The sequence below is a fragment of the Oncorhynchus mykiss genome, chromosome 13, assembly GCF_013265735.2.
Source record: "Oncorhynchus mykiss isolate Arlee chromosome 13, USDA_OmykA_1.1, whole genome shotgun sequence".
NCBI lineage: Eukaryota > Metazoa > Chordata > Actinopteri > Salmoniformes > Salmonidae > Oncorhynchus > Oncorhynchus mykiss.
The window spans coordinates 803,899-875,476 of NC_048577.1; the positions used below are offsets into that span (position 1 = coordinate 803,899).

Below are 71,578 nucleotides of genomic sequence, written 5' to 3' on the forward strand. Positions count from 1 at the left end.
TATAGTTTCTGGTAATAGACTACACCAGCAGTCGTTATGCTCCTATAGTTTCTGGTAATAGACTACACCAGCAGTCGTTATGCTCCTATAGTTTCTGGTAATAGACTACACCAGCAGTCGTTATGCTCCTATAGTTTCTGGTAATAGACTACACCAGCAGTCGTTATGCTCCTATAGTTTCTGGTAATAGACTACACCAGCAGTCGTTATGCTCCTATAGTTTCTGGTAATAGACTACACCAGCAGTCGTTATGCTCCTATAGTTTCTGGTAATAGACTACACCAGCAGTCGTTATGCTCCTATAGTTTCTGGTAATAGACTACACCAGCAGTCGTTATGCTCCTATAGTTTCTGGTAATAGACTACACCAGCAGTCGTTATGCTCCTATAGTTTCTGGTAATAGACTACACCAGCAGTCGTTATGCTCCTATAGTTTCTGGTAATAGACTACACCAGCAGTCGTTATGCTCCTATAGTTTCTGGTAATAGACTACACCAGCAGTCGTTATGCTCCTATAGTTTCTGGTAATAGGCTACACCAGCAGTCGTTATGCTCCTATAGTTTCTGGTAATAGACTACACCAGCAGTCGTTATGCTCCTATAGATTCTGATAATAGACTACACCAGCAGTCAGCAACCTTTTCCATTTGGTGCCAAAGTTTGCTGTATCCAATGTTTTTTAACTGAGTAGTCTTGCAATTCAAGATGGCGTAGCAGTGATGGCTGTTGTAAATGTTATGGGTTTTTTTCATCATTTTTTGTATATATTGCAAAATATTCCAATCTCTTTTTCCATGTTTAAATTAAATATACCTTCCAGCATCCCGCCTCACCCAATGTGATACGGATCTGCTTATTTTTAGACTTTATAGCTAGAACCTCCATCAGCAGCTAGCCATCAGAAGCTAACCAGCTGATTAGCTACTAGCTATTTAGTCATCTTTTAGCCTGGATAATACCTGCCAGTCTGCACAGCGTAATATCAACCCTGAGCATATCAGACTGTTTTTCTCCACTACATCACCGTATTCTTGCAGTATTCCCACTCTGGACCATTATACTGTTTATCTGTCGACCACAGTCTCGAACTCAGGCCCTGTGTGTAGTTAACTGACCCTCTCTGCCCATTCATTGCCATTTTACCTGTTGTCTTAGATGATTAACTGTTGTTGTCTTACCCGTTGTTGTCTTAGCTAGCTCTCCCAATCAACACCTGTGATTGCTTTATGCCTCGCTTTATGACTCGCTTTATGTCTTTATGTTAGGTACAACCCTAAATCCGTAAACATGGGCACCCTCATAGATATTATCCTGACCAACTTGCCCTCCAAATACACCTCTGCTGTTTTCAATCAGGATCTCAGCGATCATTGCCTGCATCCGTTATGGGTCCGCGGTCAAACGACCACCCCTCATCACTGTCAAACGCTCCCTAAAACACTTCTGCAAGCAGGCCTTTTTAATCGACCAGGCCTGGGTATCCTGGAAGGATTTTGACCTCATCCCGTCAGTATAGGATGCCTCGTTGTTCTTTAAAAATAATTTCCTCACCACCTTAAATAAGCATGCCCCTTTCAAAAAATGTAGAACTAAGAACGGATATAGACCTTGGTTCACTCCAGACCTGACTGCCCTCGACCAGCACAAAAACATCCTGTGGCGTACTGCACTAGCATCGAATAGTCCCCGCGATATGCAACTTTTCAGAGAAGTCAGGAACCAATACACACAATCAGTTAGGAAAGCAACGGCTAGCTTTTTCAAACATACATTTTTATCCTGTAGCTCTAATTCCAAAAAGTTTTGGGACACTGTAAAATCCATGGAGAATAAGAGCACCTCATCCCAGCTGCCCACTGCACTGAGGCTAGGAAACACTGTCACCACCGATAAATCCACGATAATCGAGAATTTCAACAAGCATTTCTCTACGGCTGGCCATGCTTTCCTCCTGGCTACCACAGCCAACAGCTCCACACACCCCGCAGCTACTTGCCCAAGCGTCCCCAGCTTCTCCATCACCCAAATCCAGATAGCTGATGTTCTGAAAGAGCTGCAAAACCTGGACCTATACAAATCAGCTGGGCTAGACAATCTGGACCCTCTCTTTCTAAATTGATCTGCCTCCATTGTGACAACCCCTATTACTAGTCTGTTCAACCTCTCTTTCGTTTTTTTCCGAGATTCCTAAAGATTGGAAAGCTTTCGCGGTCATCCCCCTCTTCAAAGGGGTGACACTCTAGACCCAAACTGTTAGACCTAGGTCCATCCTGCCATCCTGCCCTGCCTTTCTAAAGTCTTCGAATGCCAAGTTAACAAACAGATCACTGACCATTTCGAATCCCACTGTACCTTCTCCGCTGTACAATCCAGTTTCCGAGCTGGTCACGGGTGCACCTCAGCCACGCTCAAGGTACTAAACGATATCATAACCACCATCGATAAAAGACAGTACTGTGTAGCAGTCTTCATCGACCTGGCCAAGGCTTTCGACTCAATCAACAACCGATCGCTGCCCGCACCCCCCGGACTAGCACCACTACTCTGGACGGTTCTGACTTGGAATACGTGGACAACAACAATTACCAAAGTGTCTGGTTAGACTGTAAACTCTCATTCCAGACTAATATGAATCATCTCCATTGCAAAATTAAATCTAGAATCGGCTTCCTATTTCTCAACAAAGCCTCCTTCACTCACAGTGCCAAACATACCCTCGTAAAACTGACTATCCTACCGATCCTTGACCTTGGCGATGTCATTTACAAAATAGCCTCCAACACTTTACTCAGCAAACTGGATGCAGTCTATCACAGTGCCATCCGTTTTGTCACCAAAGCCCCATATACCACCCACCACTGCGACCTGTATGCTCTTGTCGGCTGGCCCTCGCTACATATTCGTCGCCAAACCCGTTGGCTCCAGGTCATCTCTAAGTCTTTGCTAGGTAAAGCTCTGCCTTAACTCAGCTCACTGGTCAGCATAGCAACACCCACCCGTAGCACGCGCTCCAGCAGGTTTATCTCACTGGTCATCCCCAAAGCCAACACCTCCTTTGGCCGCCTTTCCTTCCAGTTCTCTGCTGCCAATGACTGGAACGAATAGAAAAAATCGCTGAAGTTGGAGACTTATTTCTCCCTCACTAACTTTAAGCATCAGCTATCTGAGCAGCTTACCGATCGCTGCAGCTGTACACAGCCCATCTGTAAATAGCCCATCCAACTACCTACCTCATCCCCATGTTTTTATTGACTTTTTTGCTCTTTTGCACACCAGTATTTCTACTTGCACATCATCATCTGCACATCTATCTCTCCAGTGTCAATTTTCTAAATTGTAATTACATCGCTACTATGGCCTATTTATTGCCTTTCCACCCTACACCATTTGCAGACACTATATAGATATTTATATTGTGTTATTGACTGTTCCTTTGTTAATCCCACGTGTAACTCTGTTGTTTTTTGTCGCACTGCTTTGCTTTATCTTGACCAGGTCACAGTTGTAAATGAGAACTTGATCTCAACTGGCCTACCTGGTTAAACTATCATTATTACATCATGGCCATCTGGTTAAATAAAGGTTAAATAAATAACATTAAGAAAAATAATAAATATCGTAACTTTATTGACAACACCCAAATGGATACTGTCATTAATGTGGTTCTTCAATAATTAAACATCATTCTTAATACTGTAGCTGTTTAGTTAGTCACATGTTCATTTATCATTAGCTGATCCAGGAAATAATTTTCTGAATGATTGTCACATGACAAACATCAAGACATACAACAACAACCAAAGTGCTTCTTCATTCATTACTCTGGTAAAGACAGTTATGCCGTGCTCCAACATCCCTACCGTGGTCATAATGTGTAGAGAACTGTTCCTTGTTGGATAGGCTATTGTACAACACACAGAGCTATTTTCCTTCATTTATTGTTAGGTTAAGTTATGGGCCAATTTGGCAAACCGTGTACAAACCCTCAGCCAAAGAGCATTTTACTGGTTGAAGTGTTTTTTAAGTACGAAGCGGTTGATTTGCGATGATGACACAAACATTATATTAAGCAGGACATTCAAACGAGCATTACAATTATAATCCAAGGTAGTGTGACATGCACTCATAAGCAACCTGGAAATGGAGTTTTCCCCCATTCACATTCAGAATACATTGTGAAAAACTAAAATCTTTGCCCACCATTTTTGCTCCAGGCAGATATACTACATCCATAACTATCGGTTTCCTCATTAGCAGGGAGGAGTATCTACAATCAAATTGCATGTGCATCGCCCTCGTGCTGCAAGTTTAGCAAACACAGAAAGGGGCCTTGGAAACCAAAAGTCATCTGGCACATTGCTTAGAGTTTCAACAACTTTAATAACTTATTTCTAGCCTACAATCATCGATTTTACTACTAATGTGAAAACAAGACAAAATGACTATTCTTGCTCATTTTAAGACAATTGTCAAATAGTTTTTACATTCATTACAGACGTCAATTGTTGTACAACATCATGGCTACGCTGTTGGCATCAACTTTTACACTGGATTACCGCTGTTGTGGGCCTTTAATCGTCTGTCTGACTTTGTTGTTCACACAGGAGAGAGACGGGACTACCGTGGATCCTCTGGGGAGCCTCAACAACCTTGTGATGCTGACAAGGCAGAGAAGAGTCTCTCTAGATCAGAACACCTCAAAAAACACCTGCAGAGATCCACAGGGAAGAGAACTCACTGCTGCTCTGACTGTGGGAAGAGTTTCACCTCATCAGGCATTAAAATTCATCAGCGAGTCCACACAGGAGAGAAACCTTATAGCTGTAATCAATGTGGGAAGAGTTTTGTTCAATCTGGCTCTCTGACTTTACACCAGATAACACACACAGGAGAGAAACCTTATAGCTGTGATCAATGCGGGAAGAGTTTTGTTCAATCTGGCCAGCTGACTTTACACCAGAGAACACACACAGGAGATAAACCTTATAGCTGTGATCAATGTGGGAATAGTTTTACTGCATCTAGCTATCTGACTTCACACCAGAGAACACACACAGGAGAGAAACCTTTTAGCTGTGCTCAATGTGGGAAGAGTTTTACTGCGTCTAGCTCTCGGACTTCACACCAGAGAACACACACAGGAGAGAAACCTTATAGCTGTGCTCAATGTGGGAAGAGTTTTACTACATCTAGCTATCTGACTCCACACCAGAGAACACACACAGGAGAGAAACCTTATAGCTGTGATCAATGTGGGAAGAATTTTTCTACATCTTGCTATCTGACTTCACACCAGAGAACACACACAGGAGAGAAACCTTATAGCTGTAATCAATGTGGGAAGAGTTTTACTAGATCTGGCTATCTGACTTTACACCAGAGAACACACACATAAGATAAATCCTTACAGCTGTGCTCAATGTGGGAAGAGTTTTACTGAGTCTAGCACTGACTAATCACCATAGAACACACACAGGAGAGAAATCTTATAGCTGTGACCAGAGTTAATCTGGTAAAATATCAGAAAATACATACATGGAGTTGTTTTATGATATCAATGAATTAATGTCACAATGTGGTATGTTTTAACATTGTATTAGGAATATTTTAATAGTCTCAATGTAGAAGCCTAAACGTTTTCCCCCTCATCAATTGATTTCAACATGATATGGATTTTAGGCTCAGGGGAAAAATCCAGGCTCTGAAATGGAAGAGTACTAATTTATGTGATTTAACAAAAAAAGAGTTGTGTTACACTTACCACGTTGGCGACCCACTTGAATCAAAATGTAGCTAGCTGTTTTCTACAAATTGTCCTCTAACCAGGGATGTACACATTACTCCCAGATTCCGTGTGGTTTTTGAGCTGTTAGTTGTGCGCTGCCCTAAGGGACTCCCAATCACTGCCTGTTATGATACAGCCTGGATTTGAACCAGGGTCTGTAGTGACGCCTCCAGCGAGATGCAGTGCCTTAGACCGCTGCGCCGCTCCTGTGATAAAAGCGTGGGATTCTGGGTAATTCACAGCAGATTTATGGAGAACTTGAAAATTGAGTGGTTCTGGGATAGAAATGTATAAAATTGACATTACATCATAAAATCCACGTTTTAAATCACACATTAGCAATTTATGTTTTAGTAACTACTGTTGTTGGTTTGGCGTCAAGTCAGCCTCTTTATATGTTATTTGCCAAATCTCTGTTTTCCATGTGGGTTCTATGCTAAAGATCCCTCTTTCAAGTTGGTATCTAACTGGAAAATGCATCTTCTTTTAGGAGTGCTATTTGTACCCTGTTCACTACTGATCGTTCATCCACACTGTGGGGGCGGCAGGGTAGCCTAGTGGTTAGAGCATTGGACTAGTAACCGAAAGGTTGCAAGTTCAAATCTCCGAGCTGACAAGGGTCATTTATGACAAAAGTATAAAGTATATGTTTTACAAACTCATGAACACCAGCCAGTTTATCAGCCCGGTTTTGTTAGTTTAGGTGTATTATACTTCTTCGCCACCTGAGGGGGACATTGAGTAATTTTCCATGTCAATTTGATATATTTTGATACTAAAATGGATGACGCGATATTCTGATGTTGTGAATATGAGACACATGGAAACAATTGATTCATTTATAATAGTAAATTAGGAATTAGTAGGAATTGTTAAATCCACTATACGATCACAATGACTTTGATAGACATTTCAACTGTTTTTTTTGTTAGTATATTACAGGGCAGATTAATGTAGAATTGCTGTATCCCGTCAGTACTGATCATTCATCCATACTGTGTGTGTCCCATCATTGCAGCTTTGGAAATAAATGAACTATCCATTCATTGCTCCTTCCTGTGTTGACTCACTGACTTGAGGGACCAGGATGGTCACACTAGGTTGATATCTAACTCAAGCTTCACCTCATGCTTTTCATGAACTGTGTGGTTGTGTTATCTAGTGGGAACCCGATAGCAGGGCTCTGGTGCCTTCTTGCCGTGGGATCAAAACAACAGAGGAAATCAACCTGCTTGCTCCTTTTTGTTTTGTCAACTTTTCGGTAGGGATGTTACGTTACGTTTGATACCGGAGCTACGAGGCACGCGTCCAAATCGCTCAGCAGTAAACTTCAAAGCAGTGTGCCGATGCCTGTATCACTTTATCAGCAGCACGTGATCAATGACGTCTGAATATTAATTTTGTCCATCATTCTCTATGTCTCTGATCTTTTGATCTGCAAACACGCTTAGGTTTTGTTAGTTTGGTTGTAAATGGTCTCCGTGCTGGTTGGCTACACTTGTTAGGCTAATTGCTATTTGGCTAAATAGCTAACGTTAGCTGGCTGGCTAAGATAACTGCATACTGTATAGCTTTGATTATTTGGTTAGATGGCGTTATGTATTTCCAAACATTGGTTTACTTTAATCACTTAAGTCATGATTGCAAACGATTGGTTAAATTTGAAGTAAAACATTTGAAGTTATTTCTGTTGTAGTTTACATCATAGGTAATAGGCTGGTCCTCCATATTACATCACACCATCATAGGTATTAGGCTGGTCCTCCATATTACTTCACACCATCATAGGTAATAGGCTGGTCCACCATATTACTTCACACCATCATAGGTAATAGGCTGGTCCTCCATATTACTTCACACCATCATAGGTAATAGGCTGGTCCTCCATATGACATCACTCCTGACTTTATCATTCTAATGAATTCTGATTAGTTTTATGTAACAACTCCAAAAATAGAACAGTGCGGTTTAACTTTGAATTGGGACTTTAAAAAGAAATGTTGATATTTTATAAACAATGGAAAACATACAAACGACGACATCACACCTGCCCAGACCCACTCGAACACCCCCCCATCTCCATTAACTACATCACACCTGCCCAGACCCACTAGAACACACCCCCATCTCCATTAACTATATCACACCTGCCCAGACCCACTAGAACACACCTCCATCTCCATTATCTACATCAAACCTGCCCAGACCCACTAGAACACACCCCCATCTCCATTAACTACATCACACCTGCCCAGACCCGATTTTAGCATGTCAATCTTGGTGGGGTCTCCTCAATATTGTTTTAAATGCATGCCTGCAAGACACAACACAACAGTAAGATGTTGGCATGATCAGTCCAATCAAAGCTACCGTCCATATAACGTGATTTGACGTAATTTTATCTGTGGCCAATGACCTTGAGCCTTCTTGGAAGGCCACTTGTAATATTAACTCTATGGCAGGATGCAAAGCGCTGACATTTTGGATGTCTACCTTTACTAAGGACATAAACTTCACCACGACGTAGTGTCCCCATGAGTGACAGAACACTGAGCCAATTACAGCGCAATGCTCCTGTTTTTTGCTGGCTCGCCCCACCGCCACAGAAAGCACTGAGCTAAGCTGAAACACCTGCAATTTGGAGCTGCCTTACTCAAGAAAACAAAAATATGCCATGTGTGTATGCAAATGTATTAACTCAATGATATATATATATATATTTTGACATTGTTTGCAACTGATGTGCAACACTTATTAATGCCAAAATAACATGCAAAACAGGCAAGCCCCCCCACATGTTTATATAAATTTGATTTCTTGGGGGCAAAAATTCTGGGGCTCTGCCCTGAATGACAGGTTGCCACTGACACACCCCCATCTCCAGCTCCTGCATCACTCTCCGCCACATGGCCTCAAACTGCACCATTTTATTTCTCTCCATCGCCCAGAACTTTACATTTTTAGATAATAAAGAATTTGACCTTTCCGTTGAGTTTACAGTGGAAGATTGGTTGATTTCCAGTTTTTAATATTTAAGATGATTGATGAGAAAAGTATCATCCAACCAACGGGTATCTCAACACACCCTCATATTCCATGTCTTGAAATATGTAGACAGACGGATTAAACACAGTGTCTCCTGACCCCTCCTGTCTCAGCCTCCAGTATTTATGCTGCAGTAGTTTATGTGTCGGGGGGGTAGGGTCCGTTTGTTATATCTGGAGTACTTCTCCTGTCCTATTCGGTGTCCTGTGTGAATCTAAGTGTGCATTCTCTAATTCTCTCCTTCTCTCTTTCTTTCTCTCTCTCGGAGGACCTGAGCCCTAGGACCATGCCAGAAGAGGACTGGCCACCCCACATATGCTCTCTCTAATTCTCTCTTTCTTTCTCTCTCTCTGAAGACCTGAGCCCTAGGACCATGCCCCAGGACTACCTGACATGATGACTCCTTGCTGTCCCCAGTCCACCTGACCGTGCTGCTGCTCCAGTTTCAACTGTTCTGCCTTATTATTATTCGACCATGCTGGTCATTTATGATAATTTGAACATCTTGGCCATGTTCTGTTATAATCTCCACCCGGCACAGCCAGAAGAGGACTGGCCACCCCACATAGCCTGGTTCCTCTCTAGGTTTCTTCCTAGGTTTTGGCCTTTCTAGGGAGTTTTTCCTAGCCACCGTGCTTCTACACCTGCATTGCTTGCTGTTTGGGGTTTTAGGCTGGGTTTCTGTACAGCACTTTGAGATATCAGCTGATGTACGAAGGGCTATATAAATAAATTTGATTTGATTTATGATTTATTTCTGACAGCCAACTTTCTAACTCCACCCATATCTTTATGACGTCATAACATTCCCATAACATTCCCAGAAGGATTACTGAGTTATTGGTAGTTTTACACTTCAGACATGACTGCCGTTGTCCTATTCTCCCTGTGCACCTGCCAATGTAAATCCATTAAGTGAGACAAGTTACCAGACAGGACGTATTGCTAATGCTCTTCCCATTGATAACCTGAATGACAATTAACTTGTGGGTGGTGGTGGTGATGACGGCCTATTAGATGATGTCGTCCATCGGGATTCCCCCCAAGAAAGAAGACGCTCTGGATTGATCACTGGGGTCAGATGTGAAGGAGGTTGATCATCAGGAGTCAGATGTGAAGGAGGAGGTTGATCATCAGGAGTTTATGTCCTATCGTTTTGTTGGACAAGTTTGCTTACCACCAAAAGAAAACAACTTCCATTTCACATAATAATCAACTACAATGCTTCACCTTCTACAGTATAAACATGGTGTAGATTGGCTGTCAACAATTAAAAACAAGAAAAATACATATATTTTTCCCCACAAGCTTCTAGAACTCCCGTCTTCCTAAAAACACACTAGCTTCTAGAACTCGTCTTCCTAAAACCCACTAGCTTCTAGAACTCTCGTCTTTCTAAAACTCACTAGCTTCTAGAACTCTCATCTTCCTAAAACCCACTAGCTTCTAGAACTCTCATCTTCCTAAAACTCACTACCTTCTAGAACTCTTGTCCCCTTAGAACGAGTCCAAACAAAACTCATCTCCAATACAGAAAAACGTGTCAAAATAAATTGTGATCCATGGAAAAGCACTGGCTAAACGCAAAACACAAATATTTTTGACTGTCCACCCTTGAAACAATCAGCAACCAAGTTGTCCTTACCACCGACATGTCTGAGTTCAAGAGGAAACTCCTGTAATATCCGTAGTAACTTTCTACCTCACTGCAGAGCTTCTCTCTCTCTTCTCAGGGTTCACTCGATAGGCATGTTGTAGGATCGGGGCCCAGTCTCTAGTACATTTGGGTTGGCACATCTGAGAATGATCCCTGATATTATAAAAGCAGGGCAACAATGTCAATATAATTGTACCCAAAAATTGTCAGTTGGTTGCATAAATAATTCTTAATACTAAATGTTACATTAATTATAAATATGAAAACCAAATGTACACCCCTTTGTTAATATGTAATAATTAACATAATGGTGAGGCATGGAATAATAAAACATGTATCTTTTGTCAGGCTGAATGTTTGAAATATGAGGTGATTTGAGTCATGCTTCTTCAGTAGTGGAATAAAGACAATTAGCACTTGAGTGTTGTCAAGAAATGCTGGAGTGATGTAGGATTGTTAATAAAATTGATTATAGACCAATGTATTATACTGCGACCATGTGTATGTAAGTACCTGCAAGTACCTTGAAATTAAGTTGTTTTAAAGTTGTTGAAAAAAACAACCCAAAACAACATTTTTAACTTTCCCATTCAACTACAACCGAACGCATATTGGACGTTGGGCATAGCCTTCTTTTCAATGTCTTTCCAATTACATTTTTCCCCCCCAAGTTTCCAAATCAATAACTGTCACAAGAATGTCTAGTTCCAATGATATGAACTCAAAACTCACGATCTACTTTGACCAATTCCCCAGTCAGACTGCTGGGGGTTGTAAGGCCCCTTCATAGAATAATTGGACAAAGTCCCAGAATTTCTGCAAAAGGTAAGTTCTTTATTCAGAGAGCTCCGAAAATCATACAAGCACATAGCCTTTTATACCTCACATTTGGTCATATAAATACCCCTACTCTTCTCAAACACTGTCAATGCTGTTTTACAAGTCTTTTCCAACACATACATTGCTTATCATATCCTGAAACATGTTACATAATCTACTGCAAGCCTAACGGTTTCCCTCAGCCCTGGGTGGGGAGACCTCCTTCCTGTTATCAGTTTTACAGTGGTCACAAGTTGTCTGTCACAAGCTGTCTGTTAACAGTTACTCTTTTCCTTGAATGTCTCACTTGAATTGCTAAATAGTAAAGTCTTCATTTAACACACAATAGAGAATTACAGTCTATTAATTCTAATTCTTTACACAGTTATACGTTTCAGGGTGGAATCCTTTAGTCATTACCTTAAACATATACATTCCATTATCAATAACCAATATGCAGAAACTGTTTGTGATATATTGAAAGCCTAAACATAAAATGTGCTATATACACAAACATCTGCCACAATAATCATATTACTTGAATTTTTCTTAAACAAGTACCTGAAATAAACTGCACAAGCACCAGAAACGCTGTTGTTTTGACAAGTAGCAATAAATCAATGATATCGATTAGGGGGGAGGTCAGATTGTACGTGCTGTTGAAACGAACACAACTAAAAAAACAAATGGAAGAGATATATTTCACCTCACTGGTTAGAGGACAACCTGCAGAAGACAGTCAGCTACATGTTGGAGTGATGCATTTAAATGTAGGGGTCGCTAAACAAAGGAACACAACACTTATTTGTCATCACTCATCGATATCATGTTGAAATCAATTGTGCCGAGAGGAGGGAGATGAGGTTGTCCGTCCTGTTAAAACTAACAGCTCAAAAACCACACGGAATCTGGGAATAATGTGTACATCCCTGGTTAGAGGAAAATGTGTAGAAAACAGCTCGCCACATTGTTGCATTTTGACTCAAGTGGGTCACCAACGTGGTAAGTGTAACGACTCCTTTTGTTAGTCACTTTTCGTTAAATCTCATAAGTAGTACTCTTCCATTTCAGAGCCTGGATTTTTCCCCTGAGGCTAATATCCACATCATGCTGAAATCAATAGAACAGGGGGCAAACGTTTAGGGTTCTACATTGTGACATCATTCAAATAATCCTACTATAATGTTAAAACATTCTACATTGTGACATCATTAGAATAATCCTACTACCATGTTAAAACATTCTACATTGTGACATTATTTCATTGATATCATGAAACAACTCCTTCATGTATGTATTTTCTGATGTTTGATCAGAGATCTTTTTTCAGAGATTCTCTGGTCACATTGATCACAGCTATGACGTTTCTCTCCTGTGTGTGTTCTCTGGTGTATCTTCAGAGGGCTAGATTGAACAAAACTCTTCCCACATTGATCACAGCTATAAGGTTTCTCTCCTGTGTTTTCTCAGATGAATCTTCAGTTCCCCAGATTGAACAAAATTCTTCCCACATACAGTACAGCTATAAGATTTCTCTCCTGTGTGTCTTCTCTGGTGTGTCTTCAGAAGGCTAGACGTAAAAAAAAACTTCCCACATTGAGTACAGCTATAGGATTTCTCTCCTGTGTGTGTTCTCTGGTGTGACATCAGGCCATATGGCTGAGTGAAACTCTTCCCACATTCATCACAGCTATATGGTTTAAATGATTTCTCTCCTGTGTGTGTTCTCTGGTGTGATATTAGGCTTCTTAGCTGAGTAAAACTCTTCCCACATTGATCACAGATAAAAGGTTTCTCTCCTGTGTGTGTTCTCTGGTGTGATATCAGGCTGGTTGAATGAGCAAAACTCCTCCCACATTCATCACAGCTATATGGTTTCTCGCCTGTGTGTGTTCTCTGGTGTGATATTAGGCTTCTTAGCTGAGTAAAACTCTTCCCACATTGATTACAGCTATAAGGTTTCTCTCCAGTGTGTATTCTCTGGTGTGATATCAGGTTGCTTAGCTGAATAAAACTCTTCCCACATTGATCACAGCTATAAGGTTTCTCTCCTGTGTGTGTTCTTTGGTGTACAATAAGATGGCTAGATGTATCAACACGCTTCCCACATTGAGTACAGCAATAAGGTTTCTCTACTGTGTGGATTCTCTGATGAATTTTAATGCCTGCTGATGAGGTGGATCTCTTCCCATAGTCAGAGCGGTGAATTATCTTCCCTGTGGGTCTCTGCTGGTGTTTCTTGAGGAGTTCTGATCTGGAGAGACTCTTCTCTGCCTCTTCAGCATCATGAGGTTGTTGAGGCTCCCCAGAGGATCCACGATAGTCCCATATCTCTCCTGTGTGAACAACAAAGTCAGACAGATGATTAAAGGCCCACAACAGCGGAAATCCACTGTAAAAGGTGAGGCCAACAGCGTAGCCATGATGTTGTACAACAATTGACGTATGTAATGAATGTAATGATTATTTGACAATTGTCTTAAAATGAGCAAGAATAGTCATATTTTCTCTTGTTTTCACATTAGTAGTAACATCTAAGATTGTAGACTAGAAATAAGTAAATCATGTTGTTGAAACTCTAAGCAGTGTGCCAGACGACTTTTGGTCTCCAATATAGGCCCCTTTCTGTGTTTAATAAAATTGTATGTACTATATCTTCCTAGAGCAAAAATGGTGAGCAAAGATTTTAGTTTTTCACAATGTATTCTGAATGGGGGAAACTCAGGGGAGTAACCTCCATTTCCAGGTTGCTAATGAGAGCATTTCACACTACTTTGGATTAGAGGTCGACCGATTATGATTTTTCAACGCCAATACCGATTATTGGAGGACCAAAAAAGCCGATACCGATTTTTAAAATATATTTTTTTAATGTATTTGTAATAATGACAATTCAAAACAATACTGAATGAACACTTATTTTAACTTAATATAATACATCAATCAACTCATTAAAGTTATCTAGCATTAAAGTTATCTTATAAAAACAATCAATCAACCATAATCACTAGTTAACCACACATGGTTGATGATATTACTAGATATTATCTAGCATGTCCTGCGTTGCATATAATCTGACTGAGCATACAATCATGCGAGTATCTAAGTATCTGACTGAGCGGTGGTAGGCAGAAGCAGGCGCCAAGCATTGCGCTGTTGTGTGTCAAGCATTGCGCTGTTTATGACTTCAAGCCTATCAACTCCCGAGATGAGGCTGGTGTAACCGAAGTGAAATGGCTAGCTAGTTAGCGTGCGCTAATAGCGTTTCAAACATCACCCGCTCTGAGCCTTGGAGTAGTTGTTCCCCTTGCTCTGCATGGGTAACGCTGCCCCGAGGGTGGCTGTTGTCGTTGTGTTCCTGGTTCGAGCCCAGGGAGGAGTGAGGAGAGGGATGGAAGCTATACTGTTACACCAGTAATACTAAAGTGCCTTAAAGAACATCCAATAGTCAAAGGTTAATGAAATACAAATGGTATAGAGGGACATAGTCCTATAATTCCTATAATAACTACAACCTAAAACTTCTTACCTTGGAATATTGAAGACTCATGTTAAAAGGAACCACCAGCTTTCATATGTTCTCATGTTCTGAGCAAGGAACTTAAACGTTAGCTTTTTTACATGGCACATATTAATTTCTTCTCCAACACTTTGCTTTTGCATTATTTAAACCAAATTGAACATGTTTCATTATTTATTTGAGGCTAAATGTATTTTATTGATGTATTATATTAAGTTAAAATAAGTGTTCATTCAGTATTGTTGTAATTGTCATTATTACAAATACATTTTTTTAAATTGGCCGATTAATCGGAATCTGCTTTTTTGGTCCTTCAATAATCGTTATCGGTGTTGAAAAATCATAATCGGTCGACCTCTAATTATGGTTGAATTCTCCTCATGGATGAATTCTAGAATATGCTATATAGCCTAGGCACCTGTTTAAACTATCATTATGACATCATGGATGAATTCTAGAATATACTATATAGCCTAGGCACCTGTTTAAACTATCATTATGACATCATGGATGAATTCTAGAATATACTATATAGCCTAGAAACCTGGTTAAAACAATCATTGAGACATCATGGATGGCCAGTCCTTGTATTCATAGTGAATTCAGGGGGAGCTGAACTCAAACCTGGGCCCAGGGACTGTAAGCCAAAACCTTAGAACTGTTACACCAAGATGTCGGAACCTCTTGACGAGGTCGCTAGTTGTTGGGTTACGGTTGCTACAATAGCTTTCTCTTTGAATTTGAGAGTGGTTACACTTCTCCTTCCCCCATCACTCAGCTGTTCACCAAACCAAGTCTCTGGGCAGTCATTTTGATGCTGTTTAAAAAACCCACACAACCCAGCAATCTGCAGTTCAAACAATAACAAATCTGTCATTCCACCACTGTTTTGGTAATACAATGATTATGGGATTGGAGAAATGTAACTACAGACAGACCTATGGATGCAAGGACTGACCATCCATTATATCAACATTATAGTTTTAACAATGTTGAGGTTATACAGTGTTGATTTACATTGTTTCTAAACATTAAAGTAAAAAAAGCTTATTCTGGGTTCTGATGGGGAAAACAGTTGAACTAAGCTCATGAGGCATGTGTTATATTCTTCAAGAATCAATGGCTATAAATTAATAATTTAAATGTCACAATAGATTTCCACTTTAACACCAAACATCAGTCCAACAACTGCAGAGTTTGTGCCTCTGATTTTAAGACAGTACTTACTAGTGTTAATCAAGGAACGGTTTCTCAAAACCATCTTATGGCTAAATTCTTCGTTAGAACCATTGGATGCCTTAAGATGCGTTTGGGAAACCGGGCCCAGATATCCAGGTTCCTCCTCTTCTCCCTCCTCCTTTTTCGATGTAACAGTCATCTCCTCTTTCACGCCATAAACTGCATCCTCCTCTCCTTTTACTGTAACATCCTCCTCCTCTTTCAAGCTGAACGCGTCTTCCTCTTCTTTCACAGTAACGGCCTCACTCTCTATTTCTTGATTTACTGTGATATCTTCCTCCTCTTTAGAAGGAGAGTAGCTTAGTGACCGCATGTTCGGAGATGTTAGCTAGCTAGGCTAATGCTAACTTAACCACCCCGCAGCCGAATAATAACAACACTGAAATATGAAATTAAATCGGATAACTAACTAGACGATAGAAGTGGTTTTAAAACACTGTGGCTAATATACACGAAAGCGTCTAAAGAGCTATATTGGTTCGGCTAATTTGTCAATCAAGCTACGGAGGTGTCTGACTAACTGTTGCTGCTGATGAAAGAAGCGTGCTGTTTTATACGTCACACCATCAGCATTACCTTAAAGTCTAAGACCGCCATCTGCTGACTGGAGTGGGTAACGCAGTTGAGTAAAATAGTATTTCTGTCCGCCATCTTTGATCCATTTCAGGTCTGTGTACCCCTCTCTCCTAGTATTTCTGTCCGCCATCTTTGCTGAAGAAAGTCCAACAGTCACTTGTGCAGCAGCAGCCTCCCCCGGTCCTAGTGCCGAACCGATAAGACGTTTAAGATGCGATGGAACGGTTGACGAAAAAAATAAATCACAGAAAAAAATATATTGACTGATATTGATTTATTTAGGGGGGGTAATTCATATTTTAGGACTAGCGTCGTCTCTGATTCCAACCCTTTAACTTTTTGTCTGAAAATTAAATAAACATTTTACTCAACTGCGTTACCCAGTCCAGTCAGCAGATGGCGGTCTGGGAATTTATGGTTATGCTGTTGGTGTGACGTATAATCTAGTGGACGGAACGCTTCTTTCAGCAGCAGCAACAGTGAGTCAGACATCTCGGTAGCTTGCTAGACAAATTAGCCGAACCAATATAGCTCTTTAGACGCTTTCGTGTATATTAGCCACTGTGTTTTAAACCCATTGCTGTCGTCTAGTTAGTTATCCGATTTAATTTCATATTTACGGTGTAGTTATTATTATTCAGCTAGCGGGGTGGTTAAGTTAGCATTAGCCTTAGCTAACATCCCCGACCATGCGGTCACCAAGCTACTCTCCTTCTAATGAAGAGAAGGATATCACAGTAAAACAAGAAGTAGAGAGTGGGGCCTTTACTGTGAAAGAAGAGGAGGACGCGTTCAGAGTGAAAGACGAGGAAGATATCACAGTAAAACAAGAAGTAGAGAGTGGGGCCTTTACTGTGAAAGAAGAGGAGGACGCGTTCAGAGTGAAAGAGGAGGATGGTGTTACAGTGAAAGGAGAGCATGTAGTTTATGGCGTGAAAGAGGAGGGGGAGGAGATGACTGTAACATCGAAAGAGGAGGAACGTGGATATCTGGTTCCGGTTTCCCAAACGCATCTTAAGGCGTCCAATGGTTCTAACGATGAACTCAACCGTAAGATGGTTTTGAGAAACCGTTCCCTGATTAACACTAGTAAGTACTGTCTTAACAACAGAGGCACAAACTCTTCAGTTGAACTGATGTTTGGTGTTAAGGTGGAAATCTGCAATCGCTACATCCATATTGTGACTTTTAAATTATTTATTTACAGCCATTGATTCTTAAAGAATATAACACATGCCTCATGAGCGGAGTTCAACTGTTGTACCCCATCAGAACCCCAAATAATATTTTTTTTACTATAATGTTTAGAAACAATGTAAATCAACACTGTATAGCAGTTAAGAACAAATTCTTATTTTCATTAACGGACTAGGAACAGTGGGTTAATTGCCTGTTCAGGGGCAGAACGACAGATTTGTACCATGTCAGCTCGGGGATGTGAACTTGCAACCGGTTACTAGTCCAACGCTCTAACCACTAGGCTACCCTGCTGCCTCAACATGGTTAAAACAATAATGTTGATATCATGGATGGTCAGTCCTTGCATCCATAGGTCTGTCTGTAGTTACATTTATCCAAACCCATAATCATTTTATTACCAAAATAGTGGTGGAATGACAGATTTGTTATTGTTTGAACTGCAGATTGCTGGGTTGTGTGGGGTTTTTAAACAGCAACAAAATGGCTGCCCAGAGACTTGGTTAACAGCTGAGGGATGGGGGAAGGAGAAGTGTAACCACTCTCAAATTCATAGAGAACGATATTGTAGAAACCTTAACCCAACACCTAGCGACCTCGTCAAGAAGTTCAGACATCTTGGCGTAACAGTGATAAGGTGTTGACTTGACAGTCGCTGGACCCAGGTTTGAGTTCAGCTCAGGGCCTCTCCCTGAATTCACTACACTATGAATACAAGGACTGGCCATCCATGAGGTCATAATGATAATTTAACCAGTTTTCTAGGCTATATAGTATATTCTAGAATTCATCCATGATGTCATAATGATAGTTTAACCAGGTTTCTAGGATATATAGTATATTCTAGAATTCATCCATGATGTCATAATGATAGTTTAACCAGGTTTCTAGGCTATATAGTATATTCTCTCATTTTGTCTGTCACAGTTGAAGTGTACCTATGATGAAAATTACAGGCCTCTCATCTTTTTAAGTGGGAGAACTTAAACGCAATTGGTGGCTGACTAAATACTTTTTTTGACCCACAGTATGTCATGCAACAACAACCAAAGTGCTTCTTCGTTCATTACAGGTATATTTGTTGTTCGGTGAAGTTGTGGGCCAATATGGATAACAGTGTACAAACCCTCATTGTCAGGTTGATGGAAAAGCCAAAAAGCATTTTACTGGTTGAAGTGTTTTTTGATTTGCGATGACGACACAAACATTATATTAAGCAGGACAGTCAATCGATCCTTACAATTAACATCCAAAGTAGTGTGAAATGCTCTCATAAGCAACCTGGAAATGGAGGTTACTTCCCTGAGTTTTCCCCCATTCACATTCAGAATACATTGTGAAAAACTAAAATCTTTGCTCACCATTTTTGCTCCTGGCAGATATACTACATCCATAACTAGTGGTTTCCTCATTAGCAGATATACTACATCCATAACTAGTGGTTTCCTCATTACCAGATATACTACATCCATAACTAGTGGTTTCCTCATTAGCAGATATACTACATCCATAACTAGTGGTTTCCTCATTACCAGTGTCACGGTGCTGACTTTTGCCTAATACCTGCAGCAAATGCCTCTACCCCGTCTTCTGGCTGGGCAGAGTACTTTAGGATTTTAGTTACTGCGGTGTAACAAGGGCCTAGGCGTGCGGCAAGTTTCTGGAGCTGTGGCTAAACCACACTTTCACACTGACACTGCCCTGCTGCTTGCACCGGCCGCTTACTCGGGGACTGTAGATTGCTTACACTGAGTGCTTACTCGGGGACTGTAGATTGCTTACACTGAGTGCTTACACTGGGACGGTAGATTGCTTATTACGTCATCTTAGACCTGTGTCTAAATGGAAGCTTCTTATTCTAAATCTAGGTCATGCACTACTAACTCTCATTCTGCTGCTTCCGTGTTACTGTTGGCTGATTCTACTTAATGATACCAGCTGGTTGTTTCTACCACTTGAGGCGGCGTAGGTGGCATGTCAAGCGTCAGCTGGGAGAAGTCTATGATAGGTATCTCCTCTGCTTCCCCCTGTTGTCCAGTTTCTGCAGGTGTGGTCCATGGTTCCATGAGGTCCCGTGAATGCCCTGTGTTGCTGTCCCCATTGCTTGATGGAGTGGGCAGATTCTTTTCATCTCTTGTCACACCAGATATACGACATCCATAACTAGTGGTTTCCTCATTAGCATGGAGGAGTTTATGCAATCAAATTGCCCTCGTGCTGCAATTTTAGAAAACACAAAGGGGCCTGTATTGTAGACCAAAAGTCTTCTACCACACTGCTTAGTGTTTCAACAACATGAATAACTTATTTCTAGTCTACAATCTTAGATGTTACTATTAATGTGAAAACAAGACAAAATATGACTTCTTGCTCATTTTAAGACAATTTTAACATTCATTACAGACGTCAATTGTTGTACAACATCATGGCTATGCTGTTGGCATCAACTTTTACACTGGATTATTGCTGTTGTGGGCCTTTAATCATCTGTCTGACTTTGTTGTTCACACAGGAGAGAGACGTGACTATCGTGGATCCTCTGGGGAGCCGCAACAACCTCATGATGCTGAGGAGACAGAGAAGAGTCTCTCCAGATCAGAACACCTCAATAAACACCCGCAGAGACCCACAAGGAAGAGAACTCACTGCTGCTCTGACTGTGGGAAGATATTCACATCATCAGGCATTAAAATTCATCAGAGAACACACACAGGAGAGAAATCTTATAGCTGTGGTCAATGTTGGAGGAGTTTTACAACATTAATCTCTCTGAAAGTACACCAGAGAACACACACGAGAGAAACGTTATAGCTGTGATCATTGTGGGAAGAGTTTTGTTTATGCTTGCCATCTGACTCAACACCAGAGAACACACACAGGAGAGAAACCTTATAGCTGTGATCAATGTGGGAAGAGATTTGCTACATCTAGCCACCTGACTCTACACCAGAGAACACACACAGGAGAGAAACCTTTTAGCTGTGGTCAATGTGGGAGGAGATTTGCTACATCTGGCCACCTGACTCTACACCAGAGAACACACACTGGAGAGAAACCTTATAGCTGTGGTCAATGTGGGAGGAGTTTTAGTCGATCTGGAGATCTGACAGTGCACAAGAGAATACACACAGGAGAGAAACCTTATAGCTGTGATCAATGTGGGAAGAGTTTTACTTCATCTGGCAATCTGACTCGACACCAGAGAACACACACAGGAGAGAACTCTTATAGCTATGGTCAATGTTGTAGGAGTTTTACAACATTAATCTCTCTGAAAGTACACCAGAGAACACACCCAGGAGAGAAACCTTATAGCTGTGATCAATGTGGGAAGAGTTTTGTTTATGCTTGCCATCTGACTATACACCAGAGAACACACACAGGAGAGAAATCTTATAGCTGTGATCAATGTGGGAAGAGTTTTGTTTCATCTAGCCATCTGAATATACACCAGAGAACACACACAGGAGAGAAATCTTATAGCTGTGGTCAATGTGGGAGGAGTTTTAGTCGATCTGGAGATCTGACAGTGCACAAGAGAATACACACAGGAGAGAAACCTTATAGCTGTGATCAATGTGGGAAGAGATTTGCTACATCTGGCTACCTGACTCTACACCAGAGAACACACACAGGAGAGAAATCTTATAGCTGTGGTCAATGTGGGAGGAGTTTTAGTCGCTCTGGAGATCTGACAGTGCACAAGAGAACACACACAGGAGAGAAATCTTATAGCTGTGATCAATGTGGGAAGAGTTTTACTTCATCTGGCAATCTGACTCGACACCAGAGAACACGCACAGGAGAGAAATCTTATAGGAGTTTTACAACATTAATCTCTATGAAAGTACACCAGAGAACACACACAGGAGAGAAATCTTATAGCTGTGATCAATGTGGGAAGAGTTTTAGTCGATCTGGAGATCTGACTCAACACCAGAGAACACACAGGATTGAAATCTCATAGCTGTGACCAGAGATAATCTGATAAAAGATCTCTGGTCAAATATTAGAAAATACATACATGAAGTAGTTGTTTCATGATTTCAATGAATTAATGGCACAATGTAGAATTTTTTAACATTGTAGTAGGAGTATTGTAATGATTTCACAATGTAGAAGCCTAACTTCACTTATGAATTGATATCAACATGTTATGGATATTAGCCTAATGGGGAAAAATCCAGGCTCTGAAATGGAACCCCCGGACAGGGCCAAACAGGAAGGATATAACCCCACCCACTTTGCCAAAGCACAGCCCCCACACCGCTAGAGGGATATCTTCAACCACCAACTTACCATCCTGAGACAAGGCTGAGTAAAGCCCACAAAGATCTCCGCCACGGCACAACCCAAGGGGGAGCGCCAACCCAGACAGGAAGATCACGTCAGTGACTCAACCCACTCAAGTGATGCACCCCTCCTAGGGACGGCATGAAAGTGCACCAGTTTGCCAGTGACCCAGCCCCTGTAATATAGGGTTAGAGGCAGAGAATCCCAGTGGAGAGACAGCAAGGACGGTTCGTTGCTCCAGAGCCTTTCCGTTTACCTTCACACTCCTGGGCCAGACTACACTCAATCATATGACCTACTGAAGAGATGAGTCTTCAGTAAAGACTTAAAGGTTGAGACCGAGTCTGCGTCTCTCACATGGATAGGCAGACCATTCCATTCAAATGGAGATCTACAGGAGAAAGCCCTGCCTCCAGCTGTTTGCTTAGAAATTCTAGGGATAATTAGGAGTTGTGTTACACTTACCACGTTGGTGACCCACTTGAATCAAAATGCAACACTTCAAAATGTAGCGTGCTGTTTTCTACAAATTGTCCTCTAACCAGGGATGTACTCCCAGGGATGTACTCCCAGATTCCGTGAGGTTTTTGAGCTGTTAGTTTTAACAGGATGTGCAACCTCATCTCTCTCCTCTCTCACAATTTTTTTTACCATGATCTCGATGAGTGATGGCAAATAAGTGCTGCATTCCCTTGTTTAGCGACCCCTATATTTAATGCATCGCTCCCAAATGTAGCTGACTCTTCTGCAGGTTGTCCTCTAATCAGGGAGGTAAAATATATCTCCCATTTCCATGTGTTTTTTTTGTTGTGTCAGTTTCAACAGCACGTACAACCTAATTTCCCCTTTAATCGATATCAGTGATTTATTGCGTCTTGTCAAAACAACAGCGTTTTTGGTGCTTGTGCAGTTTATAAGGAGCTTGTTTTAAAAAATACAAGAAATATGATTATTGTGGCAGATGTTTGTCTATATAGCACATTTTATGTTTAGGTTTTCAATTTATCCCAAACTGTTTCTGCATATTGGTTATTGATTTGGAGACATTAAAACTGTGTTTTGACATTGGGGATATCACACCTAGCAAAATGTAATTGAAAAGACGTTGAAAATAAGACTATGTAACCGAATATTTCATATTTACATTTCATGTAACATTTAGTAATCATAATTATTTATGCAACCAACTGACAATTTTTGGGTACAATTATATTGACGTTGTTGCCCTGCTTTTAAAATATCAGGGTTAATTTTCCAGCCTGCTGAAGGTGTGGTGGAGTGGTAAACACCACCCCCTGCTCTACCAGGGGCTTGAGGTGGTCTCCCACAGCTCTGCTTGTGTCATGTTCTGTGGCCTTGCCGTTCCATTTCTTGACTGCCCCTGTAACACAGAAATAAATAAATTTAGTCATATTGTATAAAACATTAAAAGTAATCATTATGGAGCGTCTATGGCCTCAGTTACACCTGGCACCTAAATGTGACTTCTGTCATCCGATCACTCCAAGCTGCATTAGGTTCAGATCTACCAGGATTGGCCTTTGACAGTCTGGATGCAGTCAGGCCACTGAATATAAATAAGCAATGTAAAGAGGTGGGGTGAATGAGTGGGGAAAAGTACATTCTACACAAATGACCATAATAGCAAAGAACAAATGTGTGTGCCTGAGACCTCCTGTCTCAGCCTCCAGTATTTATGCTGCAGTAGTTTATGTGTCGGGGGGCTAGGGTCAGTTTGTTATATCTGGAGTACTTCTCCTGTCCTATTCGGTGTCCTGTGTGAATTTAAGTGTGCTCTTTCTAATTCTCTCTTTCTCTCTCTCGGAGGACCTGAGCCCTAGGACCATGCCTCAGGACTACCTGACATGATGACTCCTTGCTATCCCCAGTCCACCTGGCCGTGCTGCTGCTCCAGTTTCAACTGTTCTGCCTTATTATTATTGGACCATGCTGGTCATTTATGAACATTTGAACATCTTGGCCATGTTCTGTTATAATCTCCACCCGGCACAGCCAGAAGAGGACTGGCCACCCCACATAGCCTGGTTCCTCTCTAGGTTTCTTCCTAGGTTTTGGCCTTTCTAGGGAGTTTTTCCTAGCCACCGTGCTTCTACACCTGCATTGCTTGCTGTTTGGGGTTTTAGGCTGGGTTTCTGTACAGCACTTTGAGATATCAGCTGATATCAGAAGGGCTTTATAAATTAAATTTGATTGATTTTGATTTGAAATTAACTTTCATACAGCCAAAAGGGGTGGGAAATTACACCAATATCAGTCGTCAATTTGCACTAATGTAAATAAACATGGATGATGGAACATATTCCCTTTTGCTGATGTGATGAACCACTAAGGGGACATAAATATTTACCATCTAAACCATGTGTGTCCTCTCACCTCTCTGGCTGTAGAAGTGTTCTTCCTAACCAGTCCCTCAACAGCTCTCTGACTGAGCTCCACCCTCACTGGGTCTTCAGAGGAGAGGAAGGCTGAGGAGGGTTGGAAGGATGAATGGATCAGTCACTCAATAAAGTGTAGAGCTGCTGTCTGACAAAATCACAATTTTAGTAGTTAATTAAAATAAATAAGGCTTTATGACTGCTGAACACCAACTATCAATCACTTAGATTGTGTAATTTCAGGTAGCGATACATCCATGGGACGTCCCTAGCCCATTGAAGTTTACATCTAAAATGGTTAAGTTAGGGTTTAGGGTAGGGATGTCCCAAGAATCCCAGATAGCATTGACCATTGTGCATTTGTAACCGATGTGAAATGGCTAGCTAGTTAGCCTGGTGTGCGCTAATAGCGATGATAACGATGTTTCGTGGGAGGCAGTTGTTTATGTGTGCAGAGTCCCTGGTTCGAGCCCAGGTAGGGGCGAGGAGAGGGACGGAAGCTATACTGTTACACATTCTTCAGTCTCTTTTACGTAGCCGGTGTAAAAGAAACACAGACAAGACAAGTAGGCGCTTAGGTCATTATGGTCATTGTAGTTTTAAAAAAATAGCATCTAATTATGTGTTACTGTATGTTAGAGAAGAATGTGTTCTTTCTATTCCAGGGGACAGCAGAGGAACTTCATCGATTCCACTCCTTCATCAATACAAGCAGTGAACATCTGAAATTCACCCTCACCTTTAATGCGCATGAAACAAGTTACCAGATGGTTGGACTATACTTTTCTCATCAATCATCTTAAATACCATACTTAAAAACTGGAAATCAACCAATCCTTACCTATGATGTTAACTACAACAGAAATAACTTAAAATGTATAACTTTAAATTAAACCAATCGTTTGCACTCATGACTTGAGTGATTAAAGTAAACCAACGTTTTGGAAAGACATAATGCCATCTAACCAATCAAAGAATGTTAGCTATATGCAGTTATCTTAGACAGCCAGCTAACGTTAGCTATTTAGCCAACTAGCTATTAGCCTAAACAGCATAACCAACCAGCGCGGTTACGGTCAGCAGAGACCAACTACCGGAGACCAATTATAACCCATCTAACAGTAAGCCAAGGTGTAAAAAGTTACAAAACTCCCGAGGTCGAATTCACAGAAAACATGCTGAAAAGTAGTGATGGGGAAACAAAGCTTTCTGAAGTATTGGCTCTTTCCAGATAATAATTTAAAAATAAATACATAGGTTCATTACTCAAGGCTTTGAGCGACACAGAATTTAGAATGGCCACATTTTGAAAAATGACATCCCACACGGTAGCAGCGTAGCCTTCATGTCTTCTACGAAACCACGGGCCCTGATCGAGAGCATCAAGTCCATGCTGCATTGTGGGTAAACGGTGACTGGCTGACTGATTTATAAATAATAATGAGTAGTTATTTATGGCGCAAGGTGATTTATAAATTAAGTGATTTGTAAATTAGTCAGTCAGCAGCCACCTGCACTGGCGGCTGCAATGTCGAACGAGCCCAAATTCATCAATACCAAACCACTCAGGTGTTCAACGAAATGATTCTTCAGACGTCATTGATCACGTGCTGCTGATAAAGGGACTATGCTTTGAATTATACCGCTTAGCGACTTCAGTACATGCCTCATAGCTCCAGTCTCAAACTTAACCCCGTTCCTGATGATGAAGAAGAGGTGGTCTGCCTGCTGGATGAAGAAAGACGCTCTCGTGGAAAAGGAGGCTGTTACAATACAAAAACAAGTAGAGGTTGAGGCTGTTATCGTGAAAGAAGAAGAGAAAGAGGTCTCAGTTAAAGAAGAGGAAGACTCGTTCAGAGTCAAAGTGAAAGAAGTGGAGGGGGAAGTGACTGTCACATCGAAAAATGAAGAAGAGGAGGAAACTGGATATCTGGGCCCGGTTTCCCAAGCGCATCTTAAGGCGTCCGATGGTTCTAACGATGAACGGGCCCTGATTAACACTAGTAAGTACTGTCTTAAAAACAGAAGCACAAACTCTGCGGTTGTTGAACTGATGTGTGGTGTTAAAGGGGAAATTTGCATTTGCTACATCCATATTTTGACTTATTATTTAGTTATAGGCATTGATTCTTGAAGAATATAACGCATGCCTTATGAACTTAGTTCAACTGTTTACCACATCAGAACAACCCCAAATAAGCTGTTTTTTACTCCAATGTTTAGAAACAATGTAAACCAACACTGTACAGCCTCAACATGGTTAAAACTATAATGTTGATATCATGGATGGTCAGTCCTTGCATCCATAGGTCTGTCTATGAATTTGAGAGTAGTTACATTTCTCCAGCCCCATCCATCTTATTACCAAAACAGTGGTGTAATTACAGCTTTGTTATTGGTTGAACTGCAGATTGTTTGATTGCTGTGTGTCTTTTTTAAAGGGGCCACCTAGTTTTTCAACAAACAAAATGGCTGCCTAGGGACCTGAGCTGTGTTAGAATACTCATACTAACTGTACTATTTGATGTTAATTGAGTATATAGTTTGCTTATTATAGTATGATGTAGTTAGTATGCCAAAAGTTCCCGGCTGTCGTACTAAATTCACCAAAATATGAAATATACACGCAGTACTTTACGGCCCATAATGCAATTCTTCAGGAAATGGGCGTGACTTCATATCGATTTCAGATTTGAAGAAAATGGAGGAAAATATTCAGCCAAAGTCCAACGAGAGCGGATACAAATGAACTGCTTTAAAAACCTGTTGGGACTAGGGGGCAGTATTTTATTCATTTTTGCAAAAATAACGTTCCCAAATTAAACAGGATATTTTGTCAGGACAAGATGCTAGAATATGCATATAATTGACAGCTTAGGATGGAACACACTCTAAAGTTTCCAAAACTGTAAAAAATAAAAAAAATATGAGTATAACAGAACTGATGTTACAGGCGAAAGCCTGAGAAAAATCTAATCCAGAAGTGACTCATCTTTTGAAAGCCCTGCGTTCCGATGTGTCCCTATTGAGCTGTGAATGCCCTATCAACCAGATTACGCTTACTACGTATTCCCCAAGGTGTCTACAGCATTGTGACATAGTTTTACGCATTTATATTGAAAAATACCCGTAGGCGGCTTCAAGTGCGCAAGTGGTCACCTGACGCTCCCTGAGAAATTCTCGCATAAAATACAGAGGTAGCCATTTTTCCAATCGCTTCTACTGAGAAACCAAATGTCCCGGTTGATATATTATCGAATAGATATTTGAAAAACACTGAGGATTGATTATAAACAACGTTTGCCATGTTTCTGTCGATATTATGGAGCTAATTTGGAATATTTTTCGCCGATGTCATGACTGCAATTTCCGGTCGATTTCTCAGCCAAACGTGAAGAACAAACGGAGCTATTTCGCCTACAAAAATAATCCTTTGGGAAAAAATGAACTTTGGCTCTCTACCTGGGAGTCTCGTGAGGGAAAACATCCGAAGTTCGTCAAAGGTAAACGATTTAATTTGATTGCTTTCCTGATTTCCGTGACAAGGTTGCCTGCTGCTAGCAAGGCATAATGCTATGCTAGGCTATCGATAAACTTACACAAATGCTTGTCTAGCTTTGGCTGTAAAGCATATTTTGAAAATCTGAGATGACAGGGTGATAAACAAAAGGCTAAGCTGTGTTCCAATATATTTCACTTGTGATTTTCATGAATAGGAATACTTTCTAGGAAGATTTATGTCCGTTGCGTTATGCTAATTAGTGTCAGATGATAACGGTCCCGTTCACGGGCTGGGGTGTCACTAGAGGTTAAATAATTATGACAAATGTTGAGCAATGTAATAAAGTACTTGCCAGTATAGTAACGATATTCTAACTAACTACCCAATGTTTATTAAATTGATTGGAGAGCAGAATAACTGATGGATTTAACCTTTCTGATCTCCCCATCCCGGATCCGGGATCGTGAATACAGACTCAAGCTCATTACCATAACGCAACGTTAACTATTCATGAAAATCGCAAATGAAATGAAATAAATATGCTAGCTCTCAAGCTTAGCCTTTTGTTAACACTGTCATCTCAGATTTTCAAAATATGCTTCTCAACCATTGCAAAACAAGCATTTGTGTAACAGTATTGATGGCTAACGTAGCATTTAGCATTAGCATTCAGCTGGCAACATTTACACAAAAAAACAGAAAAGCATTCAAATAAAATCATTTACCTTTGAAGAACTTCAGATGTTTTCAATGAGGAGACTCTCAGATAGCAAATGTTCAGTTTTTCCTGAAAGATTACTTGTTTAGGACAAATCGCTCCGTTTTCTGCGTCACGTTTAGCTATGAAAAAACCCCTGTATCCAGGATTGTGTAAATCTATCAGCAAGCTCATTAGCATAACACAACGTTAACTATTTATGAAAATCGCAAATGAAATGAAATAAATATGCCATCTCTCAAGCTTAGCCTTTTGTAAACAACACTGTCATCTCAGATTTTCAAAATATGCTTCTCAACCATAGGAAAACAATCATTTGTGTAAAAGTAGCTAGCTAGCGTTAGCATTTCGCGTTAGCATTTAGCGTTAGCATTAGCGTTAGCATCCAGCACGGAACATTAACAAAAACATAAAAGCATTCAAATAAAATCATTTACCTTTGAAGAACTTCTGATGTTTTCAATGAGGATACTCTCAGTTAGATAGCAGATGCTCAGTTTTTCCAAAAAGATTCCTTGTGTATTAGAAATAGCTCCGTTTTATACATCACATTTGGCTACCAAAAAAAATCCGAAAATTCAGTCCTCAAAACGCGAACTTTTTTCCAAATTAACTCCATAATATCGACTGAAAACATGGCAAACGTTGTTTAGAATCAATCATCAAGGTGTTTTTCACATATCTCTTCATTGATACATCGTTCTTGGACACATGCTTTCTCCCCTGAATCAAATGGTAAAGTAGAAGCAGCTGGCAATTGCGCACCGAATTCGACGCAGGACACCAGGCGGACACTTGGAAAATGTAGTCTCTTATGGTCAATCTTCCAATGATATGCCTACAAATACGTCACAATGCTGCTAAGACCTTGGGCGAACGACAGAAAGTGTAGGCTCATTCGTTGCGCAATCACAGCCATATAACGAGAGAATGGAAAACAGAGCTTCAGAAATTCTGCTAATTCCTGGGTGATGCATCATCTTGGTTTCGCCTGTAGAATGAGTTCTGGGGCACTTACAGACAAAACTTTGCAGATTCTGAAACTTCAGAGTGTTTTCTTTCCAAAACTGTCAAGAATATGCATAGTCGAGCATCTTTTCGTGACAAAATATCGCGCTTAAAACGGGAACGTTTTTTATCCAAAAATGAAATAGCGCCCCTAGAGCTCTAACAGGTTAATAACACTCAACACCCGTTGAATATGGCCGGTGTCAGTAAACATCTGCAAAAATGCTCAAATTAGATTGTTGCCAGCAGCACAGTTAGTCACCAACGCTCTGGATAACATGAAAACAGCCTAACCAGCTCTGCTAGGGCAAGTAAAATGGTAAGAGTGAGGTTTTCTCTGATTTGTCTAGCAAGCTATCCAACGTTAGCCAGTTAGCTTGGGTGCTTTACTGTCATTGCGAGGTCAGAACGCTTGGATCAACCCTACTCCTCAGCCATATAGTGTTAGTTTACAAACAGTGGTGTTATACGAGCTTATGTTTTGGTTTCTGGTGGGGTAATACGGCTGAAACATTTGAGGCATTTATTTGTTATGTTCTCCAAGAATCAGTGGAATCAATGGTTATATAGTAAATGGGTCTTTCTATAACTGCCAGTGTAGATTTCCTGCAGGGGTCAAATTGTTAGAGCTGTTGATAAGTCATTGGATAATATTCTGGCAATTATTTTCATGCCATTACATTAAAGACGAAAGATTGTCTTTTCTTAGCAAGGTGTTGCTCAAATAATGTTAGGTGCTAATCTCTAGTTAGCGGGCTAGCTAGCTTGCTAAATGTATTAAGAGTCAGAGCAAACGTAGCTAGCTAATACTGCCTGGTACCAGTGCTGGTGTAGGCCTAGATAAGCATCAAATCAAATCAAATTTATTTATATAGCCCTTCGTACATCAGCTGATATCTCAAAGTGCTGTACAGAAACCCAGCCTAAAACCCCAAACAGCAAGCAATGCAGGTGTAGAAGCACGGTGGCTAGGAAAAACTCCCTAGAAAGGCCAAAACCTAGGAAGAAACCTAGAGAGGAACCAGGCTATGTGGGGTGGCCAGTCCTCTTCTGGCTGTGCCGGGTGGAGATTATAACAAAACATGGTCAAGATGTTCAAATGTTCATAAATGACCAGCATGGTCGAATAATAATAATAATAAGGCAGAATAGTTGAAACTGGTGCAGCAGCACAGTCAGGTGGACTGGGGACAGCAAGGAGTCATCATGTCAGTTATTCCTGGGGCCTGGTCCTAGGGCTCAGGTCCTCCGAGAGAGAGAAAGAAAGAGAGAATTAGAGAGAGCATATGTGGGATGGCCAGTCCTCTTCTGGCTGTGCCGGGTGGAGATTATAACAAAACATGGTCAAGATGTTCAAATGTTCATAAATTACCAGCATGGTCGAATAATAATAAGGCAGAATAGTTGAAACTGGAGCATCAGCACAGCCAGGTGGACTGGGGACTGCAAGGAGTCATCATGTCAGGTAGTCCTGGGGCATGGTCCTAGGGCTCAGGTCCTCCGAGAGAGAGAAAGAGAGAAGGAGAGAATTAGAGAACGCACACTTAGATTCACACAGGACACCAAATAGGACAGGAGAAGTACTCCAGATATAACAAACTGACCCCAGCCCCCCGACACATAAACTACTGCAGCATAAATACTGGAGCATGTATGTGCAGCGGTATCTTATCAGAAAGGAGTAGGCGAAGTATGAAGATGTTGGTTAGCTAGCAGGCTACATGAAGTAAGAAAACAAAATGTAATGTAACATCTAATTACGCTCAACTGGAAACACTGACCAACACTTTGGTTCCTACCATGTCTTCTTCTGAGGTTTATTGTCAGACTACACTCATCAGGTGTATTGCTGCCACCTACTGTACGGGGTTGTAAAAATAACCAAAACGCAAAAGAAATGGGATTAACAAATCATGCTAATTACGTAAAATAAAAAATAAACACTTCCCAAATTCACTCCAATACCCTGAATTTCAAACAAAAATGGTGCTATTCAGATCCCTACACAGGTTCAGGAACCTGGGAGGGGGGAACTTCTTCATTCAGTACTCCCTGTAACATTTTGTCTGAAGTCCTGGGGATCCAGAAATCTGTTTGCCGCCTTCACAATGATGTCTAGCTTCTTAGATGTCTTATTAGTTTATTATTAATGCAATTTATCACTGCAGCAGTGAGGGCAATGGAAACGCAATTTTAGAAACTGCTAGAACACTGTGGTGGTCTGCTTGAAACATGTTGGTATTACAGAGTTGGACACGGCCATGTTATTATCCCACACAGTCTATAAGCAATTTCTAATAAGCAATTTCATAAATGCGTGCAGCGTCTGGTTGCTCCTCATGACACACCACAGAGCAGCAAATATTCTTTACATCATCAACATAGGAATCCCCCGTTTTTATTAAATAATTGAGAAACACAAATTACTTGAGGGAACCAGAGATCAAGATAGGATAACCATTAGGAAAAACTCTTCCTCTTCCCGCTGCTGCTGGCCTTCATAAATTCTGACGTTATGCTCCTGAAGTTTCCAGTAATAGACTAAAACAGCAGTCGCCAACGTTTTCCATTTGGAGTGAACATTTATCTAACCATTTCTACTGATCTGGTGCCAGTTATGATTTTCATATTCACATTTTACTGGAACAGTTACATTTTTAATGCATCTCAAAATCATTGTCTGTGATTAATATACATTCTATATAAATTAAAATTATGTCTAAATAATGTTTACTGCCATTGACAACTATGTAAAAATAGCCTACATAAAGCCAACAAATAAAAACATCTAGAAAATATCCAGATAAAAATAAATCACATTGGCTGCGCATGGGCTGTCTACATAGAACTTTAAACAGTGTATCAATTATCACCTAGGTCTGTCCGAAACGTGATGGCAACATTGTATGAAATAGTTTGGGACAGACACAGCTGTAAGCTATTTGTGAAAGGGATAAGAAGTAATCAGGTATTGTATGACATTTCCACTGGATCAGAGCAGAGCATAACATTTTTCCATGCATAAACTCCTCCATGCTAATGCAGAAACCGCTCGTTATACCATAGACCTACCGTAGGACCCATAACTTCACCTAACAACAACATAGACCTACAGAAAGGTGCCTATATTGGAGACCAAAAGTTGTCTGGCACACTGTTTAGGATTTCAACAACTTTAAAAACGTATTTCTTGCATACAATCATCGATGTTACTACTAATGGCAAAACAAGACCAAATATAACTATTGCTGTTCACTTGACTGTCCAGACAAATGTCAAATAATTCACATTCATTACAGACATCATTGTTTGTACGACATAATGGCTATGCTGTTGGCATCTCCTTTTTACAGTGTATTTTTGCTGTTGTGGGCCTTAAACCAACTGTCCGACTTTTTGTTCACACAGGAGAGAGACTTAACTATCGTGGATCCTCTGGGGGGCCTCAACAACCTCATGATGCTGACGAGGCAGAGGCGAGTCTCTCCACTTCAAAACACCTCAAGAAACACCAGCAGAGACCCACAGGGAAGAAATCTCATTGCTGCTCTGACTGTGGGAAAGGTTGCAAATCTTCATCAGAACTTAAAATACACCAGAGAACACACACAGGAGAGAAACCTTATAGCTGTGGTCAATGTGGCAGGACTTTTACTAGATCTAATGGTCTGACAATACACCAGAGAACACACACAGGAGAGAAATCTTACAGCTGTGATCAATGTGGGAGGAGTTTTGTTCAAGCTAGCCATCTGACTCAACACCAGAGAACACACACAGGAGAGAAACCTTATAGCTGTGATCAATGTGGGAGGAGTTTTGTTCAAGCTAGCAATCTGACTCAGCACCAGAGAACACACACAGGAGAGAAGCCTTATAGCTGTGATCAATGTGGGAGGAGTTTTACTACATCTAGCATTCTGACAGTACACCAGAGAACACACACAGGAGAGAAACCTTATAGCTGTGATCAATGTGGGAGGAGTTTTGTTCAAGCTAGCCATCTGACTCAACACCAGAGAACACACACATGAGAGAAACCTTATACTTGTGATTTATGTGGGAGGAGTTTTGTTCAAGCTAGCAATCTGACTCAACACCAGAGAACACACACAGGAGAGAAACCTTTTAGCTGTGATCAATGTGACAAGAGATACTCTGATAACAGATCTCTGATCAAACATCAGAAAATACATGCATGAAGAAGTTGTTTCATGATATCACTGAAATAATGTCACAATGTAGAATGTTTTAACATTGTAGTAGGAGTATTTTAATGATGTCACAATGTAGAATGTTTTAACATTGTAGGAGTATTTTAATGATGTCACAATGTAGAATGTTTTAACATTGTAGTAGGAGTATTTTAATGATGTCACAATGTAGAATGTTTTAACATTGTAGTAGAAGTGTTTTAATGATGTTCTACCTTATCGTTTACCCTGTTCAATTGATTGTAGCATGATATGGATATTAGCCTCAGGGGAAAATCCAGGCTCTGAATTGAAATATTATTTAACAAAGTGAGTAACAAAAAAAGAGCTGTGTTACACTTACTGCGTTGGTGACCCACTTTAATCAAAATGCAGCACTTCAAAATGTAGCTAGCTGTTTTCTACTAGTTGAAAAAGCTGCTTGTTTAAAAAATACATGTAATATGATAATTGTTGCAGATGTTTGTATTTTCACACATGAAAGCAGTACAATAAATTGGACTATAATCAATTTAATTAACAATCTGACATCACTCCAGTATTTCTTGACAACATTCAAATGCTAATTGTCTTTGTTCCACTACTGAAGAAGCATGACTCAAATCACCTCATATTTCAAACATTCAGCCTGACAAAATATATGTTTTATTATTCCATGCCTCACCATTAAGTTACTACGGATATTGTAGGAGTTGGTTGCTGATTGTCTCAAGGGTCGGCAGTCAACCAGTTTTGTGTTTAGCCAGTGCGTTGCCATGGATCACAATTTATTTTGGCTGCACGTTTTTCCGTATTGGAGATGAGTTTTGTTTGGGCTCGTTCCAAGGGGACGAGACTTCTAGAAGCTAGTGGGATTTAGGATTCTATTGAAAGAAACGATTTAAAAAATAATACTATTGTATATTCTTATTTAGAAATTTGTTTTTGTCTTGTTTTTAATTGTTGACAGCCAGACACCATGTGTATTTTGTAGAACCATTGTAGTTGATTATGTGAAATGGAAGTTATTTTCTGTTGGGGGTGAGCAAACATGTTCAACAAAAATATAGGATATATTTGTTGTCTACAGGGGGAAGGTGCTACAGGCTTTGGTCTTCCATTTATGTTTTGAGGTTGGACTTTAGCAGGTATAGCTCGTTAGCAGGTAGGGTGCACTGATTGGTGTCACCTCATTAGTCAGTATGTGTTACACCTGTGCTGGCTTGTCCATCTTGTTAGTGAGAAGGTTTTTCACCTGAGCTGGTCCAGGTTCTATTTAAGAGTGCCTGGCCCAGTGCTCCAGTTGTCTTGATAGATGTGGAGAGTCAACACCTTTAGTTGCTCCACCTTTCTGGTTAAAATATGTTTTCATTCCAAGTTGAAGCTTCTTTCTGAAGAGAGCTTATTTTTTTAAATGAATCAATACAAGCAAACAAGATCGGTTCCGGGGATTGGTATGGCAAATACCTTACGATTTGCCTGGACTGAAAATGAGATGGAGCCGTGGAGTAGAGAGACATTTGGAAGGACTATTTTGATGGGATGCCTCAGGATAGAGGTGAAGGAAGTGCTCTGCCTTCAAGGGAACCCGAATGAGAAGGCTTTCGATGTGACGTTTCACAAAGAAGAAAAACACGACGAAGTAATGAAGATGGCAAAGGAAGCGGAGAAAACGGGACCCCTGTGCCATTATGCGGTGACCAGCCTGGCGAAGAACAACTTCAGGGTGGTCACCGTAACCATGTACAATCCGCACGTGAAAGATGAAGAGGTGAGGGCCTTTCTGGGGAGGTACATGGACAATGTCTCCTCAGCGAGGTACCTCAGGGACTCCCTGGGTTTCTGGAACGGGAGGAGAGGTTTCCAGGCGTTACTCAGGGAGTCCCCGAAGAGTGTGGATGGCTACCTCCATCCTCCGGCGATGTTCTCCCTGGGGGCTGACAGGGGAACACTCTACTATGCACGTCAGCCCCCGTTCTGCAGGCGTTGTATGGCCTACGGACATATCCTGGCCTCGTGCAGTGCCAAGAGGTGTCGATTTTGTGGGTCGGAAGAGCACGAGGCCAAGGAATGTGACGAGCCCAAGGCTTGTCATGGGTGTGGCTCAAGAGCACACCTGTGGCGTGATTGCCCGGCTCGTCACAGGTCATACGCGTCTGCAGCTGGGGGGGGAGCGGGGGATGGGGGGAGGAAAGAGAGGACGCTTGCGGATTGTACGGATGGCACAGGGGAAAGGACGGAGAAGGACGAAGAAGGGAAGAAGGAAGAGGCGAAAAGAAAGAGGAGAGAAGATGGAAAGAAGGAAAAAGAAGGAGAGATTAAAAAGAAGGTGGAAGAACGTGGAGGAGCAGAGAAGAGGGAGAAGGGGACAGTGGTACGAGAAGGAGTGGAAGAGGGAAGGGGGACAGTGACGGAGAAGGAGGGAGGAGTGGATGTGGGAGGGGAGGGGGTGGGAGGGGGGGGAGATGGGGGGAAGGAGTGGGGGGACAGCCTGCCAGGCTTCCTCGAGGTCGAAATGAGGGATTTGGTGGAGGGGTTAGTGGGGATGGGACGTTGTGTCTCCCCGCTACCTCCTTCACCAAAGAAGAAAGGGATAAAGAGGGGGAGCTTGGCAGGAAGTGAGAGGGAGGGGGGTGTGGAGGGGGAGGGGGGGGTTAAGAGAGTGGCGGGGGGGGGAGGGGAGGGTAATTTGTCCTCCCGGTTTGCCTCAGCCCCTTGCATTTTAGTGGATGACTCCAGTGAGGGGTCGGTGGGTTGTTTGCTAGAGGGATCCCAACTCCTGTTTGGGGAGATGGGGTCCCCTATATGCAGCCCCGAGGCAAACAGGGAGGGGGGGGTGGTGGGTGGGGAGGGAGGACCCAACACACTGCCTGGATCATGGGTTGGGATGGAGGACGGGGGGGCGTCAGGAGAGGAGAGGACGTCCCCGCCGGTGGAGATGGACCAGGGGAGCATCGGGTGAGTCTCCTGGTTTTTCTTTGGGTTTTGGGGTTTTTATTTGTTGTAAATAATTAAATGAATAGTTCTGTTTCTTTTTTTAGTCTAAATGTTAGGGGGTTAAGGGATAATGTTAAAAGGAGGGCGTTTTTTTGTTATTTAGAGGGTGTGGGGTTTGATTTCTGTTTTTTACAGGAGGCTCACCTGAGGGATGGTGGGGATGTGTGTAGATTTAAGAGGGAGTGGGATAAGGGGGAATCTTTTTGGGGCATAGGAGGGGTGCACTCAACAGGAGTAGGGATTTTGTGTGGGCATAGAGAGGTTAAAATAGAGAACACTTTTGTAATAATGCAGGGTAGAGTTTTGGGGATAGATGTTAAGTTTAGAGAAGCTAGATATAGGTTAATTGGGGTGTATGGGCCACAGGTGGCGGCAGACAGGAGGGAGATGGTGGACTGTCTGGCGCCCCTGTGTGTTACAAACAGGCACTTGGTGATAGGAGGAGACTTTAATATAGATTTAGGGTTAGGCGGTGATAGCAGTGCAGGTGCCATCTCTGGGCTAATGGCTTGCCATGGTCTGGTTGATGGTGGCCTGCACACTACTCCGGCAATGGTCGGTCCTACATGGCGCAACTCCAGGGGGGTTGCGCGGAGGCTCGACTACATTTTTGTATCCAGGTCTTTGGGTCAGTTGTCTGGGCGGCTGTTGCCTGTTTTCTTCACGGATCACGACGGGGTGTTCCTGCAGGTGGGGTCGCCAGTCTGCCTCTTCGGTAGGGGGTACTGGAAGTTAGATCGGGATATACTGGAGGAGCAGGCTTTCGTTGACGCATTTTTTTGTTTCTTTCGGAGGCTTGACGGCCTCCGGTCCATGTGCGAGGGGGTGTTAGAGTGGTGGGATTTAGTCAAGGGGAGGATAAGGTTTTTCATAATAGGATATTGTAGAAGGAAAAAAAGGGAGGAAAGGAGGGAGGTGGATCGTATCCAAAGGTTAATTGAACTCGAGTACGAGGCAGGCAACCTCGGCGGGTCGATTGACTGGGAGAGATTCGCAGCCCTAAAGGCGCAGCTCAGGGAGCTGCAGGAGCAGAAGGCTCGAGCTTTCCTGGAGCGTGCGCATAGTGGCTTTCTAGAACATAATGAGACTTGTTCCGCTATGTTCTTTAAGTCGGTTAGGGCCAGACAGAGTAGGAAGGTAATGAAGGGAGTTAGGGAAGAAAATGGTAGTATAGTAAGTAAACCAGAGGAAATGGTCAGGGTGACAACTGATCATTTCCAAGGTTTATTTAAGGAAAGGGAAATAGATGTAGAGCAGGGAAACGTGTTTTTAGAACACTTGTCCCGGCGGTTGCCAGAGGACATTAGAGACGTGATGGAGGCCCAGATCTCACTAGAAGAGGTTGAGAGCGCTCTTAGGAGGATGGGAAAAGGGAAGGTGCCTGGGATGGATGGGCTGCCGGCTGAGTTTTACCTCAAGTTTTGGGGTATACTTGGACCAGTGGTTCTCGAAGTCTTGAAGGCCATCCTTGAGACGGGGGTCCCGGGGGGATCAATGGCTGTTGGTGTGCTGTCACTTCTTTATAAGAAGGGGGAAGCAACTGACCTTGGCAACTGGCGGCCATTGACCATGCTGTGCGTAGATTACAAGATTCTTGCAAAGGTTTTAGCAGACCGGTTGCGCACAGCCCTTCCCTACGTCGTCCACGAGGATCAGACGTGCGGGGTAGAGGGCCGCTCTATAAGATGGAACCTACAGTTGATCAGGGATTCCATCGCTTGGGTTGAAGATAGAGGGCTGCCTTTAATGGTAGCAGCGCTAGATCAGGCGAAAGCTTTTGATCGCGTGAATAGATCTTTTCTATTCAGGGTGTTAGGTAGATTAGGATTTGGGGAGAAGTTTATAGGATGGATCCGTACTTTATATGTCGGAGCGGGGTGTCGAGTTAGTGTAAATAGTCACTTAGGTGACGTTTTTGACCTCTCGTCTGGGGTCAGGCAGGGATGCCCACTCTCGGCTCTCCTCTTCGTTCTGTACATGGAGCCTCTGGGGGCTGCCATTAGGGCAGACACAGGGGTGGAAGGCTTGTTGATCCCTGGAAGCGGTGGGCTGCGTGTTAAGATGACGCAGTACGCCGACGACACTTCCTTGCTGTTGTGCAAGGACTCGTGCCTGACAAGGTCCCTTGCCATCTTTGGGGATTTCACCCGAGCGTCGGGAGCAGTTCTGAACCATGCAAAGTCTTCCGTCAAGTTTTTTGGAAGATGGCGCGGTAGAACGGATGTGCCTGGGGGGTTATCTCTCTGTGAAGGGGCCGTGAGGATTCTCGGGGTTCATTTTGAGACCTCCGGCTCAGCGACGCTAAACTGGAACATGCGTATCGCAGTGGTACAGAGGAAGCTAGCAATGTGGAAGGCTAGGTATTTGTCTTTTATGGGCAAAGTCCTGGTCCTAAAGGTGGATGTGTTGCCGTCTCTTTTGTATGTGGCATACATCTATCCATTGCCGGCTTGTCTGAGGAGGCCTCTAGTGAGGCTTGTGTTTCAGTTTATGTGGAGTGGCAGGTGCGAGTGGGTCGCCAGGGCACGCATGATCTGTCCCATCGGGGAGGGAGGTAGGGGGGTACCACATTTCCCCCTCAAGCTGGACGCCATTTTTGTTTCTTTCTTGTTGACGGAGCTTGCTCGTCCGGTTATACACCCGTCCGGTTACCTCCTGCGGGTGTTCTTCTCGTATAAGGCGAGAAGCGTAATGGTGTGGTCTAACGCGGGTCCTCGGGCGGAACAGCTGCCGTGGCATTTTGGCCATGCGGCCAAGTGGCTGCGTGCGCACCCCGAGGTTGAAGTTGCCCGAGTAGGTTTAGACCACAGGCACCTGTACGAGGAGGTCAGGCAGGCAGGGAGTCCTGCGCCTGTAGCGGGCATCTCGTCAGTGGTCTGGGAGGGAGTGCAGGCGCGGGGCCTGGACAACAGGCTCAAGGACCTGAATTGGTTGGGCCTCCATAAGTGCTTGCCGGTACGTGCCATCTTGTACCGGTATAGTTTGGTGCAATCCCCCACCTGTCCAAGATCCTCTTGTGGCAGGGAGGAGACTGTGCGCCATGCCTTCTGGGACTGTGCCTTTGCCGGACTAGTCTGGGCTAGGGCACGGGTAATGCTAGGTGTGGTTAGGAGTGATTTTGTTTTGACATGGGCTAGGCTAGAGAGAGGCGTAGGGAGAGCAAAGGGAACGGATAGGGATAGGTTTCTGCTCTGGCTTCTCATGAGTCTCTTTAAAAAGGGACTGTGGGAAGCCAGGCAGAATTTAGTCAAGACAGGGAGAGATTGGGGGGTGGAAGGGATAGTGAGAAGGGTGGAAGGTGATTTGAGGGGGAAGATGAAGAGGGAGGAGAGGAAGTGGGGGAAGCATGCGGCACGGGAGAGGTGGAAAGGGGGTTTAGGGCTGGGAGTGTTAGAGTGAGTTTGGTAAGGGGATAGATTAGGGAAGGGGAGATAGGGAAAGAGTTAGGTATTGGTTAGGTATGACGGGGAGGGATGATGCTCCCCTGAGGTTTGTTTTTGTTTGATGTTTTTGTAAATACAATTAATTAAGAATGAATGAGAATTATGATTTTGTAATAGTATGAATGGTATTGATTGTAATAAATTATTTTAACCACCTTTCTGGTTAAAATATGTTTTCATTCCAAGTTGAAGCTTCTTTCTGAAGAGAGCTTATTTTTTTAAATGAATCAATACAAGCAAACAAGATCGGTTCCGGGGATTGGTATGGCAAATACCTTACGATTTGCCTGGACTGAAAATGAGATGGAGCCGTGGAGTAGAGAGACATTTGGAAGGACTATTTTGATGGGATGCCTCAGGATAGAGGTGAAGGAAGTGCTCTGCCTTCAAGGGAACCCGAATGAGAAGGCTTTCGATGTGACGTTTCACAAAGAAGAAAAACACGACGAAGTAATGAAGATGGCAAAGGAAGCGGAGAAAACGGGACCCCTGTGCCATTATGCGGTGACCAGCCTGGCGAAGAACAACTTCAGGGTGGTCACCGTAACCATGTACAATCCGCACGTGAAAGATGAAGAGGTGAGGGCCTTTCTGGGGAGGTACATGGACAATGTCTCCTCAGCGAGGTACCTCAGGGACTCCCTGGGTTTCTGGAACGGGAGGAGAGGTTTCCAGGCGTTACTCAGGGAGTCCCCGAAGAGTGTGGATGGCTACCTCCATCCTCCGGCGATGTTCTCCCTGGGGGCTGACAGGGGAACACTCTACTATGCACGTCAGCCCCCGTTCTGCAGGCGTTGTATGGCCTACGGACATATCCTGGCCTCGTGCAGTGCCAAGAGGTGTCGATTTTGTGGGTCGGAAGAGCACGAGGCCAAGGAATGTGACGAGCCCAAGGCTTGTCATGGGTGTGGCTCAAGAGCACACCTGTGGCGTGATTGCCCGGCTCGTCACAGGTCATACGCGTCTGCAGCTGGGGGGGGAGCGGGGGATGGGGGGAGGAAAGAGAGGACGCTTGCGGATTGTACGGATGGCACAGGGGAAAGGACGGAGAAGGACGAAGAAGGGAAGAAGGAAGAGGCGAAAAGAAAGAGGAGAGAAGATGGAAAGAAGGAAAAAGAAGGAGAGATTAAAAAGAAGGTGGAAGAACGTGGAGGAGCAGAGAAGAGGGAGAAGGGGACAGTGGTACGAGAAGGAGTGGAAGAGGGAAGGGGGACAGTGACGGAGAAGGAGGGAGGAGTGGATGTGGGAGGGGAGGGGGGGGAGATGGGGGGAAGGAGTGGGGGGACAGCCTGCCAGGCTTCCTCGAGGTCGAAATGAGGGATTTGGTGGAGGGGTTAGTGGGGATGGGACGTTGTGTCTCCCCGCTACCTCCTTCACCAAAGAAGAAAGGGATAAAGAGGGGGAGCTTGGCAGGAAGTGAGAGGGAGGGGGGTGTGGAGGGGGAGGGGGGGGTTAAGAGAGTGGCGGGGGGGGGGGAGGGGAGGGTAATTTGTCCTCCCGGTTTGCCTCAGCCCCTTGCATTTTAGTGGATGACTCCAGTGAGGGGTCGGTGGGTTGTTTGCTAGAGGGATCCCAACTCCTGTTTGGGGAGATGGGGTCCCCTATATGCAGCCCCGAGGCAAACAGGGAGGGGGGGGTGGTGGGTGGGGAGGGAGGACCCAACACACTGCCTGGATCATGGGTTGGGATGGAGGACGGGGGGGCGTCAGGAGAGGAGAGGACGTCCCCGCCGGTGGAGATGGACCAGGGGAGCATCGGGTGAGTCTCCTGGTTTTTCTTTGGGTTTTGGGGTTTTTATTTGTTGTAAATAATTAAATGAATAGTTCTGTTTCTTTTTTTAGTCTAAATGTTAGGGGGTTAAGGGATAATGTTAAAAGGAGGGCGGTTTTTTGTTATTTAGAGGGTGTGGGGTTTGATTTCTGTTTTTTACAGGAGGCTCACCTGAGGGATGGTGGGGATGTGTGTAGATTTAAGAGGGAGTGGGATAAGGGGGAATCTTTTTGGGGCATAGGAGGGGTGCACTCAACAGGAGTAGGGATTTTGTGTGGGCATAGAGAGGTTAAAATAGAGAACACTTTTGTAATAATGCAGGGTAGAGTTTTGGGGATAGATGTTAAGTTTAGAGAAGCTAGATATAGGTTAATTGGGGTGTATGGGCCACAGGTGGCGGCAGACAGGAGGGAGATGGTGGACTGTCTGGCGCCCCTGTGTGTTACAAACAGGCACTTGGTGATAGGAGGAGACTTTAATATAGATTTAGGGTTAGGCGGTGATAGCAGTGCAGGTGCCATCTCTGGGCTAATGGCTTGCCATGGTCTGGTTGATGGTGGCCTGCACACTACTCCGGCAATGGTCGGTCCTACATGGCGCAACTCCAGGGGGGTTGCGCGGAGGCTCGACTACATTTTTGTATCCAGGTCTTTGGGTCAGTTGTCTGGGCGGCTGTTGCCTGTTTTCTTCACGGATCACGACGGGGTGTTCCTGCAGGTGGGGTCGCCAGTCTGCCTCTTCGGTAGGGGGTACTGGAAGTTAGATCGGGATATACTGGAGGAGCAGGCTTTCGTTGACGCATTTTTTTGTTTCTTTCGGAGGCTTGACGGCCTCCGGTCCATGTGCGAGGGGGTGTTAGAGTGGTGGGATTTAGTCAAGGGGAGGATAAGGGTTTTCATAATAGGATATTGTAGAAGGAAAAAAAGGGAGGAAAGGAGGGAGGTGGATCGTATCCAAAGGTTAATTGAACTCGAGTACGAGGCAGGCAACCTCGGCGGGTCGATTGACTGGGAGAGATTCGCAGCCCTAAAGGCGCAGCTCAGGGAGCTGCAGGAGCAGAAGGCTCGAGCTTTCCTGGAGCGTGCGCATAGTGGCTTTCTAGAACATAATGAGACTTGTTCCGCTATGTTCTTTAAGTCGGTTAGGGCCAGACAGAGTAGGAAGGTAATGAAGGGAGTTAGGGAAGAAAATGGTAGTATAGTAAGTAAACCAGAGGAAATGGTCAGGGTGACAACTGATCATTTCCAAGGTTTATTTAAGGAAAGGGAAATAGATGTAGAGCAGGGAAACGTGTTTTTAGAACACTTGTCCCGGCGGTTGCCAGAGGACATTAGAGACGTGATGGAGGCCCAGATCTCACTAGAAGAGGTTGAGAGCGCTCTTAGGAGGATGGGAAAAGGGAAGGTGCCTGGGATGGATGGGCTGCCGGCTGAGTTTTACCTCAAGTTTTGGGGTATACTTGGACCAGTGGTTCTCGAAGTCTTGAAGGCCATCCTTGAGACGGGGGTCCCGGGGGGATCAATGGCTGTTGGTGTGCTGTCACTTCTTTATAAGAAGGGGGAAGCAACTGACCTTGGCAACTGGCGGCCATTGACCATGCTGTGCGTAGATTACAAGATTCTTGCAAAGGTTTTAGCAGACCGGTTGCGCACAGCCCTTCCCTACGTCGTCCACGAGGATCAGACGTGCGGGGTAGAGGGCCGCTCTATAAGATGGAACCTACAGTTGATCAGGGATTCCATCACTTGGGTTGAAGATAGAGGGCTGCCTTTAATGGTAGCAGCGCTAGATCAGGCGAAAGCTTTTGATCGCGTGAATAGATCTTTTCTATTCAGGGTGTTAGGTAGATTAGGATTTGGGGAGAAGTTTATAGGATGGATCCGTACTTTATATGTCGGAGCGGGGTGTCGAGTTAGTGTAAATAGTCACTTAGGTGACGTTTTTGACCTCTCGTCTGGGGTCAGGCAGGGATGCCCACTCTCGGCTCTCCTCTTCGTTCTGTACATGGAGCCTCTGGGGGCTGCCATTAGGGCAGACACAGGGGTGGAAGGCTTGTTGATCCCTGGAAGCGGTGGGCTGCGTGTTAAGATGACGCAGTACGCCGACGACACTTCCTTGCTGTTGTGCAAGGACTCGTGCCTGACAAGGTCCCTTGCCATCTTTGGGGATTTCACCCGAGCGTCGGGAGCAGTTCTGAACCATGCAAAGTCTTCCGTCAAGTTTTTTGGAAGATGGCGCGGTAGAACGGATGTGCCTGGGGGGTTATCTCTCTGTGAAGGGGCCCTGAGGATTCTCGGGGTTCATTTTGAGACCTCCGGCTCAGCGACGCTAAACTGGAACATGCGTATCGCAGTGGTACAGAGGAAGCTAGCAATGTGGAAGGCTAGGTATTTGTCTTTTATGGGCAAAGTCCTGGTCCTAAAGGTGGATGTGTTGCCGTCTCTTTTGTATGTGGCATACATCTATCCATTGCCGGCTTGTCTGAGGAGGCCTCTAGTGAGGCTTGTGTTTCAGTTTATGTGGAGTGGCAGGTGCGAGTGGGTCGCCAGGGCACGCATGATCTGTCCCATCGGGGAGGGAGGTAGGGGGGTACCACATTTCCCCCTCAAGCTGGACGCCATTTTTGTTTCTTTCTTGTTGACGGAGCTTGCTCGTCCGGTTATACACCCGTCCGGTTACCTCCTGCGGGTGTTCTTCTCGTATAAGGCGAGAAGCGTAATGGTGTGGTCTAACGCGGGTCCTCGGGCGGAACAGCTGCCGTGGCATTTTGGCCATGCGGCCAAGTGGCTGCGTGCGCACCCCGAGGTTGAAGTTGCCCGAGTAGGTTTAGACCACAGGCACCTGTACGAGGAGGTCAGGCAGGCAGGGAGTCCTGCGCCTGTAGCGGGCATCTCGTCAGTGGTCTGGGAGGGAGTGCAGGCGCGGGGCCTGGACAACAGGCTCAAGGACCTGAATTGGTTGGGCCTCCATAAGTGCTTGCCGGTACGTGCCATCTTGTACCGGTATAGTTTGGTGCAATCCCCCACCTGTCCAAGATCCTCTTGTGGCAGGGAGGAGACTGTGCGCCATGCCTTCTGGGACTGTGCCTTTGCCGGACTAGTCTGGGCTAGGGCACGGGTAATGCTAGGTGTGGTTAGGAGTGATTTTGTTTTGACATGGGCTAGGCTAGAGAGAGGCGTAGGGAGAGCAAAGGGAACGGATAGGGATAGGTTTCTGCTCTGGCTTCTCATGAGTCTCTTTAAAAAGGGACTGTGGGAAGCCAGGCAGAATTTAGTCAAGACAGGGAGAGATTGGGGGGTGGAAGGGATAGTGAGAAGGGTGGAAGGTGATTTGAGGGGGAAGATGAAGAGGGAGGAGAGGAAGTGGGGGAAGCATGCGGCACGGGAGAGGTGGAAAGGGGGTTTAGGGCTGGGAGTGTTAGAGTGAGTTTGGTAAGGGGATAGATTAGGGAAGGGGAGATAGGGAAAGAGTTAGGTATTGGTTAGGTATGACGGGGAGGGATGATGCTCCCCTGAGGTTTGTTTTTGTTTGATGTTTTTGTAAATACAATTAATTAAGAATGAATGAGAATTATGATTTTGTAATAGTATGAATGGTATTGATTGTAATAAATTATTTTAACCACCTTTCTGGTTTAAAGATGTTTTCACTTCAGGTTGAAGCTTCTTTCTGAAGAGAGCTTTTTTTTGAAGAAAAAAAAAAGAATACAAACAAGCAAACCTGGTCGGTTCCGGGGATTGGTATAGCAAATACCGTAAGATTTTCATGGACTGAAAAGGAGATGGAACCTTGGGGCAGGGAAACTTTTGGAAGGACCATATTGATGGGATGCCTCAGGATAGAGGTGAAGGAAGTACTCTGCCTTCAAGGCAACCCAAATGAAAAGGGTTTTGATGTGACGTTTCACAAGCAAGAGAAACATGACGAAGTAATGAAGATGGCAAAGGAAGTGGAAAGAAAAGGACCCCTGTGCCATTATGCGGTGACCAGCCTGGCAAAGAACAACTTCAGGGTGGTCACCGTAAACATGTACAATCCGCACGTGAAGGATGAAGAAGTGAGGGCCTTTCTGGGGAGATACATGGACAATGTCTCCTCAGCGAGGTACCTCGGGGACTCCCTGGGTTTCTGGAACGGGAGGAGAGGATTCCAGGCGTTACTCAGGGAGTCCCCGAAGAGTGTGGATGGCTACCTCCATCCTCCGGCGATGTTCTCCCTGGGGGCTGACAGGGGAACACTCTACTATGCACGTCAGCCCCCGTTCTGCAGGCGTTGTATGGCCTACGGCCATATCCTGGCCTCGTGCAGCGCCAAGAAATGTCGTTTTTGTGGGTCGGAAGAGCACGAGGCCAAGGAGTGTGACGAGCCCAAGGCTTGCCACGGGTGTGGCTCAAGAGCATACCTGTGGCGTGATTGCCCGGCTCGTCACAGGTCATACGCGTCTGCAGCTGGGGGGGGGAGCGGGGGATGGGGGGAGGAAAGAAAGGACGCGTGCGGATTACATGGATGGCACAGGGGAAAGACGGCGCAGGAAGAAGATGGGAAGAAGGATGAGGTGAGAAGAAAGAGGCGAGGAGAAGAAAAGAATGGAACAGAAGGAGAGAAGAAAAAGGGGACGGAAGAAGAAGAAGGTGGAGGAGCTGAGAAGAGGGAGAAGGGGACAGTGGTACGAGAAGGAGTGGAAGAGGGAACGGGGACAGTGGTACGAGAAGGAGTGGAAGAGGGAACGGGGACGGAGAAGGAGGGAGGAGTGGAGGTGGGAGGGGATGGGGGGAAGGAGTGGGGGGACAGCCTGCCAGGCTTCCTCGAGGTCGAAATGAGGGATTTGGTGGAGGGGTTAGTGGGGATGGGACGTTGTGTCTCCCCGCTACCTCCTTCACCAAAGAAGAAAGGGATAAAGAGGGGGAGCTTGGCAGGAAGTGAGAGGGAGGGGGGTGTGGAGGGGGGGGTTAAGAGAGTGGCGGGGGGGGGGGGGGGGGAGGGTAATTTGTCCTCCCGGTTTGCCTCAGCCCCTTGCATTTTAGTGGATGACTCCAGTGAGGGGTCTGTGGGTTGTTTGCTAGAGGGATCCCAACTCCTGTTTGGGGAGATGGGGTCCCCTACATGCAGCCCCGAGGCAAACAGGGAGGGGGGGATGGTGGGTGGGGAGGGAGGACCCAACACACTGCCTGGATCATGGGTTGGGATGGAGGACGGGGGGGCGTCAGGAGAGGAGAGGACGTCCCCGCCGGTGGAGATGGACCAGGGGAGCATCGGGTGAGTCTCCTGGTTTTTCTTTGGCTTTTGGGTTTTTTATTTGTTGTAAATAATTAAATGAATAGTTCTGTTTCTTTTTTTAGTCTAAATGTTAGGGGGTTAAGGGATCATGTTAAAAGGAGGGCGGTTTTTTGTTATTTAGAGGGTGTGGGGTTTGATTTCTGTTTTTTACAGGAGGCTCACCTGAGGGATGGTGGGGATGTGTGTAGATTTAAGAGGGAGTGGGATAAGGGGGAATCTTTTTGGGGCATAGGAGGGGTGCACTCAACAGGAGTAGGGATTTTGTGTGGGCATAGAGAGGTTAAAATAGAGAACACTTTTGTAATAATGCAGGGTAGAGTTTTGGGGACAGATGTTAAGTTTAGAGAAGCTAGATATAGGTTAGTTGGGGTGTATGGGCCACAGGTGGCGGCAGACAGGAGGGAGATGTTACAAACAGGCACTTGGTGATAGGAGGAGACTTTAATATAGATTTAGGGGTAGGCGGTGATAGCAGTGCAGGTGCCATCTCTGGGCTAATGGCTTGCCATGGTCTGGTTGATGGTGGCCTGCACACTACTCCGGCAATGGTCGGTCCTACATGGCGCAACTCCAGGGGGGTTGCGCGGAGGCTCGACTACATTTTTGTATCCAGGTCTTTGGGTCAGTTGTCTGGGTGGCTGTTGCCTGTTTTCTTCACGGATCACGACGGGGTGTTCCTGCAGGTGGGGTCGCCAGTCTGCCTCTTCGGTAGGGGGTACTGGAAGTTAGATCGGGATATACTGGAGGAGCAGGCTTTCGTTGATGCATTTTTTTGTTTCTTTCGGAGGCTTGACGGCCTCCGGTCCATGTGCGAGGGGGTGTTAGAGTGGTGGGATTTAGTCAAAGGGAGGATAAGGGCTTTTATAATAGGATATTGTAGAAGGAAAAAAAGGGAGGAAAGGAGGGAGGTGGATCGTATCCAAAGGTTAATTGAACTCGAGTACGAGGCAGGCAACCTCGGCGGGTCGATTGGCTGGGAGAGATTCGCAGCCCTAAAGGCGCAGCTCAGGGAGCTGCAGGAGCAGAAGGCTCGAGCTTTCCTGGAGCGTGCGCATAGTGGCTTTCTAGAACATAATGAGACTTGTTCCGCTATGTTCTTTAATTCGGTTAGGGCCAGACAGAGTAGGAAGGTAATGAAGGGAGTTAGGGAAGAAAATGGTAGTATAGTAAGTAAACCAGAGGAAATGGTCAGGGTGACAACTGATCATTTCCAAGGTTTATTTAAGGAAAGGGAAATAGATGTAGAGCAGGGAAACGTGTTTTTAGAACACTTGTCCCGGCGGTTGCCAGAGGACATTAGAGACGTGATGGAGGCCCAGATCTCACTAGAAGAGGTTGAGAGCGCTCTTAGGAGGATGGGAAAAGGGAAGGTGCCTGGGATGGATGGGCTGCCGGCTGAGTTTTACCTCAAGTTTTGGGGTATACTTGGACCAGTGGTTCTCGAAGTCTTGAAGGCCATCCTTGAGACGGGGGTCCCGGGGGGATCAATGGCTGTTGGTGTGCTGTCACTTCTTTATAAGAAGGGGGAAGCAACTGACCTTGGCAACTGGTGGCCATTGACCATGCTGTGCGTAGATTACAAGATTCTTGCAAAGGTTTTAGCAGACCGGTTGCGCACAGCCCTTCCCTACGTCGTCCACGAGGATCAGACGTGCGGGGTAGAGGGCCGCTCTATAAGATGGAACCTACAGTTGATCAGGGATTCCATCGCTTGGGTTGAAGATAGAGGGCTGCCTTTAATGGTAGCAGCGCTAGATCAGGCGAAAGCTTTTGATCGCGTGAATAGATCTTTTCTATTCAGGGTGTTAGGTAGATTAGGATTTGGGGAGAAGTTTATAGGATGGATCCGTACTTTATATGTCGGAGCGGGGTGTCGAGTTAGTGTAAATAGTCACTTAGGTGACGTTTTTGACCTCTCGTCTGGGGTCAGGCAGGGATGCCCACTCTCGGCTCTCCTCTTCGTTCTGTACATGGAGCCTCTGGGGGCTGCCATTAGGGCAGACACAGGGGTGGAAGGCTTGTTGATCCCTGGAAGCGGTGGGCTGCGTGTTAAGATGACGCAGTACGCCGACGACACTTCCTTGCTGTTGTGCAAGGACTCGTGCCTGACAAGATCCCTTGCCATCTTTGGGGATTTCACCCGAGCGTCGGGAGCGGTTCTGAACCATGCAAAGTCTTCCGTCAAGTTTTTCGGAAGATGGCGCGGTAGAACGGATGTGCCTGGGGGGTTATCTCTCTGTGAAGGGGCCCTGAGGATTCTCGGGGTTCATTTTGAGACCTCCGGCTCAGCGACGCCAAACTGGAACATGCGTATCGCAGTGGTACAGAGGAAGCTAGCAATGTGGAAGGCTAGGTATTTGTCTTTTATGGGCAAAGTCCTGGTCCTAAAGGTGGATGTGTTGCCGTCTCTTTTGTATGTGGCATACATCTACCCATTGCCGGCTTGTCTGAGGAGGCCTCTAGTGAGGCTTGTGTTTCAGTTTATGTGGAGTGGCAGGTGCGAGTGGGTCGCCAGGGCACGCATGATCTGTCCCATCGGGGAGGGAGGTAGGGGGGTACCACATTTCCCCCTCAAGCTGGACGCCATTTTTGTTTCTTTCTTGTTGACGGAGCTTGCTCGTCCGGTTATACACCCGTCCGGTTACCTCCTGCGGGTGTTCTTCTCGTATAAGGCGAGAAGCGTAATGGTGTGGTCTAACGCGGGTCCTCGGGCAGCCGTGGCATTTTGGCCATGCGGCCAAGTGGCTGCGTGCGCACCCCGAGGTTGAAGTTGCCCGAGTAGGTTTAGACCACAGGCACCTGTACGAGGAGGTCAGGCAGGCAGGGAGTCCTGCGCCTGTAGCGGGCATCTCGTCAGTGGTCTGGGAGGGAGTGCAGGCGCGGGGCCTGGACAACAGGCTCAAGGACCTGAATTGGTTGGGCCTCCATAAGTGCTTGCCGGTACGTGCCATCTTGTACCGGTATAGTTTGGTGCAATCCCCCACCTGTCCAAGATCCTCTTGCGGCAGGGAGGAGACTGTGCGCCATGCCTTCTGGGACTGTGCCTTTGCCGGACTAGTCTGGGCTAGGGCACGGGTAATGCTAGGTGTGATTAGGAGTGATTTTGTTTTGACATGGGCTAGGCTAGAGAGAGGCGTAGGGAGAGCAAAGGGAACGGATAGGGACAGGTTTCTGCTCTGGCTTCTCATGAGTCTCTTTAAAAAGGGACTGTGGGAAGCCAGGCAGAATTTAGTCAAGACAGGGAGAGATTGGGGGGTGGAAGGGATAGTGAGAAGGGTGGAAGGTGATTTGAGGGGGAAGATGAAGAGGGAGGAGAGGAAGTGGGGGAAGCATGCGGCACGGGAGAGGTGGAAAGGGGGTTTAGGGCTGGGAGTGTTAGAGTGAGTTTGGTAAGGGGCTAGTTTAGGGAAGGGGAGATAGGGAAAGGGTTAGGTATTGGTTAGGTATGACGGGGAGGGACGATGCTCCCCTGAGGTTTGTTTTTGTTTGATGTCTTTGTAAATACAATTAATTAAGAATGAATGAGAATTATGATTTTGTAATAGTATGAATGGTATTGATTGTAATAAATTATTTTAACCACCTTTCTGGTTTACTTCCTGTCTTTAAGTTTGGTGTGGGTTTTTCTTTTGTTTTCCTCTTAGGCATGTTTAGTGGGTCTCATGGTGGGTGTCTTTTAGGTCCCAGTTGTTGTTACTAGTCAATTTTCAGTCGACACCCTCAGTGTCTTTCAGAACCCCTCCTAAAAAACAAGCTAATATTTTGGGTTTGGATATTGCATCCAAATAATATTTTAATCAATGGCATTTCCTAAGAATGCTCATTAGTCTTTCAGTTATTATTGTTTGTGTACTAAATATTTCTGTTTATTTTCATTGTTTTTTCCTGTGAACCCGTTGGTTTGTATCCTTGTCTGAAATGGGCTGTATAAATAAAGCTTGATTTGATTTGAACATATTGTAAGACAAATGAACCCAATGACTGGCAATCAACAGACTAGCAAAACCAATGAACAAATATGTGCAAAAAGCAAAACATATCTTAGTATGATAAAACACTACATGGTATGTAAGTTTAGTATCACTTTTCAACCAACTCAGTTCATTTGTTGAAACTGAAATGTTTTGAAATCAACAATCCGTCAAAGGATTCAACTACTGGATCAAACAGATCAATCCCACTTTTCCAGCCTGCTGAAGGCGTGGTGGAGTGGTAAACACCACCCCCGGCTCTACCAGGGGCTTGAGGTGGTCTCTCACAGATCTGCTTATGTCATGTTCTGTGGCCTTGCTGTTCCATTTCTTGACTGCCCCTGTAACACAGAAACACATTTAGTCATATTATATAGATGCACAATCGAGAGCATCCTGTCGGGCTGTATCACTGCCTGGTACGGCAACTGCTCCGCCCACAACCGCAAGGCTCTCCAGAGGGTAGTGAGGTCTACACAACGCATCATCGGGGGCAAACTACCTGCCCTCCAGGACACCTACACCACCCGATGTCTCAGGAAGGCCATAAAGATCATCAAGGACAACAACCACCAGAGCCACTGCCTGTTCACCCCGCTATCATCCAGAAGGCGAGGTCAGTACAGGTTCATCAAAGCTGGGACCGAGAGACTGAAAAACAGCTTCTATCTCAAGGCCATCACTGTTAAATAGCCACCACTAATATAGAGTGGCTGCTGCCAACATACTGACACAACTCCAGCCACTTTAATAATGGAAATTGATGTAAAAAATGTATCACTAGCCACTGTTAACAATGCCACTTAATATTTTTACATACCCTACATTACTCATCTCATATGTATATGAATATACTGTACTCTATATCTACTGCATCTTTATGTAATACATGTATCACTAGCCACTTTGTTTACATACCCTACATTACTCATCTCATATGTATATACTGTACTCGATACCATCTTGCCTATGCCGTTCTGTACCATCACTCATTCATATATCTTTATGTACATATTCTTTATCCCTTTACACTTGTGTGTATAAGGTAGTAGTTGTGGAATTGTTAGGTTAGATTATTACTGCATTGTCAGGACTAGAAGCACAAGCATTTTAGCTTCCAGAACTCTCATCCCCTTGGAACAAAAAAACCTCTCCAATGAGTCTCCAATACGGAAAAAATGTGCAGTCAAAATAAATTGTGATCCATGGCAACGCACTGGCTAAACGCAAAACTGGTTGACTGCCCACCCTTGAGACAATCAGCAACCAACTCCTGCAATATCCGTAGTAACTATCCACCTTACTTCTCGCCCTCTTTTCAGGGTTCACTCGATAGGAAAGTTGTTGGATCGGGCCCAGTCCCCAATGTCATGCATTTGGGTTAGCACATTGAGAATGAATCCTGATATTCTAAAAGCAGGGCAACATTGTCAATATAATTGTACCCAAAAATGGTCAGCTGGTTGCATAAATAATAATTATTACTAAATGTTACATGAATTGTAAATATGAAATATCAAAACCAAATGTACACCCCTTTGTTAATATGTATTGGCAATACTTCACTTAATGGTGAGGAATGGAATAATAAAACATGTATATTTTGTCAGGCTGAATGTTTGAAATATGAGGTGATTTGAGACATGCTTCTTCAGTAGTGGAATAAAGACAATTAGCATTTGAATGTTGTCAAGAAATACTGGAGTGATGTCAGATTGTTAATAAAACTGATTATAGACCAATTTATTATACTGCTTTCATCTGCAACAATTATCATATTACATGTATTTTTTAAACAAGCAGCTTTTTCAACTAGTAGAAAACAGCTAGCTACATTTTGAAGTGCTGCATTTTGATTAAAGTGGGTCACCAACGCAGTAAGGGTAACACAGCTCTTTTTTTGTTACTCACTTTGTTAAATAATATTTCAATTCAGAGCCTGGATTTTCCCCTGAGGCTAATATCCATATCATGCTGCAATCAATTGAACAGGGCAAACGATAAGGTAGAACATCATTAAAATACTCCTACTACAATGTTAAAACATTCTACATTGTGACATAATTAAAACACTCCTACTACAATGTTAACACATTCTACATTGTGACATAATTAAAATACTCCTACTACAATGTTAAAACATTCTACATTGTGACATCACTAAAATACACCTACTACAATGTTAAAACATTCTACATTGTGAGATTATTTCATTGATATCTTGAAACAACCTCTTCATGTATGTATTTTCTGATGTTTGATCAGAGATCTTTTATCAGAGTATCTCTTGTCACATTGATCACAGCTAAAACGTTTCTCTCCTGTGTGTGTTCTCTGGTGTGAAGTCAGCTGGCTAGATTGAACAAAACTCCTCCCACATTGATCACAGCTATACGGTTTCTCTCCTGTGTGTGTTCTCTGGTGTACTGTCAGATTGCTAGATTGAACAAAACTCCTCCCACATTGATCACAGCTATAAGGTTTCTCTCCTGTGTGTGTTCTGTGGTGTTCAGTCAGATGGCTAGATTGAACAAAACTCCTCCCACATTGACCACAGCTATAAGGGTTCTCTCCTGTGTGTGTTCTTTGGTGTATTTTAAGTTCTGATGAAGATTTGCAACCTTTCCCACAGTCAGAGCAGCAATGAGATTTCTTCCCTGTGGGTCTCTGCTGGTGTTTCTTGAGGTGTTTTGAAGTGGAGAGACTCTCCTCTGCCTCATCAGCATCATGAGGTTGTTGAGGCCCCCCAGAGGATCCACCATAGTCAGGTCTCTCTCCTGTGTGAACAAAAAGTCGGACAGGTGGTTTAAGGCCCACAGCAAAAATACACTGTAAAAAGGTGATGCCAACAGCGTAGCCATTATGTTGTACAAACAATGATGTCTGTAATGAATGTTAATTATTTGACATTTATCGAAAGACAGTCAAGTGAACAAGTCATATTTTGTCTGGTTTTCCCATTAGTAGTAACATCGACGATTTTATGCAAGAAATATGTTTTTAAAGTTGTTGAAATCCTAAGCAGTGTGCCAGACAACTAGGCACCTTTCTGTAGGTCTATGTTGTTGTTAGGTGAAGTTATGGGTCCTACAGTAGGTCTATGGTATAACTAGCGGATTCCGCATTAGCATGGAGGAGTTTCTGCAACCAAATTGCGTTTTAGCGAACAGAGGGCAGAGAGCGATGCAGAGAGAGATGCACCTATTTGGGGATGTCTGATAGTATTTACGCACCACCACTCATGATTTGTGGAACTTCTCAAAGTAATTCTTCACCTCAAACAGCAAGTAAACAAAGTCTTACAAATACTTTGAGGAACTATTGATTAGAGTAAAATATTTCCAGCTCTCACTCTTGATAACCACTCGACATGAAAGGGAAAAATGTAATGCTCTGATCCAGTGGAAATGTCATACAATACCTGATTACTTCTTATCCCTTTCACAAATAGCTTACAGCTGTGTCTGTCCCAAACTATTTCATACAATGTTGCCATCATGTTTCGGACAGACCTAGGTGGTAGTTGATACACTGTTTAAAGTTCTATGTAGACAGGCCATGCTCAGCCAATGTGATTTATTTTTATCTGGATATTTTCTAGATGTTTTTATTTGTTGGCTTTATGTAGGCTATTTTTACATAGTTGGCAATGGCAATACAAAAATATATAAATCTAAATAATATTTATTTATATTTATATAGAACAGATTAGTCACAGACAATGATTTTGAGATACGATTATAAATGTAATTGTTCCAGTAAAATGTGAATATGAAAATCATAACTGGCACCAGATCAGAAGAAACGGTCAGATAAATTTGCACTCCAAATGGAAAACGTTGGCGACTGCTGTTTTAGTCTATTATTGGAAACTTCAGGAGCATAACGTCAGAATTTACAAAGGCCAGCAGCAGCGGGAGGAGGAAGAGTTTTTTTCTTATGGTTAGGCTATCTTGATCTCTGATTCCCTCAAGTCATTTGTGTCTCAATTATTTAATAAAACAGGTGATTCCTATGTTGATGATGTAAAGAATATTTGCTGCTCTGTGGTGCGTAATGAGGAGCAACCAGAAGCTGCACGCATTTATGAAATTGCTTATTCCAGTTACTAATAAGCATGCACCATTAAGAAAATGACTAAAAGTTGTTGAATCCCAGTGGAATGATGAGGAATTGAAAAAATGGTATGGTTGAGAAGGATGAGGCAAAAGGAATGGCAAATAAGTCTGGCTGTACAACCGATTGGCAAACGTCCTGCATTGAGAAGTCATGTGACAAACTGAATAAAAAGAAAAAAGACAATGAAACAAAGATAAATGACAAAGATTTGATAGTAAAAAATCTTTTGAGAACCTTACATACAATGTTGGGAAAAAATGAACTGAATCAGATGGCTCATTCATCACAAAGCCCACTACTTTTATGATTTTTTCATTGGCAAGATTAGCAAACGTAGGCATGTCATACCAGCAACAAACGCTCACACTACATTTCCAAGAAAATCTGACCAAATGATGAAAGACAAGCATTGTAATTTAGAATTCCGTAAAGTCAGTGTGGAAGAGGTTAATAAAAGTATTGTTGTCCATCAACAATGACAAGTAACCGGGGTCTGACAATCTAGATGGAAACTTACTGAGGATAATAGCGGACGATATTGCCACTCCTATTTTCCGTATCTTTAATTTAAGCCTACTGGAGAGCGTGTGCCCTCAGGCCTGGAGGTAAGCTAGTCATTCAATATGTCCTATGCTCTGCATAGTTAGCTCCAGGTAAAATGTTGCACTTATTCAGCCATTCTGTGACCACAAACAAGCTACATATGGACAGTACCAAAATAAACTGACTGTGGAAATGACAAAGCGCCTCTTAACATAGCTGGAAATGGGACAAACGGACCCCTTCTGTGGTAACAGACTGGGACGATTTCTAATCAAATCTAATTCCCAGGAACGGGGTTCATACAAACCACAGAGACTGTGTGGGATAATAACATGGCCATGTCCAACCCTGCTTGTTCCCTCGACTCAGCTACCAACCACCAATCTCCAACAGAGCCCTTTACCTGTATCAATAGACACTTCATAGTGAGCTACAGGTAGCAATCAGCAATGAATCCCAATAATGAGCCACCTATGGGAGGGGTATCCCCTTGTGGACAAATATCTCAATGTATTACTGCTACCCTGGGGAGATTGCTATACCCCTTGAACATCGGCTCCAACCCTCGTCGGATGTGGCAGGGCTTGCAAATTATTGATGCCGATTGTATGTCAACAGCGCAAAAGGAGAAAGCTTATTGTGGTTTAGGGATAACATTTCAGGAAGATGCATGTTGATTAAAACAAATGATAGACTGAAGGTTTTAATGTGGTTTGGTGACGTGGTTCTCCCATCTTGTGTAAAACCTGGGTAAGTGAGATATACAGAAGCCACTGCAGTGTTACAATTGTAAAAAAGGTTGGACATGTGGCAAGTGTTTGTTGAAGGAATAAATATGTCGTAGTCAGATGAAGCATGTTGTAATTGTGATGGGAATCACGTTCCCGAGTTCCCGGAGTGCACTGTACGGATGAAGGATGTCACAGTAGCTAGGATGATCAGGCCCATCCAGCAGGTATTCTATGTGGAGGCAGTGAAAATAGCTGAGGGAGTAGAGAGGAGAAGGTAGTGGATGTCCCACAGTCTGCAGTGAAGCCATGCAGGAGAAGGATCCCAACACACTAATAGTGAACAAGGTGGACTTTGTTGTGTTTATAGCGCAAGTGATAAATTGCATTAATAAATTATTAGCAACCTTCATCTAAAACTAGCAGTTTCCGCATTAGCTTGGAGGAGTTTCTACAACAAAATTGTGTTTGCATTGCCCTCACTGCCACAGTGATAAATTGCATTAATACTAAACTAATAAAACATCTAAGAAGCCAGACATCATTGTGAAGGCGGCAAATGGATTTCTGGATGTCCAGGACTTCAGACAAAATGTTACAGGGAGTACTGAATGAAGAAGTTCGCCCCTCCCAGGTTCCTGAACCTGTGTAGGGATCTGAATAGTACCATTTTTGTTTGAAATTCAGGGTAGTGGAGTGAATTTGGTTCGTGTTTATTTTAGGTAATTAGTATGATTTGTTGATTCCATTTTTTTTGCATTTTGGTTACTGTAGGTGGCAGCAATACACCTGATGAGTGTAGTCTGACAAACCTCAGCGAAGAAGACATGGTAGGAACCAAAGTGATGGTCAGTATTTCCAGTTGATCCTAATTAGATGTTACATTACATGTTGTTTTCTTACTTCATGTAGCTGGCTAGCAAGCCAACATAAGATACCGTTGCACAAACATGCTTATCTAGGCCTACAACAGCACTGGTACCCGGCAGTATTAGCTAGTTACTTTTGCTCCGACTCTTAATACATTTAGCAAGCTAGCTAGCCCGCTAACTAGCGATTAGCAGCTAACATTATTTAAGCAACACCTTGCTAAGAAAAGACAATCTTTCGCCTTTAATGTAATGGCATGAAAATAATTGCCAGAACATTATACAATGACTTATCAACAGCTCTAACAATTTGACCCCAACATGAAATCTACACTGGCAGTTATAGAAAGACCCATTTACTATATAACCATTGACTCTTGAAGAATAGAACTTATAAATGCCTCAAATGTTTCTACCATATTACCCCACCAGAAACCACTGACACCGGCCATATTCAACGTGTGTTGACTTATTAAATCCATCAGTTATTCTGCTCTCTAATCAATTCAACAAACATTGGGTAGTTAGTTAGAATATAGTTACTAGACTGGCAAGTTTGATGTATAAGTAGCCAACTAACGTTAGGTAGCTAGTTAACATACCGATACATACTGCTGTAAAGATATGCTATGCGTTTTGTAAGGATAGTGTAGCTAACATAACGTGTAAAGTAACTTATTTGAAAAGTCATTACTTTTACATTGCTCAACATTTTCTTAACATTTGTCATAATTATTTAAAGCAGTTCATTTGTATCGGCTCTGTATCGACTTTTTCCACCATTATTTTCCACCATTTTCTTCAAATCTGAAAATGATGTTAAGCAACGCCCATTTCCTGAAGAATTGCATTACGGGCCCTAAAGTACTGCGTGTATATTTCATATTTTGGCGAATTTAGTACGACATCCGGGAACTTTTGGCATACTAACTACATCATACTATGACCAATAAGCACACTATATACTCCATTAACATCAAATAGTACGGTTAGTATGAGTATTCTAACACAGCTCAGGTCTCTGGGCAGCCATTTTGTTTGTTTAAAAACTAGGTTGCCCCTTTAAAAAAGACACACAACAATCAAACAATCTGCAGTTCAACCAATAACAAAGCTGTAATTACACCACTATTTTGGTAATAAGATGGATGGGGCTGGAGAAATGTAACTACTCTCAAATTCATAGACAGACCTATGGATGCAAGGACTGACCATCCATGATGTCAACATTATGTTGAAGGATACAGTGTTGGTTTACATTGTTTCTAAACATTGGAGTACAAAAAGCTTATTTGGGGTTCTGATGGGGTACAACAGTTGAACTAAGCTCATAAGGCATTCGTTATATTCTTCAAGAATCAATGCCTATAAATAAATAATTTAAGAGCCAAAATATGGATGTAGCAATTGCAAATGTCCCCTTTAACACCACACATCAGTTCAACAACCGCAGAGTTTGTGCTTCTGTTAAGACAATACTTACTAGTGTTAATCAGGGCCCGTTCATCGTTAGAACCATCGGACGCCTTAAGATGCGCTTGGGAAACCGGGCCCAGATATCCAGTTTCCTCCTCTTCTTCATTTTCCGATGTGACAGTCACCTCCCCCTCCTCTTCGTTCACTGAAACGTCGTCGTCCTCCTCTTTATTAACTTTGAACGAGTCTCCCTCTTCTTTAACTGAGACGTCTTTCTCTTCTTCTTTCACGGTAACAGCCTCAACCTCTACTTGTTTTTGTATTGTAACAGCCTCCTCTTCCTCCATCTCTTTCACGAGAGCTTCTTTCTCCATCCAGCAGACCGCCTCTTCTTCAGCAGGGACGGGGTTAAGTTTGAGACTGGAGCTATGAGGCATGTACTGAAGTCGCTAAGCGGTATAATTCAAAGCAGTGTCCCTTTATCAGCAGCACGTGATCAATGACGTCTGGAGAATCATTTCGTCGAACACCTGAGTGGTATTGATTAATTTGGGCTCGTTCGACTTTGCAGCCGACAGTGCAGGTGGCTGCTGACTGACTAATTTACAAATCACCTTGCATCAGAAATAACTACTCATTATTATTTATACATGTATATATGACATAAAGGCTTCGCTGCTACGGTGTGGGACTTCATCTATAATAATGTGGCTGTTCTAAATTCTGTGTCGTTCAAAGCCTTGAGTAATGAACCTATTTTTGACACAATTGTCTGGAAAGAGTCAATGCTTCAGGAAGATTTGTTTCCCCATCACTACTTTTCAGCATGTTTTCTGTGAATTAGACTACGGGAGTTTTGTAACATTTTCCACCTTGGCTTACTGATAGTTGGTCTCGCTGACCATAACTGCACTATGCTTGTTAGGCTAATAGCTAGTTGGCTAAATAGCTAACGTTAGCTGGCTGGCTAAGATAACTGCATATAGCTAACATTCTTTGATATTTGGTTAGATGGCATTATGTATTTCCAAACTGTGGTTTACTTTAATCACCCAAGTCATGAGCGCAAATTATTTCTAACTTAAAGTTCTACATTTGAAGTTATTTATGTTGTAGTTGACATCATAGGGAATAGGCTGGTCCTGCATATTACTTCACACCTGACTTTGGCATTCTTCTGAATTCTGATTGGTTTAATGTAATAACTCCAAAAATAGAACTGTGAGGTGTTACTTTGCATTGGAAATGTTAAAATATTGTATTTGATATTTTATAAACAATACAAAACATACAAACAACATCATACATCAATATTCACTGCCCAGACCCACTAGAACACACCTCCATCTCCATTAACTACATCACACCTGCCCAGACCCACTAGAACACACCTCCATCTCCATTAACTACATCACACCTATCCAGACCCACTAGAACACACCTCCATCTCCATTAACTACATCAATCCTGCCCAGACCCACTAGAACACACCTCCATCTCCATTAACGACATCACACCTATCCAGACCCACTAGAACACACCTCTACCTCCATTAACTACATCACACCTTCCCAGACCCACTAGAACACACCTCCATCTCCATTAACTACATCAAACCTGCCCAGACCCACTAGAACACCTCTCCATCTCCATTAACTACATCACACCTGCCCAGACCCACTAGAACACACCTCCATCTCCATTAACTACATCAAACCTGCCCAGACCCACTAGAACACACCTCCATCTCCATTAACTACATCACACCTGCCCAGACCCACTAGAACACACCTCCATCTCCATTAACGACATCACACCTATCCAGACCCACTAGAACACACCTCTACCGCCATTAACTACATCACACCTATCCAGACCCACTAGAACACACCTCCATCTCCATTAACTACATCACACCTATCCAGACCCACTAGAACACACCTCCATCTCCATTAACTACATCACGGGTATCTCACTGCATCCTCATATGCCATGTCTTGAAATATGCAGACAGACCTATTTAAATTAAATTGACATTATAACACTGTACTTCTGACAGCCAACTTTCTAACTCCTCCCATAACTTTATGACATCGTAACATTCCCAGAAGGATTATTGAGTCATTGTTAGTTTTACACTTAAGACATAACTGTCGTTATGCTGTAGAATTTGTGAATTTGACATGTCAGTTGGAATAATGATAGATTTCTGGAGGGACCCTTGTCACTACAACCAATCAGTGAGCAGCTTCCCTTCCCCCACATCTCAGGCAGTTCTGTTACTCACAACACTTCCCCTGCTTTCCTCAACAATGGAGAAGCCCCCTGGGGTAAAGCCTTGCCATTTTTACAAATAGGAAATAATATGTCATGTTTTACTCGTACCTCAGCCAGCATTGTGAATGGTTAGGAAATAATATGTCATGTTTTACTCATACCTCAGCCAGCATTGTGAATGGTTAGGAAATAATATGTCATGTTTTACTCGTACCCCAGCCAGCATTGTGAATGGTTAGGAAATAATATGTCATGTTTTACTCGTACCCCAGCCAGCATTGTGAATGGTTAGGAAATAATATGTCATGTTTTACTCGTACCTCAGCCAGCATTGTGAATGGTTAGGAAATAATATGTCATGTTTTACTCGTACCTCAGCCAGCATTGTGAATGGTTAGGAAATAATATGTCATGTTTTACTCGTACCTCAGCCAGCATTGTGAATGGTGTCTGAGGCGGTGACATACTAGACCATGGCAGTAAATCTAATACTTAGGTGTTTTTAGTTACGCATGAAAGGTCTGTGGTTATAAGTTACTGACCTTGGAATAGATTTCTGGCCATGCTGGCAGGGTCTGAATCAAACCCAATGTCCACCTGGTACACTGACAGGGTCTGAATCAAACCCAATGTCCACCTGGCACACTGACAGGGTCTGAATCAAACCTAATATCCACCTGGCACACTGACAGGGTCTGAATCAAACCCAATGTCCACCTGGTACACTGGCAGGGTCTGAATCAAACCCAATGTCCACCTGGCACACTGACAGGGTCTGAATCAAACCCAATGTCCACCTGGCACACTGATGTATTGTTACACCATGTAGGAGCAGTATAGACCTAGTCTGTTCATTATATACACCATGCGTTTCCTCCCTCCAGACAGCAGATGGCGATAAGTGTCTTTCAGGCGATGTTTCTACTGTGACGTATAATCTAGTGGACGGAACGCTTCTCCAACAACTGCAGCCACCTCGGTAGCTCGCTAGACAACAAAGTCGGAACATTCAAGTTCTTTAGACAATTTCGTTGTTTATTTGCCACTATGATTTAAACATACTTATGTGGAAACAACTAGATACCCCATTTAATTTAATATTTACGTTGTAAGTCAACTAGCTGGCTGGTTAAGTTAGCACTAGTCTAGTCGCTAATACTTACTAGCTATTATTTCCGAACATGAGTTCACTAAGCTACTCTCCTCCTGTTAAAGAAGAGGGGGTCTGCTGGACGGAGAAAGAAGCTCTCGTGAAAGAGGAGGAAGAGGAGGCTGTTACAATACAAAAACAAGTAGAGGGTGAGGCTATTACCGTGAAAGAAGAAGAGAAAGACACCTTCAGAGTGGAGGATGAAGACCTTTTTGGAATGAAGGATGAAGAGCAGGAGATTACTGTCACATTAGAGGAGGACGAAGAAGAGAAGACTGGAGATCTGATTAACACCAGAAAATACAGTGAGTACTGTCTTATAAAACAGGGACATTGATCTGATTAACACCAGTAAATACAGTGAGTACTATCTTATGAAACAGGGACACAAACTCTGCATTTGTTGAAGTAATGTGTGCTTTTTAAAAGGGCATTCTACATTGTTGATGACGTCCTCCAGTGATTAAAAAAAAAGTGAATATTCATTATTCTTTTTAAAATCCTTCCTGTTCTGTCAAGTTGGATGTTGATCATTGCTAGAAAGCCATTTTCAAGTTTTGCTATAGACTTTCACGACGATTTAAGTACAAACTGTAACTAGGCCACTCGGGAACATTCAATGTCATCTTGGTAAGCTCCTCCAGTGTAGATTTGGCCTTGTGGTTTAAGTTATTTTCCTGTTAGGACAGTTTTTTGTATTCGGGTGTCTGAAATGCTCTCTACCTACGTAACATTTAGTGTCTCCTTATGTTACGCTGGGAAAACAGTTTTCATGGGCACAGAAATCCTAAATCATTTCAGAGTTTGCTAAATCCAATGGTTCTAACATGAGAGTCACCTTAACTTTATTGACACCACCCAAATGGATACTGTCATTAATGTGGTTCTTCAATAATTACACATAATATTTAATTCTGTAGCTTTTTAGTTACAGTCACATGTTCAACTATCATCAGCTGTTCCAGGAAATCATTTTCTGAATGACAGTCACATGAGAAACATCACAACATGCAACAACAAGCAAAGTGTTTCTTCATTCATTACTCTGGTAAAGACAGTTATGCTGTGCTCCATGTTGGATCCAACATCCCTAACAAATTGATGTTTATAGTGTGTTATTGTCTACTTGATTTACAGTAGGGTCTCGTTAGTCTGTTTGGATCCAGAGTTTCTTACCTGTTAATGTGTAGAGAACTGTCCCTTGATGGTCAGTACCACACACAGAGCTATTTTCCTATATTTGTTGTTAGGTGAAGTTATGGGTCCTACAGTAGGTCTATGTTATTGTTATGGGTCCTAGAGTACACTATGTGTGTCATGCAACAACAACCAAAGTGCTTCTTCATTCATTACATAGATCTATGTAATTGTTAGGTGAAGTTTATGGGCCAATTTGGCAAACGGTGTATAAACCCTCATTGTCAGGCTGATGGAAAAGCCAAAGAGCATTTTACTGGTTGAAGTGTTTTTTTTTAAGTACAAAGAGGTTGATTTGCGATGATGACACAAACATTATATTAAGCAGGACGTTCAAACGAGTCTTACAATTTTAATCCAAAGTAGTGTGAAATGTACTCATAAGCAACCTGGAAATGGAGGTTACTTCCCTGAGTTTTCCCCCATTCACATTCAGAATACATTGTGAAAAACTAAAATCTTTGCTCACCATTTTTGCTCCAGGCAGATATACTTCATCCAAAACTATCGGTTTCCTCATTAGGAGGACGAGTTTCTACCAAATTGCATGTGCATCGCCCTCGTGCCGCAATTTTAGCAAAGACAGAAAGGTGCCTATGTTGGAGACCAAAAGTTGTCTGGCACACTTCTTAGGATTTCAACAACTTTAATAACTTATTTCTAGCCTACAATCATCGATGTTACTACTAATGTGAAAACAAGACAAAATAGGACTATTCTTGCTCATTTTAAGACAATTGTCAAATAATCATTACATTCATTACAGACAACAATTGTTGTACAACATCATGGCTACGCTGTTGGCATCACCTTTTACAGTGGATTTCCGCTGTTGTGGGCCTTTAACCATCTGTCTGACTTTGTTGTTCACACAGGAGAGAGACGGGACTACCGTGGATCCTCTGGGGAGCCTCAACAACCTCATGATGCTGAGGAGACAGAGAAGAGTCTCTCCACATTAGAACACCCCAAGAAACACCTGCAGAGATCCACAGGGAAGATAACTCTCTGCTGCTCTGACTGTGGAAAGAGATTCACCTCATCAGGCATTACAATTCATCAGCGAACACACACGGGAGAGAAACCTTATAGCTGTACTCAATGTGGAAAGAGTTTTACTACATTGAGCAATCTGACTCGTCACCAAAGAACACACACAGGAGAGAAACCTTATTGCTGTACTCAATGTGGGAAGAGTTTTACTCGGCTCAGCAGCCTGATAACACACCAGAGAATACACACAGGAGAGAAATCTTATAGCTGTACTCAATGTCGGAAGAGTTTTACTCATTCATCAGGCCTGATATCACACCAGAGAACACACACAGGAGAGAAACCTTCTAGCTGTACTCAATGTGGGAAGAGCTTTACTCAACAATGCAACCTGATATCACACCAGAGAACACACACAGGAGAGAATCTTATAGCTGTACTCAATGTGAGAAGAGCTTTACTCAACAATGCAACCTGATATCACACCAGAGAACACACACAGGAGAGAAACCTCATAGCTGTGATCTGTGTAACAAGAGATACTCTGATAAAAGATCTCTGATCAAACATCAGAAAATACATAGTTGAAGGAGTTGTTTCATGATATCAATTAATTAAGTCACAATGTAGAATGTTTTAACATTGTAGAAGGAGTAATTTAATGATGTCACAATGTAGGACCCTAAATGTTTCTCCCCTGTTCTATTGATTTCAACATGACATGGATATTATCCTCAGGGGAAAGATCCAGGCTCTGAGTTGAGAGAGTACTATTTATGTGATTTAACAAAAAGTGACCCACGTGAATCAAAGTGAAACACTTCAAAATGTCGCTAGCTGTTTTCTACAAATTCTCCTCTAACCAGGGATGTACACATTACTCCCAGATTCTGTGTGGTTTTTGAGCTGTTAGTTTTAACAGGACCTGCAACCTCATCTCCCCTCTCTCGCTCAATTGATGTCAACGTGATATTGATGAGTGATGACAAATAAGTGCTGTTCCATTGCAGGTTGTCCTCTAACCAGTGAGGTAAAATATATCTCCCATTTCCATGTGTTTTTTGTTACTTTCTAGAGCAGTTTCAACCTGATTTCCTCCCAAATCGATATGCGTTGCCATGGATCACAATTTATTTTGACTGCACGTTTTTCCGTATTGGAGATTAGTTTTGTTTGGGCTCGTTCCAAGGGGACGAGAGTTCTAGAAGCTAGTGGGTTTTAGGAAGACGAGAGTTCTAGAAGCTAGTGAGTTTTAGGAAGACGAGAGTTCTAGAAGCTAGTGAGTTTTAGGAAGACGAGAGTTCTAGAAGCTAGTGGGTTTTAGGAAGACGAGAGTTCTAGAAGCTAGTGGGTTTTAGGAAGACGAGAGTTCTAGAAGCTAGTGGGTTTTAGGAAGACGAGAGTTCTAGAAGCTAGTGGGTTTTAGGAAGACGAGAGTTCTAGAAGCTAGTGGGTTTTAGGAAGACGAGAGTTCTAGAAGCTAGTGGGTTTTAGGAAGACTAGAGTTCTAGAAGCTAGTGGGTTTTAGGAAGACGAGAGTTCTAGAAGCTAGTGGGTTTTAGGAAGACGAGAGTTCTAGAAGCTAGTGGGTTTTAGGAAGACGAGAGTTCTAGAAGCTAGTGGGTTTTAGGAAGACGAGAGTTCTAGAAGCTAGTGGGTTTTAGGAAGACGAGAGTTCTAGAAGCTAGTGGGTTTTAGGAAGACGAGAGTTCTAGAAGCTAGTGGGTTTTAGGAAGACGAGAGTTCTAGAAGCTAGTGGGTTTTAGGAAGACGAGAGTTCTAGAAGCTAGTGGGTTTTAGGAAGACGAGAGTTCTAGAAGCTAGTGGGTTTTAGGAAGACGAGAGTTCTAGAAGCTAGTGGGTTTTAGGAAGACGAGAGTTCTAGAAGCTAGTGGGTTTTAGGAAGACGACAGTTCTAGAAGCTAGTGGGTTTTAGGAAGACGAGAGTTCTAGAAGCTAGTGGGTTTTAGGAAGACGAGAGTTCTAGAAGCTAGTGGGTTTTAGGAAGACGAGAGTTCTAGAAGCTAGTGGGTTTTAGGAAGACGAGAGTTCTAGAAGCTAGTGGGTTTTAGGAAGACGAGAGTTCTAGAAGCTAGTGGGTTTTAGGAAGACGAGAGTTCTAGAAGCTAGTGGGTTTTAGGAAGACGAGAGTTCTAGAAGCTAGTGGGTTTTTGGATTCTATTGAAAGAAAAATTAGAAACAAATATTTCAAAATAGGTGTTTTTTCTTGTTTTTAATCGTTGACAGCCAGTACACACCATGTTTATATTGGTGAAGGTGAAGCAGTGTAGTTGACAGCCAGTAGACACCATGTTTATATTGGTGAAGGTGAAGCATTGTAGTTGACAGCCAGTAGACACCATGTTTATATTGGTGAAGGTGAAGCATTGTAGTTGACAGCCAGTAGACACCATGTTTATATTGGTGAAGGTGAAGCAGTGTAGTTGACAGCCAGTAGACACCATGCTTATATTGGTGAAGGTGAAGCAGTGTAGTTGACAGCCAGTAGACGCCATGTTTATATTGGTGAAGGTGAAGCATTGTAGTTGATTATAATGTGAAATGGAAGTTGTTTTATGTTGGTGGTGAGCAAACGTGTCCAACACAAATATAGGATATGTTTGTTGTCTTAAGGGGGAACTGGCTTTGGTTATCACTAGCCACTTTTAACAATGCCACTTAATATTTTTACATACCCTACATTACTCATCTCATATGTATATACTGTACTCGATACCATCTACTGCATCTTGCCTATGCCGTTCTGTACCATCACTCATTCATATATCTTTTTGTACATATTCTTTATCCCTTTACACTTGTGTGTATAAGGTAGTAGTTGTGGAATTGTTAGGTTAGATTACTCGTTGGTTATTACTGCATTGTCGGAACTAGAAGCACAAGCATTTCGCTACACTCGCATTAACATTGCTAACCATGTGTATGTGACAAATAATATTTGATTTATATACAACACTCAAAGTAGTGGATATGGAGCATCTACAGCCTCAGTTACACCTGACACCTAAATGTGACTCCTGTCATCTGATCACTCCAAACTGCATTAGGTTCAGATCTACCAGGACGGACCTTTGACAGTCTGGATGCAGTCAGGCCACTGAATATAAATAAGCAAACTGGAGATTCCTTCAAAACAGTTGCCTACAGTTACCGTGTAGGGCACTGCAAGGTTGGGTGACCAGGGTCATCTGGGACTGCCTCCTGGAGGAATTCAGGTGTGTGAAGGCTACCTGTGTCCTGTGTAACTTAATGATGGACACAAGGACCAGGAGGGGATCTGCAGCTCGCCGCTGTGTCCCAGAGGAGGAGTCTGCTGTTCTGCAGGATGTTTCAAGGATTGGGTCCAACAACGCAGCAAGAGAGGCAATCCGTGTGCAGGAGATCTTCACCTCCTACTTCTTCAAAGAGGGTGCTGTTCCCTGGCAACACCATAGACTACACTATGCACAGCCAAAGGCTCTTTTAAGAGCCATTCACATTGCAATAAGAGTATTCTTCCATTTACTTAGCTATGTTAACTGCAGTTATTCCATTCCCAGTTTCTCTCCCTTTGATTTCTACTTCTCAGGTGAGGGTGCTGTTTAGGTAAGGGTGTGATGTCTGTGCAACAAAAAAAAACAGGCTATTTTAAATCACCCATATTGAAAAAAATGTATAACAATTAGACACCCTATAACCCACAACTACACACTCATGTATCAATCTGATTGTTGGATTGTGTTGTGCAGTAAGCAGATTCAGGTGTATAACTGTGGCTCCTTCCACCTTCAAAGAATAGGCAAGAGGGCCAACCATGGAGAATAGTAATTATCAATCAATCAAATTTATTTTATATAGCCCTTCGTACATCAGCTGATATCTCAAAGTGCTGTACAGAAACCCAGCCTAAAACCCCAAACAGCAAGCAATGCAGGTGTAGAAGCACGGTGGCTAGGAAAAACTCCCTAGAAAGGCCAAAACCTAGGAAGAAACCTAGAGAGGAACCAGGCTATGTCGGGTGGCCAGTCCTCTTCTGGCTGTGCCGGGTGGAGATTATAACAAAACATGGTCAAGATGTTCAAATGTTCATAAATGACCAGCATGGTCAAATAATAATAAGGCAGAATAGTTGAAACTGGAGCAGCAGCACAGTCAGGTGGACTGGGGACAGCAAGGAGTCATCATGTCAGGTATTCCTGGGGCATGGTCCTAGGGCTCAGGTCCTCCGAGAGAGAGAAAGAAAGAGAGAATTAGAGAGAGCATATGTGGGATGGCCAGTCCTCTTCTGGCTGTGCCGGGTGGAGATTATAACAGAACATGGCCAAGATGTTCAAATGTTCATAAATGATCAGCATGGTCGAATAATAATAAGGCAGAACAGTTGAAACTGGAGCAGCAGCACAGCCAGGTGGACTGGGGACAGCAAGGAGTCATCATGTCAGGTAGTCCTGGGGCATGGTCCTAGGGCTCAGGTCCTCCGAGAGAGAGAAAGAGAGAAGGAGAGAATTAGAGAACGCACACTTAGATTCACACAGGACACCGAATAGGACAGGAGAAGTACTCCAGATATAACAAACTGACCCTAGCCCCCCGACACATAAACTACTGCAGCATAAATACTGGAGGCTAGTAAGACACTTCATTATTTCAATAACTACGCTATATTGTTTGTCCTTGTGGGTCCGTTCATGTTTTTCAGCATAAAGTACTCTGCAGCCACTTAGTGTGGTGTGGACACCAGGTGAAGACACCTGTAAACACAGGGTCAGTTTTAACTACCTTATTTTCTCAATAACAGTCTCTCTCCTTCACTTCATCCCTCTCTCCCCTTCTCCCTAAATCCTCTAGGTTAAATCAGCTGTGTCGGTGAACCCCTCCTGCATCTGAACTGGCTACATAGAGGACACAGCATGATCAGAGGTGAGAGGTCACTTGGTCAGGACAACAGGAAGTATTATTAAAGAGATGCTTTACGTTGAAATACAGATAGAGATGCAGTAGTCCCAGAGTTAATGATCCCAGGTCAGTTTATATTATACAGGAAGTATTATTAAAGAGATGCTTTACATTGAAATACAGACAGAGATGCAGTAGTCCCAGAGTTAATGATCCCAGGTCAGTGTATATTATACAGGAAGTATTATTAAAGAGATGCTTTACATTGAAATACAGATAGAGATGCAGTAGTCCCAGAGTTAATGATCCCAGGTCAGTTTTGCATTTCACCTCCTGATTCATGATTAACAATGTTAGATTAAAAACTAAATACACAAGGCTTAAACATGCTCACTCTCTCCATCTGTCTCTCGTCTGCAGGTATGTTTTGATGTGAGAGGATGCCAACCCCCAGTCCCATCATCGCCACCTCACCTGCTTTTAAGATAACAGTGTCTCTAGTCGGCCCAATGGTTATGTAATTGTGATGAACTGAGAGAACATTTATGTAGCACTGTGATTTATTAATCATATGCTGCCTTCCCTGCTCCTATGTGTTTACCTCTTTCCCTTTCTGTCTTTAACACCTCTCTCTCCAACTCCTCTTTCTTCCTCTGTTTTTATAATTCACAACAGATGTGTATTGATGGACAGATTGAACTTGTATTTATAACACTTGGATAATGAGCTTTTCAATAAAGCGTTTCACATTCTCTACTGGTTGAAATGAAGGGTAATGTGATGAAATACTCCACCTATCCTGTGTTTACCAGATCAATGCAGATGAAGGGCATTAGATGTTGAGATGAACCGGTGTTAAGAGTATTTACATGATGCATAGGAAGTGTAGGGTTTTTTAACATTATATTTCTGTATATATGAATTAACTAGTTAAATCCTTTTTCTAGTCTATTAGTTACAATGTGTAACCATTGATGTCCCAGGACCAAGATTGGTAAACACTGTTGAAGTGTATAATGTAATACATACATGCAGACACGGCGTCATTCAAAGACAGGAATTTGATCACCTCAAAGACAGTCATACCTAAACTGCACATTAATTTGCCAAGGTAGAGTACATGATAAGTGAATATATTAAATGTACAGGCTACAATGTGGGGATCTCATGCATGGTAATAACTACATGTATATTTGACTTGAATCCTTGGTAAAACATGATATTATATTCTACTCAATCCATAGGCTTCATTAATGTCATTCAGGCTGTTTTGAAGTTGATACAACTGGCTATGATAGCTGAGGTTCATAGCTAGGTTCTGAACTAATATGTATACCAAACATTTGGGTCCATACACAGATTGAATAGATAGCTAGCAACACATCCATGGGCATACAGGGATTTTAATCATCCACTGCACAATAACATACGTTATTTCATCTATCTGCATGGCAAATACAAATTTGTACATTCAATTTGCAGTAAATTCTTCAGCCAGCTAGATTCTATACATCCACTTTTTCACAAAACGACCGCCTGGTTTGTGGGTTGTTTAAGGTGTTTAAGGTTTCATACTCATGTCACAACACCCATAAAACTAGACCAGCTACCTGGCTAAATCACGATTTTCGTAAATGAACTATGATTAAAAAAAGCATAATCGTTTGTCTCTCCATTGACTAACATTCCTGTCAACTGTACATGTTTTTTGAATGATTCATTATGACGTTATAATCCCTTACATTTGCTTCCATCCTAGTATTTCTGTCCGCCATCTTTGATCCAGTTCAGGTCTGTGTAGGGGTACCCCTCTGAGCATTTCTGTCCGCCATCTTTGCTGAAGAAAGTCCTACAGCCACTTGTGCAGCAGCAGCCTCCCCCGGTCCTAGTGCCGAATCGATATGAAGTTTAAGATGCGATGGAACGGTTGACGAAAAAAATTAATCACACAAAAATATATTGACTGATATTGATTTATTTA

At 43.1% G+C, this 71,578-nt stretch overlaps 5 protein-coding genes, 1 long non-coding RNA gene and 2 pseudogenes across 6 annotated transcripts in view; 6 read left to right on the forward strand and 2 right to left on the reverse strand.

The window, feature by feature from the left end:
• The window catches only part of LOC118938495 (gastrula zinc finger protein XlCGF17.1-like), an 8,524-nt gene extending 1,840 nt beyond the window's left edge, over nucleotides 1–6,684 (forward strand). The window contains exon 3 of the mRNA XM_036942534.1: nucleotides 4,608–6,684. Within this exon, the coding sequence (XP_036798429.1) occupies nucleotides 4,608–5,398 (791 nt within the window). The 3' untranslated portion in view covers nucleotides 5,399–6,684. The remainder of the gene's footprint in view (nucleotides 1–4,607) is intronic.
• A 5,838-nt stretch (nucleotides 6,685–12,522) lies between these two features.
• LOC118938124 lies at nucleotides 12,523–16,902 on the reverse strand (annotated as a pseudogene).
• A 186-nt stretch (nucleotides 16,903–17,088) lies between these two features.
• Nucleotides 17,089–20,740, forward strand: LOC118938138. Its single transcript, XM_036939859.1, has 3 exons — nucleotides 17,089–17,733; nucleotides 18,870–18,913; nucleotides 20,354–20,740. The coding sequence occupies exons 1-3, from the start codon at nucleotides 17,334–17,336 to the stop codon at nucleotides 20,603–20,605; spliced, it is 696 nt and encodes a 231-aa protein (XP_036795754.1). The 5' UTR covers nucleotides 17,089–17,333; the 3' UTR covers nucleotides 20,606–20,740.
• Nucleotides 20,615–22,144, forward strand: LOC118938496 (zinc finger protein 135-like; the record flags this gene model as incomplete). Its single annotated transcript, XM_036942535.1, has 1 exon — nucleotides 20,615–22,144. A coding segment is annotated over one exon (1,194 nt), but the record flags the coding sequence as incomplete, so codon positions are not given.
• Nucleotides 22,145–26,164: 4,020 nt separating this feature from the next.
• LOC118938130 lies at nucleotides 26,165–33,994 on the forward strand (annotated as a pseudogene).
• Nucleotides 33,995–53,124: 19,130 nt separating this feature from the next.
• LOC118938136 (zinc finger protein 287-like) lies at nucleotides 53,125–59,590 on the reverse strand. Its single transcript, XM_036939856.1, has 2 exons — nucleotides 59,152–59,590; nucleotides 53,125–54,186 (listed from the first exon to the last, which is right to left on the reverse strand). Exons 1-2 carry the CDS (start codon nucleotides 59,519–59,521, stop codon nucleotides 53,645–53,647), a joined length of 912 nt encoding a protein of 303 aa, XP_036795751.1. The 5' UTR covers nucleotides 59,522–59,590; the 3' UTR covers nucleotides 53,125–53,644.
• Nucleotides 59,591–62,270: 2,680 nt separating this feature from the next.
• Nucleotides 62,271–65,280, forward strand: LOC118938137 (zinc finger protein 189-like). Its single transcript, XM_036939857.1, has 2 exons — nucleotides 62,271–62,816; nucleotides 64,584–65,280. The coding sequence occupies exons 1-2, from the start codon at nucleotides 62,543–62,545 to the stop codon at nucleotides 65,177–65,179; spliced, it is 870 nt and encodes a 289-aa protein (XP_036795752.1). The 5' UTR covers nucleotides 62,271–62,542; the 3' UTR covers nucleotides 65,180–65,280.
• Nucleotides 65,281–69,209: 3,929 nt separating this feature from the next.
• Nucleotides 69,210–70,349, forward strand: LOC118938141. Its single transcript, XR_005035405.1, has 2 exons — nucleotides 69,210–69,621; nucleotides 70,018–70,349. It is a non-coding gene; the product is annotated as an uncharacterized LOC118938141 (long non-coding RNA).
• Nucleotides 70,350–71,578: the final 1,229 nt, after the last annotated feature.

What these genes read in the sequence shown, in the direction of transcription:
- LOC118938138 (XM_036939859.1), top strand. Translation starts at nt 17,334, where the DNA reads ATGCGGTCACCAAGCTACTCTCCTTCTAATGAAGAGAAGGATATCACA. An exon ending in CCGTTCCCTGATTAACACTA is followed by an intron (nt 17,734 to 18,869) that starts GTAAGTACTGTC and finishes TTTGACCCACAG; the next exon opens with TATGTCATGCAACAACAACC. An exon ending in TGCTTCTTCGTTCATTACAG is followed by an intron (nt 18,914 to 20,353) that starts GTATATTTGTTG and finishes TTGTTCACACAG; the next exon opens with GAGAGAGACGTGACTATCGT.
- LOC118938136 (XM_036939856.1), bottom strand. Translation starts at nt 59,521, where the DNA reads ATGCCTCATAGCTCCAGTCTCAAACTTAACCCCGTCCCTGCTGAAGAA. An exon ending in ACGGGCCCTGATTAACACTA is followed by an intron (nt 54,187 to 59,151) that starts GTAAGTATTGTC and finishes TTGTTCACACAG; the next exon opens with GAGAGAGACCTGACTATGGT.
- LOC118938137 (XM_036939857.1), top strand. Translation starts at nt 62,543, where the DNA reads ATGAGTTCACTAAGCTACTCTCCTCCTGTTAAAGAAGAGGGGGTCTGC. An exon ending in GATTAACACCAGAAAATACA is followed by an intron (nt 62,817 to 64,583) that starts GTGAGTACTGTC and finishes TTGTTCACACAG; the next exon opens with GAGAGAGACGGGACTACCGT.